This window comes from Cajanus cajan, chromosome 11 (assembly GCF_000230855.2).
Source record: "Cajanus cajan strain Asha chromosome 11, NIPB_CcT2T_4, whole genome shotgun sequence".
Lineage (NCBI taxonomy): Eukaryota > Viridiplantae > Streptophyta > Magnoliopsida > Fabales > Fabaceae > Cajanus > Cajanus cajan.
In genome coordinates, this window is record NC_138527.1 from 35,897,264 (window position 1) to 35,969,352 (window position 72,089).

Genomic DNA, 72,089 nt, shown 5'->3' on the forward strand with positions numbered 1-72,089 from the left:
ATATGTGCCAAAAGGTGAGACCTAGAGTGATGCTGATGCATGGTTGCTTTGTTGCCATGCATTAGTAATTTAGTTGGTGCAATGCATCTATAGAATCTACAACTATGGTGCTGCATGTCCCTTAAGTACGGGTCTGCAAAAATATTTCCAAACTAATCAACTTTATAAAAACTATTCCATTTATTGATGGAAACAATTTAGTTTGATTCAATTTTATAAACAAATTAATTTATATATGAGTATAATATAGATAATTGAACACTGAATCAAATTAAATCAATCAATTTAAAAAAATATATATCATTTTTTTATAACAAAAAATGAATTGATAATACTTTATAAAAACCAGTTATTAATTAACCGATTATTTTTATTATAAAATGAATTAATTTGATTTATTTAAAATTTTCAAAAATCCAATTCATAAGCAATTCTACCGATAACTATGACAATTGATTAACCACTATTTCCTTTAGATATGCCATAAAAAATGGGGCTAAGGCTAACAAGGATGGCCTTGCATTTCTTATAAATTATCCTCTATATTTATATTTCAGCAGTGCTACTCATTGCCACACAGAAATATTTCATATTATCTTTTTTAAAATCAACTCTTTTTTTCTTTTAAAGTTTTATCGGGTGTTGATGCTGTCAGTTTTTGTCCACCATCTTAACAATTGTTTAGAAAAAGGTGGAAAAAGACATTTATCTGGTCAAGTTCTCCAACTTGTATAATTTTTTGAGAAATTCATCATCGTATGCAAGATTTTGAGATCGTATATACATTCACCTACAAAATTATTTTGATTACTTACTACGTGGGTGAATTCAATAAAAATATAAAATAATTAAAAAAAAAAAAGAAAAAAGTTTTTGAAAATTTATTGAGTAGTTCCATGTAAAAAAAAAAAAAAAGAAAGAAAAAGAGTGAAAGAGAGAGATTTTGTTTCACTACAATCTAAAGTCTCACATTAATATATATATATATATATATATATATATATATATATATATATATATATTTTACTTGTTTTACTTAGTGTTGAAAGTTGTAACCTGAAGAAAAGTTGAAACGAATTTATCAAGAGTCGTCATCTTGAAGGTATTTATATCTATCTTTTGTGTGTCTCTTATTTTGTCAGTGCTCAAACTCATGATTTTGTCCATGTATCATTGAGTTTTCACAAGTTCACCTGATTTCATGCAAATACGATTGTGCATGTGCGTGAGTTAACATGTTTTTAACCCTTGAGATTATAAGTTTACAAGTCAATTAATTGAAAGTTTGATAATAACAATAATAATATATTTTTTGTGTCTATCTAAATATTTTATTTCTTTACTTCCCGGTTACCTCCCTACCTAATTTACAATATTCCCCACTACTTACGCTACTTGTACAAGTTAACAACCTTTAATTATTATAATTAGTTATTTAATTAAAAGATTTAAATTATGCAATGACTACTTTGTTTGAAAAGGGTTTAGAGCTTAATGTCATGATTATTTTCATTTTGTTGTCTTAATTATTAGTATCTTCCAGTAAATCTCTTACGGAGTTATTTAATTAATCCTACTTTTCCATTTAATTAAGTATTTTTATTTTAATTATTATGTATATATAGGGAAAATATATAAGAAATGGTCTAGTAGTTGAGAATTTTTGGTTAATTAACACAATATCTTAAATTTAAATATTATAATCGTCATTATATTAAAAAAAAAATACAGAGAGACACATTGCGCATTATACCTCAACTTTTGAATGATTTAAAAAAAAAACAAATGATATATTGTTAGATTATTTTTAATTTAGTTATTCATTTCTTTTTGAAATCTCTTAATTAAGAAGTTTTTTTTTTTGTTTGTCTTGTACTCTTAGTTGATTATTTGTCGTCTCTTGATTCAATCAATTATGTTAGTTTATATTTTTATTTCAACAGTCAATTTTATTTATCGTACGTATCGCACTCAAATATTTTCTGTAACAAGACATTGGGTTCCGCAATTAACCTATCTCTAGTGTAGTAAATTTCAAAGTTTTTTTTTTTTTAGTTATCATTATTAGTATCAATAGTAGTAGTTGTTAAGATTTTTAATGCAATCTTCTGAAAGGTCGTAATCAAGGCACTAGAAATATTGAATTTTGAATTGAACAAGATGCAACTATAAATCCGAATGTGATTAAGTTTCAAAGGGATATTTAATGCCTCAAATAATAATAAAATATTTAAAGGAAAAAACAGGTGCAATTCAACTTTTAATTGCAAAAGATCTTGATCCCTCAATTAGAGCAGGATCTAGTACACAGTTTGGCATTTTGCTCGTATTTCTTCATTGGGTAAGTCATTTATAAGTACGATTTTATGAATTTTCCACGAGACTTCTTTGATTTAAACAAGTATGAGTGATCTTTACATAATCACTTCATTTTTTAACAAAGTTTTTCTACAATGGGTTGAGATTCACAAATAAAACTCGAATAAGCGGATATTGATTTTATAAATGCAAGCATATGTATTTTATTTTATTTTTATCAATCAAAATTATAATCACAATAACATGTTTCAAACATAATACACTTAATTTTTTTTTTTTGCAAAATATTATAAATTTTCTAAATCAATTAATTATTACTCAATAATAGCATAATCATAATTCTAAAGTATATATCAATTGGTTGAACTAGTGAATTAATTAATCAGTTCATAAAAATATCAGAATCATACTTATTATAGTTGAATTAGATATTGATTATTTATCTTAGGATTTTTTTCCACAAATATAATTTATATAATGTCTCACAATTAATAATTAATGAGTAATTTGTATTCATAAAATGTAATGATTACTGAAAATAGATTATTTTAACACAAACCATACAATTAATAATTAATGACTAATTTGTATTCAGGCTTGATCTCTATCCCATGAGTTAAACACAAGTCTTATACTGTAGTTTATATTTCAACGTCACATTGATTGTTGAGTATTAATGAACAAATATTTTGGGCTTCAACCCAACAATGCTTATGATGTTTGGGCCAGTTGTTAGGTCCAAAATGCCCACATCGTTTCGGAGTCCGGGTAGCAACGACGTCGTATCGTCGAACCCGGCAGTTGCGCGGCGCGTGGCGCGTGCTACCAAACACATCAAAATCTGCCGCTTCAACCAGCAATTTTGTGCTGGGCTGAAAATTCCTGCAGAACGCAGAAAAGAGGATAAACAATTAGGGTTTTTCAAATTCAACACATCTTCGTTTTCCACTTTAGGACTATATTCCTGCTCATATTGTTGCCTTACCCTCCAATTGCAATTCGAACAGGTAAATGCTACATTCCGTTGTTTTTTTCGTTCTTCTTTTTCCTTTTTATTTATTTTTTTTCGAATTGATTTAGTCTTTTCACCTGAATGCCTGCAAAGAGCACTTAGATAAGCAAACTTTTCGGCTTTGTGAATTTCACAAGCAAATGGTTCTGTGGCGCCTTTTTCATTTTTTAGTTGCGGTTAATTAACCATGATTGTCTGCACTTTAGTAATGGCTAGGGTTTAGTTCTTAGGGTTTAAAACGTTTTTCCCTCCTTATTTTTCAAATTTCCACTTCTGTTTATTTTTGTATTTTTTTGTCTGCATTTCTTTCGAGTGGGAGGAAGCGGCTGACATATAAGTTTTTTTTTTTTTTTTTTATGTTTCCTCGTTTTCTGAAAATCCTGTGATGGCTTGGTGTAGGAGGTTGTTGAATTCTCATGCACAATTGAAATTGGCAAATGAGTGATGCAAAAGAAAACGAGGAAGCTGGCCAAGGCGTACCCTTGGTCATGGAGGAAAACCAGCAGTTGGTTGATGCAAAGGCTCAAGTTCAACCTGAAGCTGCCTCTGCTCCTGATACAGTAGAGGACACTTCGGATCATGTTGAAAGTGGGTCAAATCATGTTGAAAATTTGAAGGAAGAGCCACCTGCTGAGGATAAAAATGTGGAACTCGAGGCTGTTTCTGAGGGAATTCCACAAGAGGATGTTCAAAATGCTCTACACTCTCTTCCAGTAGAGGCTGATGCTCAGATTTTGAATAGGAACGAGTGTGAAGAAGCTTCTGGTGCGAAGTTGGATGCTGAAGAACTTCCCCAGAGTAATAAGGATGTTGAGAATAATGATAATACTTGTCAAAATAGTATTGGTGATGTTGAAATGGCTGAGGAAGTGAAGCCTGAAGCCTGTGGAGTGATTGATGGTAAAACTTGTGATAATGGCAACCCCATGCCTGCAAGTCATAATGAGCCTGCTACACCACAACCTGCTCTTGCTGACACAAACACCGAAATTATGAATGTATTAGAAGTTGAAAATAAGGCTGATGAAAAGCAAGCTACCGAACCCGCAGATAATGGGAATTCAAACTCAAAGCACATGTTTTTCTTGGATGCTGACCATTCCTATGATGGTAATGAGTCAGGAACAGAGGAGGATCAGTCAGCATTTATGAAGGAGCTTGAAAACTTTTTTAGGGAGAGGAGCATGGAATTCAAACCTCCCAAGTTTTATGGAGAAGGACTAAATTGCCTTAAGTGAGTTATGCATGTTCATTCTAAAAAATTTCTTATCTTTAAATATGACATAAATACACAATTCTAAAATATTATCACTTTGGCCTAATTCTTAATTACTAATTAATATAAGGTTGTGGAGAGCTGTAACGAGATTGGGTGGCTATGATAAGGTATTCATTTTTCTCTTTGCATTCTCTGCTGAATCACTGTTATAAAATTACGTAGCAGATTTTGGATGAATGATTATATATAGTAGAAGTTCGTTGTAATTTCGCGTAGTGATTGCTGGTTAATCTTGTTGACACTCATCATATGAGCTGTCTAGCATGAAACATGTTCTTTTTTTCACTTCTGTGAAATGTCGGTGCCTGCCGTGGGAAGACAAATTTTAATTGTGCAAGTAAAATAAGGTGAAAATACATGCATAGACGCACATATACAGGGCAAGAGACTAGTGAGCTGTGTAAAATTTAAATTTTTATTAGTAATTTGGCATGTTGATTTCTGTTGAAAAACTAGCTGAATTGTTGTTCATTCCATATATCTCAACGGGTATTTACATAGTACACATCCCTATTCTAGGAAAGCCAACTACATAATCAATCTGGCAACTAATACCTTGAGTCCAATTCATTAACTCCTAACTGAATCTGGAAAATATAAACCCTGTAAATACAAGAAATTGATATCTACTGGCTATACAGGTTAACTATTCCTTATATCAGTATGTGTTGTACTCTATTATCATTGTGTAGGTGTTTATGATTGCTAGTAGAGTATGAAAAACAACATAAATCAAAATATACTTGGAACATCCTAGATTTTGATATTTAAGATTCTCAGTATCCTACATTGTATGGATGATAGCATTCCTAACATTGGAATCCAAGATAGTGGTTTCTTACTTAGTGGTGTGAAGATACCAGCCTGCCAAATACTCCCTAATCCTGAAATCTATTTTTGTCCGTGTAGTTAATAAATGGTTTCATTGGTTTGTCATGATACACCTATTCACTTGTATAATTGCTTAGTTTTCATCAATTTAATAGATTTCATGTGATTTTAGTATTTTACACATGGTGAGCAAAATTTCTAGGGGTTGTTTTGGACCCAAATTAACTTTGATTACACTCTTCAGTTTGTTTATATCAGATCACCTGTTTTGATTGTTTCCTAGACATACACCTGATTGGCTTATATTTATGAATAGGTGACTTCATGTAAGTTATGGCGGCAAGTGGGCGAGTCTTTCAAACCTCCGAAGTAAGGGCCAACCTGCACTTTCATGTCTTGATCTTGTATATGGCTCTGAAATCAAAATATCTTATATAGCAGTTTTATATTTGTGCCTTTTGTCTCTTTAAATGTTATTGACCGAGGTTTTGATATGGATTCTGTCTATTTTGCCAAGTATTGCCACTGTCCAGTGATAGTCTGTATTGGAAAGGGTCCTGAGTGAAATTGAAGTGTTTGTTAAAGTTCTAAGAGTCAATGGAACAAAGAGTGGCGAATGCTTCTATTGAACTATGAATGGTTGATTTAAGGAAGCATATTTGCTTAGCTTTGAAGCAGTTGTTTTCATTATTTAAGGCATGGATTGCATGTGGTGTTCCAATAATTCTTCACTGTTTTCAGCCTTTCCCCAGACCCTATACAACTGCACTTTTTAACCCTTTCTTTTCCTTTTTGTTGGGTGGGTGGGGGGTTGGGGAGGTTGTTGGAATGCTGTGAGCTGTTTGAACGGAATTGATTATACATAATATATTAATACTGTTCTCTGTTTTCAACCTATGCAGGACATGCACCACTGTCTCATGGACTTTTCGGGGATTTTACGAAAAGGTGATTGTACATTAATAAGTTATACTGTAGTTTATTTATTTTTTATTGATTGCTTTCATTAATTACAAATATAATTTATATCTGTGCTTGGTTGATGTTCCTTTAAAGCTTATTATTAGGTCTGTTGTTTAAGCTTGAATATTGGCTTTTGATGTAGATAATAAACATTTTCCTGAATTGCATGGACAATGTATTACATTGTTCTCATTCTTTTTCTGGCTGTTAAGAGAATTCATGCTATGACCCTATAGAAGGAGATTTCATACCATTTACGTAGTCCTTGTGTCTAAATTTTTTCTCAATTTGTTTAATACTTAACTGTGACATGGGATACATTTTCTATTTGGTTGCTTTCTCACGGTTGACAATAAATATGTAGCTATGCTTGATTTAGAGGTTAATATGATGTATAGGTTTATTTCATTAGTATTTTTCCTATTTTCAAAATGTCAGAAAATTGTATCGGATATTGTGCCTTTAGAACTTTGTGGTCTGTTAACCATGCTTATTTTACCATTACTTTATTATTGCTGTTTGTGATATCCTACACCAGGCACTTCTTGATTATGAAAGACATAAAATAAAGGGTGGTGAACTGAATGTGCCTATTGCTTCTCATCCAGAGCCTATAAATATTGAAAATCAGGTGATGTACAATTTTCATTTTTGTGTTATGTAGCTTGAGCAAATATATACAGGCCCATTCTAGTCAAATTTCAATATAAGAGATGGGAAATTATTGGAGAATCACATTCGGCATCACCATAATTTCATTAATTTCCTGCCTTTGGATCTAGCTTATTTTGTATTCCGAACAACTTGTAACCAAGGACATTCTTAGAGAGCTTTTTGAATAAAGAAAAGTAATTTTTTTCCCAAAATTAATAAAAATCAAACATGCACATACATACTATGACTCTATCAGAGTGCAATACTGCAATCCAGTAAATTCATCCTTTAGTTTTGGTGTGCTCTGCAAGGGGAATTGAACTATGATGGTTCTGTCAGTTTTCCTGTGGCCATTAATCAATTTGTTTTACAATCATTTTTAAATGATTGGCAAATGCAGGCTTCAGCATCAGGTAGAGCCCGGAGAGATGCTGCAGCACGGGCTATGCAGGGTTGGCACTCTCAACGTCTTCTAGGAAATGGTGAAGTTAGTGACCCTATAATTAAGGTCTGGTACAATTTTGAATTGTTGATTTTGTTCTCTTGAATTCTTTTTCATTGTCTGTTACTCTTTTTCAACCTACATATAATTGTTTAATACTTTTGTTTTTCTTAGGATAGGAATACTGTGGCTGTGCAAAAGCGTGAAAAGCAGCTTAAAAGCATCAGTATGTCCTTCATCCTATTGCTTTCATTTTTAACAGTAGCAGGTGTTAAATGATTCTAAGTATTGATTATTCCCCCTATTGACTCAGATTATGTCAAACGTAAGAAACAATCATCACCTTACATGGATAATTCCGTCAAAGCTGCACGCACTAAACCATCTAAACCACAGTTAAGATCCGATTGCATCATTTTCAATATCCCTTTTCGACTGTTTTGCTTACTCAATGCTAGCTTATATATTTGTCTAGTTAATAAGTGAATGTGTTGCCAACCTGTTGCTTTAAGCCTTTACTTAAAAATAGAAAGTGTTTATTTTGGCACTTAGGTTTTCTTATCTGCTGACCTGTCTGCCTTTGTTCGTTTGTGTGGCTGCTAGATTGGATACAACTGTGATTGATATTGGACCTCCTGCTGATTGGGTAAAAGTCAATGTACAAAAAACTGTAAGATCTCTATCTTGTGTTCAAGTAGCATATAAGTCATGTGTCATTACTCATCTCAACGAAAACTCTTCTCTGCAGAAAGATTGTTTTGAGGTATATGCTTTAGTTCCTGGCCTTCTGCGGGAAGAGGTATGCATTATGGTTGTTATTGTTTCTTTTATCTGTATTAATCTGTGTTGTGATGAAAATTAAGCATATGATTTTTGCTATTTCGACCCCACCTTTGAGAGGAACTGAGGAAGTTGCAATATGCGAAATTCAGTGTATATAAGAAGTTTACCTGTTTATATTCTGGAATATTCCTCTATAAGGAGAAGTTTACCAGTTTATATTCTGGAATATTCCCCTTAAACCTTGAGCCGAGAAAAAAAAGAGGAAAGTTGTTTATCTGATTTTTTATGAATTGCTAGATGTTGTATGTAGATCAATGGTAAATTCGTATAATAAAATTATACAACAATGATAATGTTCATACTTCCATATAATAAATTTATACAAAGGCTATCTGTAGTTTATGAGCTACGTACATAGAACCCTTGAAAAGTTGTAGGTGTAAGTTGAGATCTGAACTAGCCATTTCATTAAGTGTTTAATTGATTGAGACTACATTTTCCTTTTCTAGCCTTCATTACTTGTAAGGTCTGTTGAAATTTTGCTTTCTTTATTGAAGCTAGTTTAGCTTTGATGCAGTAAGCTATAAGTTTAAATGCATAATTTGCAATACTGAAATGGAATTGTGGATAATCATGTTTATAATATGCCACACTTTTTGAAAACCAGGTCCGTGTACAGTCAGATCCAGCAGGACGCTTAGTCATAAGTGGTGAGCCTGAGCATCCCAACAATCCTTGGGGTGTGACACCTTTCAAAAAGGTATATATATTTTTTTTTTCAACAATGAAAAGGATGTGTCTATCAAAATATTACTTTGCTTCACTAGAACTGCAATTTTATTTTTCGGATATTCCTAGTTGTATGTAATCGATACAGTAAAAGGCTCACTAAATACTAATACATTCAATACTTGAACCTTTTCCCCCACATTTTTTTTTGTTTCTGCATGATTCTTCTGGCGCATTACTGGTCCCTTTATCACTCTGACAAGAAGAATTTTATGAATTCAGGTTGTCAGCTTGCCCGCAAGAATTGATCCTCATCAGACTTCTGCAGTGGTGACACTGCATGGGCAGTTGTTTGTTCGTGTCCCATTTGAACAATCAGAATAGTGGTCGCATATGTTTCATGCCTATCTCTTTGACCACGATATGTAGTATTAGTATAGTTGACCCGGAAACCATTTAGAAGATATATTTCTTCCTGTAAAACTCATCCCAATTTCTAGTTTAGTGTAACATTTATTTCATGTTTGAGTTCACTTAAAAATCCTCGTAAATGATTTTCTCAAACAATACTACTTAACCTTGTTAATATGAGCTAGGTAGGATTCTGTAATTGCCGAGGATCAATGTTGTAATATAGGAATTTGGATAGTGAGATTTCATTAAACTTTTGATCTTTTATATGTTGCTTAATCTGCTCTATTTGCTCCAACGAAAATTATCTGGTAGGATTTTTTTTAAGTGTAATTTTTCTAATATCAACAAAATCCCTATCCCATTACATAAGGTGGGTTATATAGGTCGCTATACGTCGTTAGAAATGGTTTAGACCAAATTTTAGGACTGTTTGGCTTGTGGGAATTTCTTCCTGCACTCGACCATTTTTGCCGTGCACTTGTCAATCTTGTAAACTTCTCAAATTGCCTTTACTTTGAGAGTCCTTCTCGGATATCCAATTCGAAGGTTACATTCCAACGCAATCTGGATTTGTCTTTTCAGATTGTACAATCCGGAGTACTTCATTCCAGAAAAATGTATATCCGGAACACCCAATTTAGAATAATGTTTCAAATTGTTTGTTCTGAATAAACAATGATCGGGATTGGTTGTTCCCAAAATGGAATAATCTGAATTGGGTGTACATTTAACAGTTGAGAATACACATGTCGGAGAGATAAAATCATATCTGGAATGTGTTCTAGAGAGAGAAAAAAAAACATTTGGAATGTGTTTTGGAGTGATAAAATCAAGTGTTGTGGGGACTAAGTGAAGGATGAAGAGTGGGGGAAGAATAGGCGAACGGTGAAAGGAGATGGAATGGTAGTGTAGGCGTTTTAAAAATATAATGGGTGTATAGGGCAACTAAAAGGGTGCAGGGAGCAATTTTCGTAGCTTGTTAACCCACAAGCCCAACGTATGTAAGATGTAGTTTAAATGGGCCGAGTCCAAATAAGTCGGTGTTTAAACCGTTGCTCATGATATATACACCTTTATATATACTAGAGAGGCTGAGGTACTTCGTGTCACTAATAGTTATACATAGACAAATATTAGAAGTTGCGGATAGTTATTCAAAAATAATATAAGAATTTTTTTTTTTTTACATTATAAGAGTATAATGGTCTACTAAAAAGTGAAGACCAAATAGATGGTTACCAATCTCCTTTATAATATATATATATATATATATATATATATATATATATATATATATATATATAAGTATACCTCTTTTTTTTAAACAAATCCTAAAATATTCTTAACTTTGTTTTTTATTCTTTAATTTTTTAATTTTATACTTTCAACGGTTTAATTTAGCACCTTTTTTTTTATCATGTACCTCCTTTCCTTTTCTTTTTAATTTTCAAATGCACTCCTAGTCATTTTCCTACTCCTAGCCTATTTCAGTAGATAACTTTAATTCTTTCAATTTTTACATTACTTTCCTCCTTCCACCTCTTAAAGTTTTCTCGCGCACTTAACCCGTAAAACTAGTATATGAAGATATTGTAAACACTTGGGATTTTCTTGACAATTTTGAAGGTGTCAAGCTAGACACATGCTTTTTTCTCGAACATTCCTTTTCCCTTCACACTTCTAGAAATCTTAACATTAATTTCAATATTTCGAAAAGTATTGTTTAAAATTATATTTTTAACATACTTTCATGAAGTACTTTTTAGAATATTAAATTTACTATTCTGAAAAGAACTTTCCAAAATTATATAAAATAAAATACTTCAAAAAGATACTTTTCAGAATAGTAAAATTAATGTTCCGAAAAATATTTTTTGGAAGTGTGTTATTTTGTATAATTTTGAAAAGCTTTTTTCAAAATATTAAGTTTAGTATTCTGGAAAGTATTTTTTAGAAGTATGCTAAAAACACAATTTCATAACACTAATTTTCTTCTAGAAAGTATTCCTCATCTCCTAATTTAAAAATAAAATAGTTACAGATGATGGAGAAATGAATAGTAAGATAAAGAGAAGAAAGAAACTAAAAATCTTCATGAGATAGTGATAAATGTTGAACTTTGATTGCTTAAACCCATATACCCACCCACTACAAGGATTACAAAGAGAGAACTTGAGAGAATCTTAAAGTTCCCAATTGTCCATAACTGTCTAGATATATATAGGTGAAAATAATTATAAATTCTGCATGCTCCTTTGGCATTTATAATGCCAATATAACCCTTATAAGAACACTTTGTAGATAAAAAAAACATTATCCTGACTTTCTAAAATTATATAATGTTGAGCTCGATATTGTTGACCCTAAAAACATTTCTTACAAATCTTTACTCAAGATATTCTAATATCCATGATTATAACAAAGTGAGTCTCCAGCAAGCCTCAAAATTAGGAAGACTTAACACAACATAAAATATAAATATACACTGCCAAAATTGCAATAGTAGTACATTAAGAACTTATTGAATTTATATGAAATGAAACATACTCCAATAAGAATATTAAAACACTAGTTTATTCCTGAATCACACAATTAAAGTATTTTTCCTGACATATTAATTAACACTAAAAAAACTTTAACATACAAACAAATTATTTTGTTGATAAATTAAATCACAAAAAATTATAATTTTCTATATTTTTCAATTAGAAAAATAAATTGATTATTTTATATTTTTCAATTATATGTAATACAGCTTCGTGCAACCCACAAGTTCCTAATTAGTTATCATTCATTCACTCACAATAAAGAATTTTTTTTTTAAACACATGTTTGTTAAATGCTAATACAATGAAATAGTTCAGGTTCAAAAGTATGAAAAGAAAAATGGATTTGTTAATAGATGTATTAACTATTAAGTGTATTAGTAATATGAGCATTTATTATCTTTTATTAAATAATTTAATTGCATAAAAGTTTTAAATAATTTATATTTTAGATGCAACAAATACTTTATTTTTGTTCAGTACTTTTTTATCCTTAATTAAAACATCTTCTATACCAAATTTCAAAGAAATAAACTAGAAAATCATATGTTTTTCAATGTTATAATTATTTTTCCCATCAAGAGTAAGCTGTTTAATGCCAATATGGATTGATTCAATAGAAAAGTAATTTTTCTCTGAAATGTTTGTAATTTAATTCTTGTTAAGCCTGTGGAATAACTTTTAAAAGTCTTTGCGATGGCTTAGATCATTAACCCAACGACAAGCCTTCTTTTATATACTTTTCTTGTAAAAAGAGTAAAAAAAAATAATTTTATCAATATCAAAGGAAACCCTTAAATAAATAGATGATAATGGTCAACAATCGTACAAATGCAGCATTATCATTGAACACATGACTCAAATCAGAGCCTTTAAAATATAATAGTATAGACTTTATACGGACCTATTACTTTCTATTTTCCTCTTGAAAAAACGTTATTTCATTATTGTCTAATAAAGTTCCGTGCTCGTGGGAAGAAAAAAAGAAAAGCATGTTTGTTGTCAAATTTCATTTTTTGTTTTGTTTTAGGACTCAGTATTCTTTTAATTATTACATATTGACTTTTGACACCTCTTAACAAATTTAAACTTGACTTTTTTTTATGGTCAATGATGGTTTTCAATTCTTTGATACATTTTCTTGCAAACTTAACGTTTTAAACTAGACGCGAAACCACGATGTGTTGATGTGTTGTGCATTTAAGAATTATAAAAATTTCATCATACAGAAAGAGAAGGATCCAAGTTACTCCCAAAGTAATTTATAATCTATAATATAAAAGGGATTAGAATTTTTTTGTTGTTGTTGTACATATATAATTTTATTTATGTAACTAATCTTTTGTAAATTATAATTTTTATTTTTTTTATTGTTTTTTAAACTTCATGCCATAACTGCTCGATCATACATTCAATTAACCATCTATTATTGTATAATTTTTATTATTTTTTAAAAGATTCAAAAAGGTACAAAACACTTTTTTACGCTAATTTTAAATAAAGTTATTTCTATCAATATTTTTTTAAAAGTAAAATTAACTTTGATCGTGTAGATCAATTGATTGCAAGATTATTTTAATTTAACTTTTGATCTTGCATTTGAGTCCTAAATATACAATTACATTAAATATCAAGAAAAAAATTATTTTGTCTAATATAGTGTGTGTTCTCAAATGGTTTTTAAACTTTGCAAACTTAATATTTTTAATTAAAAAAATTATTTGACGATTAAATAATTAAATTTTAATTTATATCATGAGTTATTATTTCCACTCTATGTTACTAAATATAAGTTCAAAATGATTCAAACTATTAATATTATTTATTTAAATCTTGTATATTAACATAATAGGTAAACCTTAACACAAAAATTAAACGATATAATATAATTTAAAAAAAGAAGAAGAAAAAAATGGGTTAACATACTGAACTACCTCAACATGTCATCAACCTGTTTTGTGGTGGGACAAGCAAAGTGGATCACAAACGGGTTGAAGGGTTCAAAATCTCAATTCATCACACCAAAAATGGATCAAAATGGATTGGCATAACGGGTTCAACCCTTTTTATTATCTATATGAAGGTGGTCATTTGAAGTCTTTGTTCGCACAATAAAATAATCTTCTATTTCAATTTTTAAAGCTTCAATTACTTTCTTTTTGTGATATTTTTCTTACATAGAGGTTATTATTGTACTATGCTATAAAATTATCTCCTGTTTCAATTTTCAAAACTTGTATTACTTTCTTTCCAATTGTTGAATGTCTGTATTTCTGTTCCCAGATACCTAAATGTACTTTTAACCGAAAGCAAATAATTTATTGCTTCTCCCAAAAACGTTACTTTGGAAAAAGTGCAAAGCCAATTCAATGATATACTAAACATGCTATAAATGCTGAAGCTCCTCATTTTAAAATTAAAAATTGTCAAAACACAGCCATGATGTAGTTTATTACTATAGTTATAGTCTTTCACATTGAACAATTAGCGTAACGAAAAAAGCATTGTACCAAAAGCGTTTTAAAGAATTGGATTAAACACACTCTACTTGGATAATCTTTGGTGGTTGTCTGACTTACAAATAATAAGTAGTTCAGAAGTCGGCACTCTTTTGAATATTTGCATGTTAGTTGGAATTAAATGTGTGAGGGTAATGGATAACCTGATACGCACAAAACAACGTTTAAAAGAAAAATATTATTAAATAAGATATGAGATCCATCACCACTACAACAAAATTTGTTATTAACAACAATTATTTAATGACAATAATTTAATTATATTAATGACTAATATATAAAAGTCATTAAAAATGTATTTATATTACACTAAAATTTACTATTAGCAATAATTATTTATTAAAAAAACTTAAGTCCCACATCGATTTGAGATAAGATAATTAAATAATATATAAGTGAGTAATAACTATTATCTTACAGGTTCATTTTATAGGGTTGACTCCTAGCTTACTATTTTAAATTGGTATCAAATCACCCATTATTTCCAAATTCAATAGTGTTATAAAACAATTAGAGAGTAACTTAGACAAGACAATTAAAAAATATATAAATAAAAGATAACCCTCATCTTACAAATCTCACATCGAGTAGAGATAAAAAAAAAGTATATAAATTATGAATTTAGAAAAGAAAATTATAAGAATAAATTATTTAAAGTAAATGAGACAATTAAAAAAAATAACTTTTAATAATAACCTTTAAAATGACTACTAGAATTGTCACTAAAAAAATAAGTTTTTCCGACAATTTAGTAGATTTTTACTAGCATTTTATATAAATGTCGGTAATAATATTAGCGATATTGGATACATCAGCCTTTATTTAAATGCTGATAAAAAAAATAATAGCTATTTATATGGCCGCTAAATAATAAATTAATTGGCACAAAAAATTAATTTTGGTGTAGTGCACGTTTTATTTCTTCGTCTACCTCCCTCAGTAACTTCATTTATTTCGTGTGCATGATCTATATCTGGTATTACTTCTACAAATTTAATTTTTGTTTCCCTACGTAAGTTCATAGGGCATGTGAAAATTCTGAATTGGAGAGACTTGATGATCATTCCACATTCCTATCTTAAAGTTCAAAATGAGCAAATAATTATAATGACATTAATGATTATTAATGAATAATTATAATAATAGTTTACGTGGTGGGTGTTAAAGATAACACAAATTTTCAATGAAAACTGTGGATGAGCTACTCTTTTGGAAGATTAGTGGATCTTTTGACAAAATCCTGTAGTAATTAAAGGCATCATAAATCCGAGGGAGCATTTGGCCTCAAAGTTCGTTATTATGATTAAAGGTAAGCAGCAATCAAACAAATATTTAATGGAACACACAGGGAATTCATCACATTCCGAATAAGAAAAGCCAGCCACTCTACCATAAAAGGCCAATTCAAAAGTCAAACGCTGTTAGACTAACAAAGCTTGAACAAATCATATTATAATATAATATAATATAGGCTAAGCAACTCATTTCCGGAATCTCACCAATTTCTTACTGATTATCATATTCCTGTGGCTCTTTAGTCACCTACTTTGAAAAAGAATAGATGCCATTTTTCTCTTTTGCTTATTTCCCTTGGCCCTACCACAACAATCAATGATTCAACACCAAATATGTTTTATTGTTTATAATCCCTTCTTAAATTACTTTTTTCACCATAGATATATTTAATTTATTAAATCTAAGACTAGTCACATTCATAATCCTGTAATTGTTGTTGATTAGAAGAATTATTACACATAACAAATATTCAACAAGAAATTTTTCACTAAATAAAATATTCTCATAATATGTGAATACAAAATGTCACTATTATGTAAATAACATGTCAGGTCCATCTTATATTTAAACATGCATAAGTTTTCAAGTTTAGTCCCGGTTACATATATTACGCCTCAAACTCCTTTGTCTTTGCAGCACCAGACCGTCCAAACTTTCAAAAGAGTCCAAATCCACAAATTTCCAACCTTCTTCCTTCATTCTCCTTCACACCACACCCATCATTACCTTACCATCCAAAAAGTCACCCTCCAACCTTATATATTTGTACACAACTAAGGTTTCTTCCCACAATCTTTCTCTACAGCATAAGCCAAAACATGGGTCATATGAGTTACAATAGGGTTAGCAGTGGAAGAGGATCATCTTGCCATGGAAAATGCAGAGGGTTTAGGTTAAACCTCAGAAGGCTTTACTTTCTGCGCTTAAGGAAAAGGTTCACCTTCTTGCTCAGGCTCCTTGATAGGTGGAAACTGTCATATTCTCAGGCTCTTCAGCTGCTGAAGAAAGTGTTCAAAAGAAAAAGTGGCTTCAAAAGAAACTACAGCAACAGCAGCAGAAGTGTTTTGGTGAGAGATGAAAGAATCAAGGGTCAAGGTGATTATAGGGTCCCATCTTATGGAAGGAGTAATTCTTTCTATGCAGAAGCCATTGCAGATTGCTTGGAGTTCATCAAACGAACATCTATTTCTTCCATGGACCAAATTGAAGACCCAGTTGGCCATATTCAAGATAGAAACTCGTGACTCCTTTTGTTTTCCTTTTGGTAGAGAAAATCAATACGCCATATTAGCTTCTTCTTTTTTTTTGGTGTCCTCTTAAAATTATTATGAATTTATCTATCTTTTTTTCTTTCTTTTATTTTCTAGGAAGCAATGAGAAGATATAGGTACTCCTCTTTCTGTGTATATAATTTCGTCGGAAGTTTTGCATCTGTGTAATGGGTTATTTGTAAACAAGTGTGAAAATTCAAAATTGTCATAACTTGTAAAATATTCTTCCTTCAAATTAGAATTTTCTTTGAACATTATAAAGATTTATATTTTCCTTTCTTTTTTTAAGTTCAAAAGAATTGTATTTCGAGACTCAGTAGGATGAAATCAGACATCAAAACTCAAAGAGCGTATACGTAAGTATATACCACATATTATGGTCTTTATCAACAGCGAGAACCGTAGTCTCATTCTTGTGGGATATAATAAGTCCATTGTTTACCGACTAAATAAACTTTTGTTTATAGTTTATTTTCCTTGTAGATGGCAGGTAGCAGCTGCTGAATGGGTCATTCTTCTTATTAGTTGGTACATATGAAGATTCTCAAGCTGATATTATAATTACCGTATTACACCTAACGCTAAAATCGTGTTTTTGACTAATCTAAACCTAAAGTAAGTCTAAAGAGAAGATTATTGTTGACATTAGAAAGATGGTGGCAATCATATCCCGGAAATTGTACTCTTTTCCATGTTGATAATTTAATAGACATGAGTTGCATTCTTAGCCATATTAAAATGAGAAAATTTTGTTTGTATATTACTATTGATGCTGATTAGATATCCACTAATGCTTAGCTTTTGAGCTAATAAACTAGGGTTTTGTTGGTGGGCCATGGTGTGGCTGCTATGACAAGGCCATGTTGTGTCTAAATTGGCTTACAGGTTGGCTCTACTTACCGACCCTGTCCTAAATAATACGGGCTTTCAAATCCTAATACCGACCATTCTTCCACAATATCGTTTCATTTGGATCTATGACGACACAAGGTTTTTGTTTTCTTGTTGGTGTAGCAGTGCAATGTATTATGGATTCTTATAATAATGTTAAAAAATTAACTTCAAGTAATTATGGTCATTATCAAGTTCTTTCAATGATGATTGAATTAAAAGTTAAATAAAACATTTGTTATCTTCACAGTTTTCCACGGTGATTGTATACTATATATCTTGTCTACCCATATACAAAATGTTTTTAAAGAGAAAACCAATCATTTAATTAACTAATTATCTATGTTTAATTTTTTTTAATTATTGCCTGCTGTACACTCATAAAAGTTACTAGAATGATGATTTGAATTCCCTTTGAAGTTAATTTTTTCATTATCCACGTTAATATCTCAAAATATGTTTTTAATGCATTAAATTCTTTTAATATATATCTCAAAATAGGGAGGTTATAAAAAATCTAAAAAATTAAAAAGTATTTTTTCCCGAGTTTAAATCGTAACTTTTTTTTATTTCTTGTTTTGAGAAATAAATTTGTCTTAGCCTCTTACATTAACTTTGTTAGATTAAATGTTGATGTGTTGTTTATGATCGACATTTCATCGCTTATGATGTCTTTTCGTTCTAAGTGACTTAACAATGTCACGTTATATGTTTGAGAGATATAAAATAAAATCTTACATATTTAGATAAACTAAAACTCTAGTATTAAAAAAAAATCTAAAGCTTATATAAGGGATTAAAATCAAATGTTGCATATTTAAAGAGATAAAAACATATTTTTTATTATCAAATATTAATTTAGATATGAGCTAAGTTAGGTTGCATATAGAATTTACCTTTGAAATTACCATCCATTTGATGGTTTTCTTTTAACTTGTGTCGGGTATTACCACTTCTATAATACCCAATAATAGAAGCGGTAATAGTAAAAAAAAATGGCCCAAGTCCTTATCCATTTTACCACACAGCAATCTACATTTTATTGCTTGAATGATGTCATGATTGTATATAAGTGGTCCTGAATAGACAATTTTCTCCTAAATATATTACTGACCAAATAATAAAATTTTAGAAAATATATCTGTTGTCACATACTAGAGGATGCCAATTCACAAAAGACACTGACGGACAAAATATCATCCCGCAAGAAAACATGATAGAGAACTTACAATTAGGAACATTCAGACACATTGGACATTCACTGTGCATGACACCAATGGTTTTCTTTCATTCAAATTTGTATTGATTGGCTACTAGGATTGATGCATTACTTTCATACCTAGTAGATGCATCCTTTTTCCCAATTAATTCTTAGTCGAAAGACTCGAAACTCCAAACCCTTACGATTTTTTTTTTCTCATTGAAAAATAAGAAAAAACTTAAATTTCAAAACAAGTCTTTCACATATCTCTTGTTGATATTTGGATCCTAAGTAAGGGTGTTTAAGAATTTGGATAATCCGTAAATCCAAATTAATTCAACTCAACCCAATCATTTTATTTAAACTTTTTAATTTTTTTTTAAAAAATTTAACTCAATTCATTCAAGTTAATTCATGTATAAATAAGGTAAAAATATCGAGTTTTAATTTTTAAATCTACTTAATCAACCCAATATAACTTGTACATATAAAATTTCATTAATTTTATTATATAATATATATATAATGATATATATTTTAAATTAAAAAATACAAAAGTACTTAACACCTTAACCTAACCTCACACTACGCATCATTATCTTACACAAAATCAAAAATACAAAAAAAAAATCTCAAATTTATTTTCCTATCAAGTTTTAAATTAGGCTTTATATAACAATTTCTTTTCTGACCCGTTGTTTTCTCACTACCACCAACCAAGGCATTCATCTAGTAAATGGTGTTAACTAAACTAATTATTCTATCATCTTTCACTCTTTACATTGCACTTTTTTCTTTTTCTAAGTAAGATGGAAATAGAAATATATTATATCTATACAAATAGAGTTTGTCAATTAGTTTTTAGCAAGAAAAAAATTATGTTTTTTTAGTAAATTTTAAACAATTTTTAATGGTTAAACTCAATTAATTTAATTCATTTATGATCGAGTTAATTTGATTTGAGTTTGACCAAAAAATCACATAAGTCCAATATAATCCAACACATAATTTTGATTGAGTTGGATAGACAAACCTAACTCGAACCACCTCATGAACATTCACAATTCTAAAGAGAAGTTTCAACTGTGTCATCTCTTATTCTATGAAAAAATGAGTAAGGTAATTGCTATACTTTAATCTTCTAAATATGTAAAACTTTAATTTTAGTCTCTTTAAATACATAAAAATAATTTTGGTTTTAGTCTATTTTAAACATAAGATGCAGCATCATTGAGTCACAACAACAAAAAAAATGACATGTAATAACTGATGTGGTGTTTAGGGGTATGAAAAAAACTAAATAAACTAATATAAATTTGAAATTAAACTGCACTATTTTTAAAAATAAGTAATTTAAAAAAAAAAATCAAACGACATTGTTCATATAAAATGAATTTTAAAAATCAAATTGCATCAATAATTAGATTTAGTGCATCGGTGCATATTTTTTTAAAAAATTAAATTAAATTAAATCAAAATAATTTATTTATGTTTTTTATATTCCACAATTTAATAACTTACAGTATCGCATAAAATATTTAAATATAGCTTACGATCATTGTGTTTTTTATTTTGCTTTATTTTTTTTACCTTTTGATTGTCATTAGACTATTAAAATAAATGATAATTATTAAATCATGTTTCATAGTTACTTTTTCATACGACAATTATAATTTTTCAATACTTTTAAGTTGACCTCTATGATTTTGTTTGTGTATTTTTTTTTTCAATAAAATAAACAATTTACTATCTTTTATGATGTATTTGTCTACTTAATTAGTTGTTAAGTTAAATATCTAACTAGTAAAATATTTTTAATTTGTTTCTAAAGAGTACATTAATTATAACTTTGTTCACAATTTTGGAGAAAAAACTATTTTCTTTCTTAAGAAAATTAGTTCAGTCCTTAAAATCAGTTCAAAATTTATTTGATTTTAAATACAGTTTATAAAAGTAGTTTGATTTTAAACTAACTTATTAGTATGATTTAGATAATTTATAAAACAGTTCAGTTTAATAAAATAGCATGGTATGATTCAAAATGGTTTTTTTAAGAAAAACAAAACCATACACACTCCTTGGGGAGTGTGAGTTCGTTAACTACATCAACATTTAATATGAGGTAACTGGTCCAAAAGACTATAAATAATTTTTTTTAGTTAGGAAAACACACACACACACATATATATATATATATATATATATATATATATATATATATTACATAAAACATTTCTCTTAAAATACTAAAAACATATTTCACCCTCTTTTATCTATAAAGTGTCACTTATTCGATAACTTTAGTTCCTTTCTAAGAAAATAATCCTTTATAAAAACAAAACTTTATTATATATCACAAAAGAATTTTTTAACATCTCTCATTAAGCAAGACCACTCCGACAGACGATTGTAGTCACGTTACTCTTTTGTTTTAGTTAAAAGAAATTGGATATTCTTTTAAGAAAAATTGTTTTGATTTTATTAGAAGATCTCTTCAAGTTTTTTCTTCTTTTTCTTGATTTCCCAAATATATATTTTTCTTAAAAAATAACACAATCAAAAATTAAATATGAATACCTCTTTTAGTAGGATTCAAGCCCCAACTCTTCTAATTTGTAAATAACAAATGATTTTTAAACAATTTAAATTAGAGTAAATTTCACTCACATTCCTCATATTTTTTTAAAATTAAATTTGATATTCTTTCAATTTTTTGGACTTTTAGTAAAACTCCTTAAGAATAAAAGAAATATGTTATACTATTCTTTATAACCAACAAACAACATCCAATTTATTAACATATTCGTGTAATGTGATTTGAACATAATTTTTAATAAGATAAAAAATTAAAAAAAATATGTCCCTCACCTTATCAATTAAAAGGGATGTTATTGAAATAATTTTTTTATTAAAAGTCATGTGTAGCCAACTCAGGTCACATGCACTAATATATTAACAAATTTTACATTGTTTGAGTAAGTGAGACATTGTAATTTCTTTTCAACTTTTAAGAAATTTCAAACTTGTAAATGAGAAAAAGTGAGAGATTTTAGAATAAATACAAACCAAGGTTAGTTAATATTAAATTCACTCATATCCTGTTTTGTTTTTACATCTTATATTCATTGTTATTTTCTATTTTTTTAATTAATCATGTTATTAGTACAAAATATTTATCAACATTATTGATTGTAGCAACCTCGGTCGCGACGGGACGGCGAAAAATAAATTGAAAAAGAGGAGTCGCCACCAATATTATTTTTTTTACGGAAAAACATTGGAAAAACCATAAAATAGAAAATAGTCTACAAAAACCAAATTTTGAGTTCGGGAGTCAATTACGTGTGAGGAAGGTATTAGCACCTCACAACGTTCGTCCTAAGACGATTACCTTTAATTAATTAAACTAATTATTTATAATTTAAAAAAATATTTATCTCACTAAAATAATCAAATATATTTTATTTTTTTGGGCTCGACAAGATTTAATTCTTGCTCCTACGTATCTTCATGTGCAATGAAGAATCAGAGTTACGTAGTTCTTTGGTAGAAAATCTTTAATAGTTTTTATTTATTTATTTATTTAAATTTCTCATTTTAGTTTAATTTGGAGCCTTTGAGCTGTCTCAACTCATACGACCTAAAATTGACAAAGGTGTACACCAAAGCCAATTTATTTAATTATTTAACTTTGATTAATCATGGTTATTATAATTTTTGTGGTAAAACAAAAAAAAATTATTTGTTTTGTAATAAATTGTTACAATGTTTTTTTTAAATATTTAGCGAAAATTCTATAATGATATTTTTAATGGTAAGAATTATACGTTTGAATTAATTTAGAAAAGAGTTATAAGATAACAAGTTGTCACAACTTGTATCTTTGCCTTCTAAGATTAGGAGAATGTCACATTCAAATAATCTTTTTGCCAAATATTACTTGAATTATTTTATTGATAAAATATAAAACTTGATTTTTTAAATTGAACTTATAATTTGTAATGTGCTTTATTTTACAAGATCTCGAGATTATAAACTATAACTATATGTTTTTAGGCAATTTAGGAAACAAAAAGACGTCACGTCTATTTGATCATTTTTCACTAGAAAATTCTTATTGTAGTATTGTTTAGATTTTAAATCATAAATACTTAATTTTAATATTTGAAGTATTTTTTCTAATTTTTAGAACAATCAAGTTGTCACAACTTGTGCTCTAAAATTTTGAGAGGTAAAAAATGTTACATTTAACCAAACTGTTTCTCTTATTTTACTATTAAAAGGAATCATTATTGTTACTAATTGTTTTAACCAAGACGCAAAAGTTTGGATTTCATTCTATTATTATTAGATGAGAACTTTGATTCCAAATGATTTCATTGATATTTTTTTATCCTTATTTCAATGCGGAATTACGTGGTTATTATTTGATTCATATTCGGTAAGTCTACGATTCCTTCCTATGCTAATCTAACTTTCATTAGTTTTGCACACAAAAATATAATAAAGAAGGCATGAACATATATTCTATTCAAGCTAAAAAACAAAACCGCATGCACCAGGATTACGTGGCCTATGGAAGTGTGATATACCCAAGAAAGAAAGAAAAGGTCATGGTCTTGGTGACACGTGATACTGAGCTCGACTTTATGCATGGATGGGGCGAATAATATAACAACACATTAAGTGGAAAAACTCACAATACAAATGAAACGCAAGTGTGAGCAATAAAAGATAGAAGTTGCGGGGCTGAGGCAAAGATGGAAGAAATATGCCTTACCAACTCTTTTGCTTACGCAACGGTTTCGTGTTTGTGGTGTTGATTAAAAGACAAAATCTGGTTTGGGTGATTTGGTGGCAGGCACAAGTGCTACTAATGCTGGAATGAAGATACAATGCTAGGTAGGAGTGGCTGCTAACTCGAGCTCTGGGACCGCGTGAGCCATGATGGATTCAAGGAAGATCAAAGTTTAATGTATGTATCTAGATCTTCCGGTGAGTCCTCCGTGCTTCCCCTCGCTCCCTTTTCTCCGTCCTCCCCTCTTCCTGCCCTCTGTTTTTGTTCTCCTTTTATGGTTCTTCCCCCTCCGCTTTTGGCAACTGCCCTTTTGTTTTTTTCATTTTTTTCCTCTCTTTTATCAATTGTTTATAAGCACCGAAATTTTTTTCAAAGCTTCCGTGAAGTCTCCAACTGCTCCCTTTGATCTGTCTCTTTTTTTTTTGCTACCAGCTTGCTAAGTTTGAAATTCTAAGAATTGTTTTACCGCATGGGGTCCCAAAACCAAGACTTTCTTACTAGTACCAAGACTTTGGCTTCATCTATTTGGCATTTTCTGAGTTTTTTTATTTAAAAAAAAAAAATTGGTGTTTACATTGATGATTAATATTTTATGAAAAATTAAATTGACCATCTTTAATAGAATTTTTTTTAACCATGTATTTTCATCTGTAAGACTTAAATTCAGTGTTTTTCTTAAGAGAATGGAGTATAATTTTATTCAAATCAATAACTTGTTAGTCTCATTTTTATTGTTATTATACCCTAAATAATTTGATAGAATTTAGTAGTTGAATGGTTTAAAGTAAAAGAAAAAGGATGAAATTATTTATTTTGAAAATAGAAACATCAAAGGTTCATTTAAAATAAAAAAAACTTAAAATACTTCTTATTAAATTTTTATTATAAAGAGCTTATATTACACGTACTTAAAATTCAATAAGCTATTTACGTCTAAATATACACATTAATAAATGCTTTCATAATTATAAAATATTTGAATACATTGATACACAAGAACTTATTAAAAAAAATCATATCAGAACTTATTTAAAATCAGTTTCATAAAAAGAATCATCTATCAATACTTTTAAAATTAAATTATTTAATAATAAAAATATGATTAAAATATAAATTAAGATGTTAAAATTAAAAAATATATATAACATAAAATCATCTAAAAATAAAAAATTGCTAGTTGTAATTTTAAAAATTTAAAACTTAAAACAGAAAAATCACACCACTTAACCTTAGTTATTAGGCTTGGTGTTGGCGAGTCACTTTGCAGGTCCAATGTATGAAGGAAATACTTTGCATGGACTAAAGGAAAAAGGGTATGCTTGATTACTTAATAAAACAAAACATTATCACTGTGTTTGATTGTCACCAGTGAGGAGAGAAATATAATAATAATAATAATAATAATAATAATAATAATAATAATAATAATAATAATAAGATTGAGAAAAATAGAAAAGAAGAAGAAGAAGAAATGAATGAGTAGAAATAAAGTGAAAATAAGATTGTTTGATTTGAAAAAAATAAGAGAAATAATATTATAAATTTGTTTGATTTTAATGAATAAAAAAAATTACAATTAAAGAAAAATTACAGGTTGTAAATGAAACGATCAAGAATGAACAAGCTAAGTAGAAAGACAAAAGAAGGAAACAAAAGAACAAATAGGAGAATCCAAATAACCAACGACACATAGCCATGCTTAGATTCTATCAGCCATCCCCACATTGTTTGTAGCTCCTCAAGAAACACAAAACAACAACATCCTACTTCCATGTTTTAATTCGTTCGGTCAATATTACTGAATTTTGAAACAAGTACGTGCTTCAAAACCAACAACAACCCACATTGTATTTGTTTGTACCTCTTTTGGTACTCATCAAAAAACACAAAAATAACATCATTATCTTCCACGTTTATTCCTTCCGTCAATTTGACACGCAGAGGTGCTTTCCTTAGATGTTCTTCTATTCCGCTTTATACAAAGAACTTGTTACAGGACCCGCCAATGCATTGGTATCATTTATTCAATAAGTTTGAATACATAAAATATATAATATGATATGATAAAAGTTAAATATTCGATGTTTGATATGTATTATTTAGGAAATGTTATATAAAACTCGTGGTATATATTTTAATTAATGAAAAAATATTAAATATAATATATTATGATATTATTAAAAAAATAAATTAGCGCAATGGTTTACCAAAAAGTAAAAATTGAAAAAGTTACTATTTCTTCTTTACTTGTACATATAATTTATGCATAAAAATAAAATACTTATTTAATAACATCTTAATTAAATTGTATGCTCACAGTCACTTTGTTGGTGTAAAAAAAAACATCATAAGATGTTACAAATTTTAATAAAGTTGGATGGAAGCACCCTTGGTGAATGTGAAGTAGGAAAAAAAGAAGTTAGTTGCAATGAGCAGAATAATTTGAAAAAGAAAATATTAAAAGGAGAGAGAGAAAGGAAGGAGGGAAATGAAATTTAGAATAGTTTGCCCTAATCAGAATTGGAAGAACCTCTTTACGAAGGCGCGAAACTTGCTCACTGTTGGACGCGCTTACGCTTCCTCCGCCGCCGCCATGCCTGACCTTCAGATCCACAAGACCAAACTCTGCATCATCGGAAGCGGCCCCGCCGCCCACACCGCCGCCGTCTACGCCGCCCGCGCCGAGCTCAAGCCGCTCCTCTTCGAGGGCTGGATGGCCAACGACATCGCCCCCGGCGGCCAGCTCACCACCACCACCGACGTCGAGAACTTTCCCGGCTTCCCCGACGGCATCCTCGGCGGCGAGCTCATGGACCGCTGCCGCAAGCAGTCGCAGCGCTTCGGCACCGAGATCCACACCGAGACCGTCTCCAAGGTCGATTTCTCCGCCCGTCCCTTTAGGGTTTTCACCGATTCCCGCACCGTCGAGGCCGACGCCGTCATCGTCGCCACCGGCGCTGTCGCCAAGCGATTGCCGTTCACCGGCTCCGGCGACGGCCCCGACGGCTACTGGAACCGTGGCATCTCCGCGTGCGCCGTCTGCGACGGTGCCGCGCCGATTTTCCGGAACAAGCCGCTGGCGGTGATCGGCGGCGGGGACTCGGCCATGGAGGAGGCGACGTTCCTCACCAAGTACGGTTCCGAAGTTTACATAATCCACCGGAGGGACTCGTTCAGGGCCTCGAAGATAATGCAGAGCAAGGCCTTGAGCAATAGTAAGATCAAGGTGATTTGGAATTCGGTGGTGGTGGAGGCGTATGGTGATGGGGATAACAAGAGGGTTCTTGGGGGACTGAAGGTGAAGAATGTGGTGACACAAGAGGTTTCTGATTTGAAGGTTTTTGGGTTGTTTTTCGCAATTGGGCACGAGCCTGCGACCAAGTTTTTGGATGGTCAGCTTGAACTGGATTCTGATGGGTACATTGTCACGAAGCCAGGGACCACGAAGACCAGTGTTGAGGGAGTGTTTGCTGCTGGGGATGTTCAGGACAAGAAGTATAGGCAAGCTATTACCGCTGCTGGCACTGGTATGTTGTAGATTTATTATGGTGGATATGGGTGTTTATTATTGAAAATTGGTGAGTGTGTGTATATATATGATCCATGGTTTTGAAACATAGCCATGCTTTCTACTTTTTATTAGTGTATTTCATGGTTATTTGGGGGGGCCCATATTTGTTTAGAACTTGGGTAGAACGTAACTGATATTGAGCTGTTGAATAATGTAATTGGGATAGGTGCTTAGATTAATTTTGGTCATGGATTTTATATTAAAATGTGTGTCACGGTGAGAGGAATTGATTTTGGTAGTTTGCCAAGTAGCCGTAGGTAAAAAGTTGTTGAGTGTCCGTCATTTGACTGACTGGTAAACCAATTAACCAAGTTTGCAAACTTTTTTTTTTTTTTTAATATATGAGATAGGGTCGGTTCAAGAGAGACTAAAGGTGTACAACAGTCAAGTGAATCCACCTTCGTGGTTTGTAGGTATATATGATGGGCATTGTACTAATTATTGTTTCATATCAGATGGAGTAGTTGTTGGTATATAGGATGACGGGTATTGAATATTTGAAATGTAAATGTAATGGTTTGGATGCCCCATTTTAGTCACCTTTGTATTCCACTTCTATCTGGAGAATGGAGATGGCCTGATTGAATGATAATTATTGTTAACAGTTATTTCGTTTTTTTGGTCTTTTTCTTTGCTCAATATGAAATGATTATATAAGAGGAAATATTAGAGCGACATATGAAAAGACAGAAAATCAGTTAAGGTGGTTTGGACTTTGGACATATGCAAAGAAAGCCACTAGAAGCATTGATGAGGTACATAGCATGGATTTTATCCCTGTGAAACGGTGGTAGGACACCAAGAAGTACATTAGAAGAAATTATTAAAAAGGATATTATGGTAATTAGAATCCTTGAGAATTTTGGCTTTTCATCAAACGTAATGGTGTTAGTTGATCCATGTAGCTGGACTCACCTGGTTGATAGTGGGATAAAAATTTTGTTTTTGTTTTTGTTTTTTTTTCTTCTCTCTCTTTGCCGGGGGTTGGGAAACTGGTAAATTATAAAAATAAAAAATAAAGCATTGCATTACAAATATTGAAACATCTTTGGTTGAATGTCATTCTAGACTGCATGCATATTGTCAGATATGGTTTTAATGAATAAACCATAGCCTCATTTATCAACTTCTGTAATAATTTTTCTATCTACCATAGTTTCTTTTAGATCTCAGAGCATATTAATTTGTTCCCCTGTTTGACGTTTCTGATTTTGGGAGTTAGTCCTTCAGTTAGATGGAATACAGAGATAAAATAAATAAGAGAAAGAGTTGATGTCCTAACATCTGAAGCTCAAATTGGATTATTGTCTTGCATGTTTAGATGCAAACGTGATTGGTTATTTCTAGCTACTTAATCAATAGCTAAAACCTAGGTCAAAGGTGGGTAAGTAGTCCAATACATTCACTTCCATGGAAAATGAGTGGATGACTCATTAATAGACCCTTAATAAATTAAGGGTACAAAAGGAAATTATCTATTAATTAATTAATATATTTAAAAATAAACCTGTTTTTCTTATAATTAGGATCAAAATAATACTCTCATTTGATTCTCATATATAGCACCAGAGCTAGTATCTGATAAGGTCCAAAACTAAGAGCAATTATGGGTCAAGGGAGTTAATCTCCTTCCTAGAAGTGAAAGGAATACTGAACTTCATTTTTGGGTCAGAGGAGTTAAACTCCTTCCCAGCAGAGAATTAACTCTGAAAACAGTAGGACAATTGTAGGATAGTAAACAAATGAAGAAGAAAACAGGAGGATGCTCTGCAGAGTCAGAGACTTTCTTCCACCCTAAAGTCCTGCAACAAGACACCCAGTAGGGTAGTAATACTCCACTTGATTCCAGAAAACTGAAGGACCGTCAAAAACCCTCTTCCTCTCTTATTTCCTGCCCAATGACACCCAGTAAGCAAGTAACTCTCCATGCTACTCCAGAAGATGATCTGGTTCCTTCTGCTCAACCACCAACCCTTAATTCTCCTGGCATGGGCCTAAAGACTCCATGTGCTCAGTCCAAGGTGAAATTCAGGAAATTTCTTGTGAATGGTATCACATGCTTCCCAATAGTATTCATGTCCTGAGAGATTTTCACAGCATATCAGAGCCTCTCTAGTTCCATCCAACATCTTTGTTATGGCTAGAACTACTGCAGGTTGAACATGCAGCTCACCCTCCTCTGATAACATTAGGATTGACATCATCATATTTCAGTTGAGATACAACATGGACAATAGGGTAAATGTAGTAATAGTTTGGTTGAACCAACATGTAGGATAATTATGTTATCTAGATATGATTCCGTGTAACAGAATCCTTAGTTCTAGTTTTCATTTTTATTAGGATAACTGTTAGTTATAATACTATGTAGCCTTATAAAATTACACACTTGGATTGGAAAATCAAGGAAGAAACTATTTGAGAAAAATCTGTTAGTCTGGAAGGGGATCTGTCAAGGACTAGATGCTTCTCGCTTTCACTAAGGTTGCAAGGAGTCTTTTGTGTCTAGGTCTATGACTTAGTCCTACACAAAGGTTAATAACAAATTCTTTCTGAAGTTTACTCAAATTCTTTCACGACCAGAATTTGCACATATAGGAAATCCATGCAGTCTTATCATTTAGAGCATATTTCAACAACTGTCCACAACCACGATCAAGGAATCCTGCCCTTTAGATTGTTGTACCCTCCTGGTACCCTCCTAATAAAATTAATTGGGATCTCTTCCCGAATGTGGTTTGGCAAAGGGGTAGGCTGCAGTAGCCTTGCTGGCTGCAATGGTTGATGTGTTTTGTTGGCATGTTACATTTTGCTGCCAAAGAAAAATGAATGTCCACCACATTGAGAGGGGTGGAAGTCAGCCAATAGAAGAGAAAATTCAGCATACTTTGGTTCTGGGGAAAAACTAGTCTCCCCTTATACCTCAAGCATTCCTTGGATATAAAGAATCCCGGGTTGTCATGAATTGATGATGGGTTCGCTTACTTGGAATGTTTTCATGTTGTGGTCTTTGTTCCGAACTTCCTCAAACCAAACCTGTAAATGTGGACTGGCAGGGGTTGCCGATTCTTTGTACTTCATCAACTTAGATTTAGAGAGGGTGTCTCTCCCTCCTAGCTTTTGTTATGTATTTCAAAATCAAAACCTAACTGCTTGGTGTGCAGTGATCCACTTCTGCTGAACTTCCTCTGTCAATCTCTTAAATGCATTTTTTTTTTTTTTTTCAATTAGCTCTCTGATTTGGGAGTTCCTGACATGACTTGTAATTCAGAATAGCAGAAAGTGGGGAAATGGATGAAAGGAACCGTGAACTTCTTTTATGGAACAGAGAAATTAAACAGCTTACTAGCAGTGAGTTAACTCTGAGATACAATTAGAAAATAGTAGTATAGTATACAAGGTGAAAGACACTTTTCTTCCACCCAGTAATCTTCCAGCACAGACCCCTTCCCCCCCCCCCCCCCCACCTCTCCTGCCAAAACCCTTTTCCTCTCCTAATTCTTGCGTATCCCTTCTTCATTCACCCCCAATAGCCTCCCATTTGAGGCCACTTTGGTAACTCTGAATTCAACATGATTGATGGGTCCTGTCTTAAAATAAGAGATCACCTCATTTTTTTTATAATAGATGCCAATTTACATTAATCTAAAGCCTTGTCAATTCATGGTTACCTTGTTTCATTTATTATATCTGGGCCTAGAGCTTCCTTTCTGACATGTTAACAATTTCAGTTTATATGCCCAACTTCTGCATTAGTTGTAGTATACTAGTATCTACTTCTCAATATGCGGCATTCTACTTTCCCCATACTTTATTAGTCCCTAGAATTTGGTTCTCTTGTTTAATTTGTTTTTCTTTGTCTTGCTGTCATTAAATATTTTATAGTGAACTGTAAAAAGATTATAAACGCGGCATTGTCCCTGATCTGCTAATGACCTTTTGTTATTTATGATGGGAACTTCTTCCTTTAGAAATATTTATATAGACGATAATACACGTTTCAATGCAGCAAATCCTTGTTTAATGGTGTATATAGACATTTTCAAGCTGATTAGTTTTGTTATCATATGTGTTAATTATATATATATATATATATATATATATATATATATATATACTGTACCCTAATATATTTAAAGGGTTTTGTAACTTTTTTTTTTTGTTTTTTTAAATATTTGATCATGTAATTTAGAATTGTTTGATGTTTAACATGTTTATATTTTTCATTTCAATATATATTTTCTTATAATTCTTAATATATGCACAAAATGTTTGGATTTAGTAAGAATATTTTTGATATATTATGAGTCATGATAAATTGAAGTTTTTTACATTTGTGTACAAATTATAAGGAGCAAATTGAATAAAAAATTTGCGAAATCTCTCTCAACTTCAATAAATAAAATCTTATTGTGTTCTTCTCAAAGTTTTTTTGATTTTTACAAAACAATTTAACATTTGGACCAATATTTGGTCAAAAGAAATAGTAAGTTACTTAAATTATTTGTTTATTAAGAACACATCACTTAGGGTAGAAAAAAAATGAAAATGAAAAGGAAAAAAAATCTCGTCATTTTTATTAGTTTAAAAAATTGGTTGTAACAAAATATCCCAATTTACAAGGGTATCGTAGTATATATATATATATATATATATATATATATATATATATATGTATATATATATATATATATATGGAGAATGCTAATATACTCCTACTTATTTTTTTTAGTGGGAGTATGTTAGCAACCTACACCAAAATTTTAAGACAAAAAAATTACTCATTTCTTTTGATTTGGTTAATTCGTACAAAGGATATTATAGTAATTTAATTTAATTTTAAATGAAAATAAAATATTTTCTCTCTCTTATTAATTAATTCTCCCAACTCATTTCTCTTTCCTATTAAATTCTTTCTCTAACTTATTTATCTCTCTTCTATTAAATTTCTTTTTTAACTCATTTCGCTCTCATCTTTATGATGTCTCCCCCCTCTCTCCCTGAACAAATAAAAGTTAATTAATAGAATTGGAGAATGAAGTTAATAAGAGAGAAAAAAAATTTATTTTTATTTAAAATTAAATTAAATTACTATAATATTCTTTATATAAATTAACCAAATCAAAAGAAATGAGTGGTTTCTTTGTTCTAAAATTTTGGTGTAAATTGTTAATATACTCCTATTAAAAAATAGGTAGGAGTGCGTATATATGTACATGTGTTAATTATATTTGAACCGGAAGTAATTTAGATCAATGTAGAAAATGTATGCGCTGTGCCGTCTTTGGCTTTGATAGTTATTATTGGCCATTGCACTTAAAATTTCTGCAACAATTGAATTTGCAATCAGAGTTAGTTTATGCTTCATGAATATTTTTTTCCGAAAGATAGTGAAAGTCGCGCCATTTGTGCAGGATGCATGGCAGCGTTGGATGCAGAACATTACCTGCAAGGTATTGGTTTACAACAGGATAAGAGTGATTGACTAGCTTTGGTGTGTCCAGAGTTCAAAAGATGTTTAATTAGAAGCAACGTTTGATTCATGCAGAAGAATGAAAATATCTGTCTGCATCCTGCTAGAATCTTCATTTGTGTGTTGCTATTCATAGTTAAATCGCAGATACATAAACTTGCATTATTTTATTAACACCATAGATACTCAAATGCACACATTCATGTATTATGATTATTTGGCGCTTGTTATATGGCATTATTGTGACAATGCAAATATATTTGCTTGCGTGTTGGAACTCGTGCATTTCATAGACTACTTACTATCTACAACTGGTCAAATTTGAGGATAAAACATCGCTTTGTTTTACAGAAAGAGTAACTGGATTACACAAACTATGTCTATCCAGGTTATGGATTGTAGAATTTTTAAGTCGATAAACTCAATTTGACGAGATATAAAGTTTTTCACTTCAATTTTCCTTCATATTTTATTTTTACTTGAAAACTCAGCCGTCATGGCCCCACACTAACCAGTACAAACTTGGACGGGCTTTATTATATAGGTTTTCTACCAAAGAAACTCGAAGCTAAATCCTAAAACATTTGTAATTGGTTTGTACAAATTTTAGTTATACCTCTAACCATTATCAGAAAAGGATTATGAAGTTTTAAGTCGAAATTGGAAGCTGAACTACAAAAAGAAAAGGGGTAACTTTGTAGGTTGTACATTATTATGAAAATGTGTATGTTTGGTTTATGGAAATGTTTATTGTTTTTCTAATTCCTATAAAAATGTCATTTACTCTTTTTTTCTATGTTTACATATTTGTATGAGAATTGATGAAACAGAATACTGATAAATTAAAATAAAATGGAAGCAAGGATATTTCCTTGAACTAAACAGTCCGAACTAGGTTCCTATGAGTAGTTTCTTTTCGAGATCAAATGGGTTTATTGCATGATTGTAAATACTCAATTTTATCTACATTAATAAAGAATACTTTTTTTAAAGTGTTTTCTTTGTTCAATAATAGTAACAATTAGAATTTAAGATATCGTGTATATTATTTAAATAATTCTCTTTTACCAAGTTTATCTTAATGGTTAAGAAAAAAATGCTTTATAAAATTCTAAAAAACAAAACTATAAATAAACATATTATACACAAATTTTCAATTGGTTTCAAAATTATAAATTAAAATAATCATATTTTAATTGCACCCATAAATATAGTTGAAGTTATAATTAAAACCATTAGTAAAGAACCAAAATAACTAATTACTGGACATATAAAAGTTTAAATGAAACGTTTTTTTTTTCTACATGTTCCTAAATTTCTATTTTTTGAGAGAGAAAAATAAGAAGCAAAAAATACTACTTGAAAGATACAATTGAAATTCTATTATTCAATAAATATTACTGATGAATAAAAACAGATATACTAACATAATTAAGAAATAAATTCAACATCTACCCATCTTGTGATTCTAAATCAATTGAGTTATTAATCAACTCATGAATTAAAAGAAATTGAGTATTAAAAAATATTAAAACAAAGAATTACAATATTTCTTAAAACAAAATAAATTACCCCAAAAAAAAATCCTTCTTCCGAACCATCCACTAGTCTACTACTGCTTAACCCTTAGCCATATTACCAAAGATTGACTCTTCACCAATCACCATGCTTGTAAAATAAAGTTCTTCTTTGTAGTTATTAGGGGTGGCAAAACGGGCCAGCCCGCCCCGTTTTGGCCCGCCCCGCCAATGGCCCGCCAAAAACGGGCCGGGCCGGGCTGGCCCGCCAATGAAAAACGGGCTGAAAATGCTGGCCCGCCCCACCTAAGGTTGGGTTGGCGGGCTAGCGGGCCGGCCCGTTTATCCAAAAAATATTTTGAAAAAAAAAAAAAAAAATATATATATATATATATATATATATATATATTTTATGTTTAAATAAAAAAAATGAAAAAAAAATTATAAAAATACAGAGTGCCAACTTTAATCAAATATTCCAATAAACGTACGAAACTGTGAAACTAATCCCTTGATCCAGAATAGTGATTAAACAAAGCGCCTAAGTGGTGACCAATATTTAAGTCCATTATCCATAATAAGTTGATCTTTCCAAATTATACAGACACGTGACATTACTAGTATAACATTAATTAATAGTTTATGTTGTGTCCATATCCAAATTTACACGGTAGTGGAAGCCAGAACAGGTGGTATACGCATCATTGAAAAAATTAGAAAAAAATTAAAGATGGTATGCACGAAAGGAATCACCTGTTTTACTTTTACACGCACGCGCAATACACAGAAATGACGGAATCACTTGTTCTGGTTCTGGACGAAGCAGAAAGCACGCGAAGCGAAATGGTATGCTCTTCGCCCTTCGGTGACTGCGGCTGGAATGAAATTCATTTACGTTCTCTGTTGGCTTTGGCTGAAATTGATTTAGGTTTTGCTCTTTGGTGGCTGGAAATGGGCTTTGTTGGGCCTGCTTTTTTTTTATATTAAGCCTATTACTTATGCGGGCTTGGCGGGTTGGGATGGGCCAGCCCGCTATTTGGCCCGCCGGGTTGGCGGGCTTGGCGGGGCGGGCTTGGCGGGTTGGCGGGCTGAAATGATGAGCCCGGCCCGCCAATTTTTGGCAGGCCCGCGCGGGCCACGGCCCATTTTGCCACCCCTAGTAGTTATCACATGTGATGATCAATAACTTTGTAATATTACTAATCACATATAAGAAACGATTTACTGTATTTATATATGTTGTTCATAACTTGCGTTTTAGGATGATATAAATATTTTAAAGATTATTAATAATTTACTTAATTATTTAAGAGATAATTATCTTAAGATAGGTGCCATAAGATGCTAAGACTTTTTTTATGTATAATGGATTTCTGAGTTTAAAAATTTGATTTCGAATAAGACTTTTCTTAGTTTAAATGGGTTTCCTATAATATTTTTACAAATAAAAATATTAGTTACGACTCTAGTTATTTTTCAAAATTTATTATTTCAAGTTTTTGTCCTCGTGTCACAACAATTTCCTAGTTTCTTAGATGGTTGATATCATATGTTGCCACGATCTGAAAATTCCCTACATATATGGTTAGAAAACAAAACCATCGAAGGTTGGCTTAAACAGCTTTCTTGATCAAACATCTTGTCCTGAACCTTAATCTTTTGGTCAATCACGCCGCTCCAAAAACATCCCCTTAATCATGATGTAAAACATTACCCGAAATGATTGGTTTTTACCAAGTAATGTGTATTTGCTCATGTTTGTTTTTTCGTCCTTGGAGCCTCAAATGCACGTAAATTTAAAATTTCATCGCAGCCTTTATAAACTTTTATATCAATGTGGTCGATCCATGACTTAAAAGCTGATGGCTATAGTAGTTTTTATGTTTTTTTAATGCAAGTGGTTTCAAAGTTAGTAATTATGTTGTAAATTTTACTTTTCTTAATAACGTGGTTTACTCGTGCAGTTGATTTTTCAATAGCACGTGTGTTTGTTAATTAATTGTTTTGGTGATAATACAATGTAATTAATATTATCTGCTTGCATTGGTAAACTAATTAGGTGAATACACTAAATTGCGTAAACAACTCTTCCTACCTTCCACAGGCCATGCCAAAACTCTATCACCTTACACAGAGTACTGTTTTGTTCAAAGAGTGAGATTAAGAAAGAAAAAAAAATATATATATAATAAAACAAAACAAGAGATATTTTTTTCACAAGAAAAGAGTAATGTTTGTTTAGATAAGGTTTTATTTTCATAGAAAATTAATTATGGCCTATGGGTATTTTTTAAAAGATATATATTTTTAGCTTTTGAATAACTATTTTAAAAAATATTTAATTATTATAATATATTAAAAATATCATTTTATAAAATGATATTTAGAAAGGGAGAACTAGAAATAAAAGGGGCATATATTCTTGTGGAATTCGTAATGTGTAGTTTTCTTGAAAGTTGAAACATAATGGAATTAATTTATATATGACTTAATGGAAAACATTTGGTGAGATTTTTCCAAGCTTCTCCCAAACAAGATAGTATCATACTGCGTTGAATCTGAAAGGTACCTAAGTTGACGTGACTCTGACTTTGCATGCAGTGAACAATATAAAGTATAAACTCTATTCAAATTATAAATCCTATATTTTCTTTTCTTTTTTATTATTTATATTTTTCCAACAGTTTTTCTTTAGCATTTAGGTCCTTTATTTTTTTTTCAATGAAATATTTGTGAAATTTATTGGTTGAGTTGGAATGATTTATTCAGAAATCATTAGACTATGTTACAGATTTTTAAACTTTTTTGCTTTCCCTCAATTCATTTATTTTTTTGAATTTAAATTTAACACACTTTTTATTTTATTTTTTATCACTCATTTTATTACTTAATATGGTTAATAATATCAATTATTTATCTTTCATATTTTTTTTATCTGTTTAATACATTAGCATATTTTTTATTTTTTATTTTTGAAATTTTAATTAAGTTTTTAAACTAAAAAAAAAATTGTAATTAGTCTTTGATTTTTTTATTTTTACAATTAAATCCCAAAAGTTAGCTTTTAGCAGCTTAAAATTTCTAGAAAAATAACAACTTGTGGCTATTTTACTAACTTCATATACCCAATTATAAAGATTGCAAAATATTAAAAATCTAATTACAATTTTCAATTTAAAATTTAATATGAATTTCTCTACCTAATTCAAAGAGATACTGATATATATTAATTAAACTTTCCTTATCTCTCTTGAATATGCACAAAACCTCTTGATCAGTGTGCAAGGAATTTTTGCTTGTTCTGTTTCCTCCCCTTCTTGGAATTTGGAATTTATATATGTATATTGGCAGACTAGAAAACAGTCAAAGGTTGACCCCAATTTTCTTCATTGGAGACTAGGGCTGCTGGAAAGAAACTACTCAGTCTACCACCAACTGGAATTTCAATATTTCATCTGTAATCATGGGTGCCTTTAAATCTATTGCTCAAAAAGTATTTTCCCTTTAACTAGAGCGTTTTATTATTTTACTAGTATATGTAAACACGCATCACATGTTATACATAACACTCATGACAAGTCATTTTTAATAAGATGATTCAAATTTGAGATATTCCACATGTACTGATATCTCTTAAAAAAGAGACAGAAATATTAACAAATAAATAAAGAAAGAAGAAAAAAATTGAAATAGGTACACCAGACAATAGACAATTAGTATTTTTTTGGTGATGGGGAACAAATAGACAATTAGTATGGTTTAGAAAGATCTTGTTTTTAACTATTATCTTCTTATATAATACAAAACGTTCCTTTTACTAGATTGCTTGATTTTTTTATTAAATTATATTGAGATTCTTCAGGTTAAAAATTTGTGGTTTGTTTTTCATTTCCATTTTGAGTTAGCTAACTTATGGAATCTTAAAAATTTATTTGAATATTACTTTAGAATGTTTTTGAAAGTTTTTCTATTAGAAATAACTATTTATTTTTAATACTGAAACTTCTAAAAACACCTCTAGCTAAAATCCAAATAGATCCGTAATCATAATATGTTATCATTTCCATTTTCATTTATTATAGTGTTCATTTTAGATTACTCAAAGGAAGAAAAATTAATTCACTACAAGAAAAATATTACATACAGTGACATACAAAAAATGTCATTATTAGTTAAATATATGTAGGTATATATATATTTATTTGACATATAAATACACACAATTTTAATATTGATTTTGAATGAGGTTTAATAACATTTTGTATGTCATTATAATTTATACCCACATTTTTAATAATATATCATATATTGTATATATTGTGTGGGTAAAATTAATTTTTAATGATAAATATTATATCATTATAGAGTTTGTGTAATTATATGAAATTTTTTTTTATAGTGATTCTATTATGTTATTCTTTGGTAAAATCAATTACTCCAGCATTTCGCCAACAGATCTTTGAAAGAAAAAAAAAAAGAGAAATAAAATAAAATTATATATATATATATATGTTAGGAAAATCCTTATCCTTTTAATATCAAAATATATAAAGTAATTGTACCACGGTGGGAATGCCAAGTATATTCATAACATCCACCAATAGAGAAATAAAGAACAATGTGCAAACCAAAACCAATGAAATTGATTAACAGAAGTGATATTGATTTCTGAATTCTGATAATGGCGACTGTATTAGATTCACCATTTATGCAGGTAATTAAACAAATTAAAAGATAGATTCAATTTTAGGCACAGGTTTTAAAACTTAAAACAGCCGAATTGAAAGGGAAAGGAAGAGAAAATGCACATGTTTTAATCCCTCCATAGTTTGGACTAAATGTAAAAGTAAATGATCAATAAAAAAATATGGCCCCAATTATACTGATCTATCCATTTTTGGAAAGAAGAGAGAAGGAAAAGTGTTATGGTGGAATAAAACTATCAAAATATCTATCTACCAAAAAACTATAAAAAAAAATATCTTTACTTCTAGATATTTTTTATTTACTTTTATAAATTTAGAGTCTTTAATTTATATATATATATATATATATATATATATATATATATATATATATATATATATATATATATATATCCTTTGAATCACTAAAATAGTTTTGTAGTTGAGAGTTAAGTAGATGTACGAAAACTCGATTATATTCTCATTATCTCTTTTGTATTGATTTAAAACAATTCCTTTCACTCTCAATAAAATCGGACAAAAAACTATTTTATCTTTTTTTTTTTTATTCGTTTTCTTTTCTACTAAACAACTTATAAAATTATCTCACTTTTCATTCATTTTCTTTATTTTTCTTTCCTCTTTCATTCTTTTCGTTTTCTTCCTAAACAAAACATACCAATAATGATGTAGTTCCATTTCTTTTGTGATTGTGTGTAACAATTTTTACAATAGAATAAATAACTTAAATTGTACTCAAGTTGATTTTACCCCTTGAATATTCATAGTGTATGGCTCGTTGTATATTCACAACAATACAGCTATGTTAATTTACCACCCACCCATTATTAAAAGTACGTAATAGATGTTGATAGAAAAAGAAAAGTGAACATTCAAAGGTTTATTTACTGTGCTATGCATATCATACAATAAATAAGAGGCACGAGTCATCAAGTCATCAAATTGATATAGGTTGCTTCCACTAAGAGTGTCAAACTTTCTCCTTTTAATTTATAGAGGCTCTTTTGGCCAAATTCTCCTCAATTTTAATGCTAAAGAATACATATTCATGCATCTTTTCATTTAGAGAATTTTATATGTGCTTACTTAGAAGTACGTATTTATAGTAAGTCCTAGGTGCATTATGACTTCTTTTCGATTCACGTACCTATTTCGATACACCCATAATTCCACAGGTTGCACGTCACACTTTGATTTTGGTAGCAACGTGAGAGTCAAAAGCTTTCTTCCATTTGTTTTTAGCGTTGTGATGCAAACATGCATTTTCCTCGATGCAGTTTTTTATACAAAGTTTTGGATCTATTATGAGATTTATGAGCTAAACCTCAATTACAAAAAAAGACAAGTGATTACGATGTCAGAAGATGATTTGATCAATATAGAATTGTATAAAAAAAATGTTTATGGAGAAATTAATTTCTTTATGAAAAGAAAGAGAATTCTATTCTATCCAACCCGTGAATGGAATGAATATATTTACTAATGTGTCTCATGTAATCAATCACATTAAACGCTAACTAGAAAAGTTTATAGTTTTTATGGAATTTTTTTTTTTGTTCAAAACGCAAATGACTACGATGAGATTGCTGCAAGAGGCTGTAAGGAAATAAAATAACCACAAAAAGTTAAAAATCAAACGAAGAAAATGACTACGATATATGATGCATTCTTTTGCGTGTACAATTGTTCATCAAAGTATTAATTTATAGGTGAATAATATGATGCAAGGCAAAAAAAAAAAAAAAAAAATCTCACACTAGAGCTTGGAAAAAAAATTCCCACGATTTCAGTTGGTTTTAAAAGATAAAAAACTAATTATTTGACACAACAACTTGAATTTATAAACAAATTTTTTGTCTAAAAAATAAACTCTTTTTAATTTACAGTTTTGATACTAACAATTTTTTTTCGACAGCATTTTTTCTTCTACAACTGATTTATTGCATAAAAGTTGATTTATTGTTTTATCTACGCAAAATCTAAATATTTTAAATTGTTTTATTGCAAATTTACCCATATAAAAATTCATTCTAATTATAATTGGTTATAACAATAATCTAATTTTCAAATTTTATACACAAAATATTAGATTATTGTTTATATAGAAAAATGATCATAAAAATTTATTATGTCTTCACATTTTTATACTATCGGTTAAGTGTAATTGGTAGGATATTTTTTTGAGTTTATAAGTTCTTTTAACTAACTTATAAGAATTTATTTAAATTTATATATATAATTTACTAAATTCACATAAAGATCCGAAATTAGAATCCCCACCCGAACACACTTCAACACGTTGGATATGCAAGAATTATTCTTACTACCATTTTTGGAAATCACCCATGAAATGAGATGTCTGGCTTCTTCTTGCGATTACAACTTAAAAAGGAGGAGAGAATACAACGAAACTAGATAAAAAAAGAAAAACAAAAAAAAAACTAAAATGCCACATCCCATACACATATGATAATAAAAAATAAAAAAAACTACTTCTTATTCATGTCCTATACACACGAGAAACATAAAATCATCGTATGAATTCTAATTGCAGGCTATCTCCCCACCAACTCCAATTACTTGACGTTCTTTAGCTAATAATAACGTATACATATGCATCGACGAATCCTTTCCTTTTACTATTTGGCCTTGTCCCAATCAAGATACAATTTTGGTGATATCCTTGGTAGATCTGTTGTATTTCATGTGGCTATTAACAAGCTGTCCAGATGCAATTGCCGACATGAGTGAGAGTTCCCCAGCAAGGACTGAACCAGCTACTATGGTTGCCAGTAACCTAGAATTTGCACCTGGGGACTCTTTGCTTGCACCCTTAACCCCAAGTAAATTCAGACAAGCTGATTGAGATGCCAATTGTGTGCCCCCTCCAACTGTACCCACCTACAATATTAAACATTATATAAGTCTAATGTACAAACTTTGCATTCTCAAGTCTCAACTACCAAAATCAGAATATTAATGCCAAAAGTCACATCACCATGCAATTCACACTCAAAGAATTTAATCAACTGTGATATCAACGACTTCTATCTCGACTAGGTAATAGGTGGGAGTTGGAAATCTTTTCATCATTAAATTAAACATGTTACGTTCGTAAGTTGCTCCCATGATAAGAGGATAAAGTAAATGCTAAAACTAAAACCAAGGAGCCTGAATACTACATATTTCTAATGCACCGGAATGTTAACAACTCACGGACCAATTAAACGTTTGAGTAATTTATGTCAGTTAGTTGGCTACATAATTTATGTCAGCACTAGAGGACTGTGGACGCACATGTGAAGGAAACAGAGGATTTAAAAAGACAAACAATTTGTTAATCAAACATGCACTGGGATGCCTATAACCTATTGCTTCTTTCTACACCTGGCGAATAAGCATGTTTTATACAATATGGTTTTGCCGACCAAAAAAGATAAATAGTGTCCCACAGGAATAAAAATTGCAGGGTAAAGAATCCATTCAGAAATAAAAATCTGGAATAAACACTACAGTGATGTGTTTGGAAAGTTGGAGAGAAAAAATTAAATGGGATGAGAAGCTGAAGAAAAACAAAATTGATATTTTGTTTATAAAAATATTTTTTCTCTGATTAAACAAGAAAGTGTATCATTATTTGATGTCGCTTCTTTATTTTTCTATCCAAATATAGTATAAATATTAAAAAATTTATAGATAATTTAACTCCCACGAGTCCCACCCCACCTAAAATATGGCAGAGATGTTAATTAATGCTTGATGACTTTTTTTGTCTCATGCAAAGTACGGATTGCTGTTTTTCATATTTATTTTATAATATAAAAATATCGATAAATAGTGATAAAGAAATAAAAATAAAATATTGGTAGTATTAGTACATGATTATTTATTAAGAATCTAGTATATTTCACGTGAAACAAACTAAGTACATGATTAAGAATTGAGTAAAAGTGTTATAAAAATAAGGGTAGAAAAGTGAATTTGCCAAAAAAGGTATTGATTATGGTTCCGACTTGGGAGCAAGCGAAGCGTTAAGGTTGGTAGAAGTGAAGAAAAATAGAAGTAAGGGTTACCTCAAGCGAAGGCATGGTGACAGAGACGTGCAGGTCCTTTCCATGGTTGACAGGTTCCATCATAGTTATACAGTGTGAACTCTCGACATTCTGAGCTGGATCCTGTCCAGTGGCTATGTAGATAGCAGTAACGATGTTACTAGCATGAGCGTTGAAGCCACCGAGAGCACCCGCGGCGGCGGAACCAGCAAGATTTTTCAACATGTTAAGCTCCACTAAAGCCTCCACGCTACTCTTGAGCACTTTGTTGAGCACCTCTTCCTTAATCACAGCCTCGCACACCACCGACTTCCCTCGGCCCTCGATCCAGTTGACCGCCGCGGCTTTCTTATCCGAACAGAAATTCCCTGATACAAATAAACCAAAAACCTCATGTCACTCTACTTGAATACTTTAATTAATAATATAATATAATATAATATTATTACCAGATATTCCAATAACATCCATGTCAGGAAAATCAGTGTGAAGAAAAGCGAGTACGTTTTGAACTCCTTTGGAAACCATGTTCATCCCCATGGCATCCCCCGTGCTGCAACTCAATCTAATGTACAAATTCTTTCCTACTATTGCACACTTGATGTCTTGCAGTTTCGCAAATCTGCTTGACCTGGATTATTTATATATTTATATTTATATTTATATTTATATTTATATCATAAATTATTAAAAAGATAATAAGTGACATGAAAATAAAAATTACTTGTTGAAAGCGACAGAGAGGAAATCGAAATTGTGAGGGTCTTCCAAGTAGAATTTAAGCTCAGAGGCGCGTTTGGCGGAGGAGAATCTAACCACAGGGGCTCTGGTCATGGCATCGCGGAGGACCACGGAGGAGGCGCCACCGGAAGCGTGAATGGCCTTGCAGCCACGGTTGGTGCTGGCGACGAGGCATCCCTCGGTGGTGGCCATGGGAACGGTGTACTCCTTACCGTCGAGGAGCAAAGGACCGGCCACGCCCACCGGGATCTGAACGAAGCCGATCGGCATCTCGCAGCACTGTCCCAGGATGGACTCGTAGTCGAACCCTTCCAGGGGGAGGCCGTCGAGCGACCGTCCGGCCACGTGCTCCACGGCGGCGCGGCGAATGGTGGCGGCGCGGCGGCAGTCGGCGAGGCGGGACTCGAGGGAGTAGGAGGGGATGGAGCCGGAGACGACGGCTCGGACGATGTCTTGGTCGTGGTGGGGGAGCGGCGGCGGCGGAGGGAGGAGGGGGGAGCAGGGAGGTGGGAGGATTTCGAGGTCGTCGTCGGGGGAGGGGCGGGAGTGGAGGATGAAGGTAATGCCGAAGAAGGCCATGAGGTAGACGACGGAGGCGACGAGGGAGAGGACGGCGAGGATCTCGGAGAGCGTGAGGACGTGGAGGGGGGTGGAGGTGCGGATCTTCTCCCGCCATCGGTGGAGGAGGAAGTAGGCGACGGAGAAGAAGAGGGTGAAGAAGAGGGCGTTGGTGATGTAGGAGTAGGACTGTGGGTGTGGGTGTGGGTCGTCTTTGTGTTTGTGTTTGAGGGGTTCGACGGCGGAGGGTCGGGGGAGGAGTCGCCGGCGAACTTCCATTGCGCGGGTTAAAATAGGGAGCAGAGAAGAGAAGAAGTTAATGGTTTAAATGAAATGCCGAGTTTTAGAAGCTTTTTTATAGAAAGGGACTGAGGTTGAGGTTGGCGCGCAGGTGACCAAGGAACCTCTACTACTACCTCCCTCTTCTTCTCTTTTTCTTTTTTTCTTTTTTATTTCACTAATTAATCATCATTTCTAAAATAACGCCCTTGCTCTCAAGTCTCAACACCATCCACTCATCCACATACACATACACTTGCTTAACGCCTTCACTTCCTTTCTTTTTTCTTTTCTTTTTTTCCTACTGAAACCGGTCATTATTATAAATAACCGGTTAGATTAAGTGGTTTCATATATGTTTTTTAATTAATAATTCAAGTTCCATTCCTAATACAAACTAGTACTTTCTTTTTAATAGGGTTGTTCCAACCAAAAAATACAAAATGGGCCATTCAAGTTGGTTGTTATTAAGCACCTAGTCCTCACACAAGTACTCGTGCTATTTTTTCTTTTCTTTTTTTTACTTTTCACACATTGCACTTTTTATTAAACAAAATAATAAAAAATTATTTGGTAGTGTAAGGTGTTCATAGTTTTGAAATTTAATTATATGTTATATGGTATTAATTAGAAACTAATTAAGTGGTACATGATCTTATAATAACTTATTTTATTTCTTAGAAAAAAAATATATTAGATAGTTTATGTATTGATACGGAAGATATTTATTATAGAATTTTAGGTATTATGTATCTAAATTCAAAACATTTAATGAGTGTGACTTAATCTCTTTAAGATTTGGGATCTTTCATATATATTAGTCTTACATTTTAAGCACAAATCTCTCATTTTCTAGCCATAATTTTGTTAATTATGATATATTATTATTATTATTATTAATAGATATAAAAATTTTAACATTTATGATTATTATCGTAAATCAATATGTTGTGTTCCTTCCCTTTCTACTTTAGGGGCGTGGTCAATAAATTAACTTGATGTGTCTGGTGAGTTTGTTGTTGGATCAGCAAAGAGTTCGTACAATATACAACTTCTAAACTAAAACACTAAGGTGTGAAGAGTCTACATACTCAATTGACGGAAGACCTATACAATACACATTTTTATATAGACTCGAGTACTAAGATTCAAAGAACATGTGTGCATAGCCTACTCGGTCAGCAGAAGATCAATACATACAATTTATGATAAGTGTTCTTAGTCTCGATGAATCTCTACATAAAATATATTTAAGTTTTTTATTTATAAAAATTAAACAATACTTAATTACATGTCATTTATAAATTAATTAGAAATTATGTGATCTAGGGTCATACATTATTTTTCCTAGTTTTTAGATAAATTATTAAATAGTTTGGAACTACCAATATTAATTATCCCAATCAATCTCTATATAACACGTGTTTAAATTTTTCAATTTATGAAGATTAATTAGTAGTACTTTTTTTACAGGAAAATTTAATAATTAATAATTACATATTATTTATAAATTAATTAAGATAGTTGTGAAGCTAGTTCACCAAATAATTAACCTGTTTCAAAACCTTATTTATGGTGCCTATTTTAAATATATAATAAAAAAATATTTTCATATCGTCCGAGAGAATGTACATTATTACGAGAATAAAAAGAAAATATAAGTGATGTTATGAATAACATATATATAGTTAATCATCTATAGTATACATTGCTAGTGTAAAATTTTTTTTACACTGACAATCAATCATATATTTTAATAATGTCATATAATTTGCTTATTTAATTAAATAAAAATAAAATAAAATAATTTAAAAAATATAATTGATTGTCGATGTAAAAAACTTTACACTAGTCGTGTATAAATGATTAACTCATATATGTGTGTGAGTATAACAACGTAGAAATTTTGGTGTAGGATTGTTAAAATTATGTAATTCATATGAAATATAATAAATTAAGAAACGTAAGATTCAGAAAACAGTTAGAGTCACTCTAATATAATTACAGTCAGAAACCTTAAAAATCAAGTTCAATATTGAAACTATTAAATCATTAACTTTTTCAATTAATAATTTGAACACAATAAATTAAGTATTAAAGTGTTCAAAATATTTAATTTACCTAAATATGATTATAAAATAATTAAGTTAAATTCTACATTAGTTTGGTATAGAAATATAAGAAAACGGTAAGAATGACTCCAATATAATTAGAAAGCATGATGTTAAAAATCAAATTCCTATTGAAATGATTAAGTCGATCGTTAACTTTTCTTTAAGTTATAATTTGAACACTATATTGGTAAATTTAAAAAATAAAAAATAAAAAATTTATTTAGGGTTTAATCTAGTTTAAATTTAATAATTTATAAATTTGGATAATAAAATAAAAATAGAAATTTAATGAGTAAATTATACGATTTATTACTTAATATATTTTTTATACAAAAAATATATACATATATATAATCACCTTTTACATTTCATTTCCTATTTCATTTATTTAATACATCACTAATATTATATTATTTATTTTATTTTATATTTTTTTATCCTTTTAATATTATATAATATAATTTTTCATCTAATAAATAAAAGTACACTGTATAAAATAGAATAATATAACATTATATAATATTAGAGATATGTTAAAAAAGGTATGCAGAAAATGAATTTAAAAGCATATGAAAAACAAAAGTGATTATATGTTTATATTTATTGTATTAAAATATATTAAAATATAAATTATATGATATTTTCTTTATTATTGATCCAAAATTACGAATTTTAATGGTCTCAACACTATATGAGAGAAATATATGTTAAATAAGTTATAGGTCTCAAAAAATTAATGATTTTTAAAAAATTAAATTAATAATAAATAAATATGTTAAAAAGAGAGTATCACTGCCATTGATAGTTAATTAAATTGAAGTAGGTTTTTTTTTCTTTCACGACATATTGCTTTTTGATGTGACCACATAAGGAGCACAAAGTTTACTTAATCACAAAAACACACACAACTTGCCTCTTCTGCATCTGAAATTACCGAGAGTTTTTTTTTTAATTAAATCTATTTTTAGTCTTTATAATTTTATTAATGTGTAATTTTAGTTTCTAATTTTTTATTACAAATTTAAATTTATTTGATTTTCAACAATAAACAATCTTTGTCTATCTTATAGTCTATCTTAAACATATCGTATAAAATTAAATAAAAAATATTAATGTAAAATGTGAGTATAGTATCCGACAATTATTTAATCACGTTGATTGAATATCTCTTTTTAATAAAGATGTGTGATGTTTCTTTTTTCTTTTAATAAGAATTTATACTCTCTTACAAAATTTTATGTATAATTTGTAGTACTGGTATTTTTTTACGACAGGAACTAATTATTAGACAGTGTCATCATATTTTACATCAACATTTTAAATTTTTTATGACATGTTAATAATAGATCAACATTATTTAATTTTAAAATTATAAAAGAAAACAAATTTGTAATTAAAAAAAATCTAAAAGATTAAAACTATTAAAAAACTTGAGAAATAAAAAATAGATTTAACTCTTCTTTATTTTTCTTCTCGAAGTTCCAAAAAAGGAATTCGAGGGTGCTGGATTTTGTTCATTTTCATTTCATCTACGATCTACTCCCTTCAAGTTTGGAGGCGGTGTTGGAGACTCAAACTTTTTTTTCCCTCTTGTTATTGGCGTGAAAAGGAAGTAAGGATACGTTGACTTTTAGATTTCAAGAGTTGAAATAGGATAAAAAGGGTTATTTAGTATATTTATTTGTATTATTTACAAATTAGTGTAATTACATTAAGGGTGAGCATGACATCGAGATTCAAACTGAATCCAAAAGAATTGATAAAAAAAAATTATTTGACAGGTCTTATGAATAAAATAGGTTAAAATTCTAATTTTATAAGAGTTATATTAAATGGTTTAATTTTTTATTTTTAAATTCGTTAAAAATTAGATATTTAAATTTTTATTACTTTTCTTTAATTAAATAATAATGATCAAAATTTAAAAGTTTTTATTTTAAATATAATATAACCATCAATTTGTAACTTTTTTTTTCTCATAATCTAAGATGTTTCTTTTGTCTTCTCCTTCCTAACACACTAGTTCATTTTTTGAGTTTTTTTTTTGTCTTTCTTTTCCATTTTCCTGCTTTCATTTTGAGTATAACTTGTGTGGTTGTAGTTTCTTATGAATTTTGTTATCTAACTTTAGATTTATTTTGCATGTAATAACTATGAATTTTGTTATCTTTTGTTTTTGTTTCTCTAGTGTGAATGTTTCATCTACGAATTTACCTACACCATCCATTGTCACCTTCATTATACTTTTGTACACTATTTTGAAAATGTTTTTTTTTTACCGTTTTAAGCTTCACATTTGTTAAGATAATTTAGTTTACTAAAAATCTCAAACCCGATTATACTCACCCACTCAAATCCAAATCTATTTCAACTTGAACCGCCTCAAATTAAAAGCTCAATCAATGGAATATGGGTCACATTTTTTCAAAGTTGATTTACAATAGATTGAACACTTTTTACCCAAACCCGCCTGTTGTCCACCCCTATCTTACACTGGTATTAAATTTATGATTTTTACCTTTTATATAATTATAATTTTGAATATATTTTTTATTTTATATAAATATATGGTGGTCTATACATATATGTTTAAAATATATATAAATTAAATTTTGATATATATATATATATACACACACACATATAGTCACTACAAAAAATATGCAATTTAGTGACCACCAAAATCGGTCACTAAATTGCAAAAATCGGTCGCTATTTACTTTAGCGACCGAATTTAATCAATCGCTAAAACCCTGGTCGCTAAGCTATTTATTTAGCGACTGAAAATTTTGGTCGCTAAATGGTTGAAATGATTTTGGTCGCTAAAGTGTATGGGACCAAATTAGTGACTGAATAAATCGGTCGCTAAATCAGTCGCTAAATATTTTTTTTTTTTATTAAATTTTATAGACGTCACAAATTTGGTCTTTATGAACCACTCATATTTGGCCTCTTAAGGATTTTATTTCACAATACTTAAGTTTTTAGCATGTTTTGTCCTTAATTACACAATTTTTGGAAACTTCCCAAAAGGTCACCCATCCCTATATTACTTCAAGTCAAGCACGCTTAACTGTGAAGTTCTTATGAGATAAGCTACCGAAAAGCAAATGCATGTTGTTAGTATAATTAATACAAATTAATTCATTTAAGTCATCTTCAACTATCCAATCTCATACAATTATATTATTTTTGGATCCTTATTATTTTGGTATAACCGGACCGTTATAAATATATAATAATTATATTACTAATAATAATTATTATATTATATTTAATTAATCTTTATTTATATATATACTTACTTTTATAATTAACAATCTACTTATTTCTATTTAAAATTAATTTTATGATACAATTTAAATTATTTATTATAAATTTAAAAGTTTAAGTAATAATTTATATATTTTAAAATGAGAAGGGTTATAATAACACTGGTATAACTTTTACTAAATATTACACCGCTCAATAAATTTATATTAAATGTGAATTTTGTAAATCCAACCGATAGATTGAAAGTTCATATCACTTTATATGTTTATATCATTTTTTGTTAAAATCAAACAACAACTTAAAAGTAATCAAAGTGCTCATATTTTATTTGAAATGTATATATTACGTCAATTTTTTTTTACAAAAATGAAGTATCAAGTCATCTTGAATTCATATAAGATTCTGTATATATGATCTAAGAGTAAAAAACTTTCAATCTAACAGTTGAATTTATAAAATTCACATGTAATATAAAGTTATTGAGCGATATAATATTTAGTAAAAGTTACACCGATGTTATTATAACCCTTCTCTTTTAAAATACTATTTTTATAAATTAAGTTTTAACATTTTAAATAAATTATTAATTAACTTAATATATTTATTCATCTTAAATCTAAGATATAAAATTCAAAAAATGTATTTATCCTTGTTTTATTTTTTAATTATCAACCATTAATAAAATACTAATTTAAAATTTAAATATAAAAATTCATTTAAAACTAAAGTTATCATAAGTTTGAAATATATATTATAAATATGGATCAAAATAAATAAGAAATTTTAAAATTCATATACTCTAATTAAAAAACTGCCTAAAAATCCAATCATAAAAAAAAACCTCTAAATATTTTTTCACATAAATAACTATTGGTATTAATTATGTACGAGTGCATATAAATATTTTTTTAATATAAATTAATGTCTTGCTCTTACAAAAAAAAAGAAAATGGTATTGGTACTCATCATCACTTTTAAGCAATTTATAAATCTTTTTAAGTTTTATTTAGTGACCGAATAGAATTTTGTCGCTAATTTTAAGTAATATTTAGTGACCAAATAGAATTTCGTTGCTAATTTTAACTAATATTTAGCAACCGAATAGAATTATACCGCTAATTGTAACTAATATTTAGCAATCGAATTTAATTTTGTCTCTAAAAAAATAAAAAATTTTGATTTAGAGACCGAATTCAATTTTGTCACTAATTTTAACTAATATTTAGCGACCAAATTTAATTTTGTCGCTAAAAAATCAAAATTACTATTTAGCGACTAAATTCAATTTCGTCGCTAATTTTAACTAATATTTAACGATTGAATTCAATTCTGTCGCTAAAAAAATTAAAATTTCTAATTTAGCGATCGAAATAGCGACCGAATTCAATTCCATCGCTAATTTTAACTAATACTTAGCGACCAAATTCAATTCCGTCGCTAAATTTAACTATTATTTAGCCACCAAATTCAATTTCATCGCTAATTTTAACTAATATTTAGCGACCGAATTCAATTTCGTTGCTCAAAAAATCAAAATTTATAATTTAGCGACCGAAATAGAGACCGAAATTATTTCCGTCGCTAAAAAAATTAAAATTTATAATTTAGCGACCGAAATAGCGACCGAATTTAATTCCATCGCTAAAAAAATCAAAATTTCTTATTTAGCGACCGAAATAGCGACCAATTTTCCAGCGACGACTTATTTTGGTCGCTATTTTGATTTTTCATGATCGATCGCTAAATCAGCCGCTAAATAACGACTGATAAATTTTGATCGCTAATTTCGGTCGCTATTTTGCAATTTTCTAGTAGTGAGTTTTTAAATCTTACTTTCTTTTCATGTAATTAAATATAAATTAATTAGGTTAAAAAGTATTTATCCTTGAAACTAATAAAATATTAGTTTAGTAAAAGGTGCCATAATTAATAAACATTTTTTAAATAATTGAGATATTAATATGTTATGATGTCAAAAATTCACTTTCGTATGTTATATTTAATTACCACTTATGACTTAACAATTAAATAATAGGTATTAATGTTGAAAATTTCAATTTTACTCTTAAAAATCAATAAATTAGTTTTTTTTTATTTGGGGGAAGTACGGTATCAAAGTTTGAAGTTGTATATACTATCTCAATTTTCCATTGTTAGATAATCCTAATGATTCGAAAATCAATAAATTAGTTAAGTGACATGATAATAGATATGAAAGAAAAATAAATATGTCTGGAAATTTTAAAGAATAAATTTAAACATGTGTACAAATTGAATTTATTTTTCATTGAATTAATTTAAATTCAATTACATTGTAGTGTTTGTAATGTTATTTTTTCTCACTAATTTGGACATTAACGTATTGTTTTTAAAATATGAATGTACTTTAATAAAAGACATCAATGTTCTACTCCCTTCAAGGCTTGAATGAGTAACGGGAGACTCCAACTTTTCCTCTTTTTCTCTTGGTATTAGCGTGGAACAGATAAGGAGAAGAACTTTACTTTTAACTTTAAGAGTTGAAATACGATTAAGACTTGAAAGAGTATTTGGGATATTTAATTGTATCGTTGACAAACTAGTGCAATAAATCCAGCCTGACCTATACGGGTTAAGTTTGTATTCTTTATTTTTAATATTATTATAATTTTTGAATAAAAATTGTTAATATATATATATATATATAGTATATCCAATAAAGATTAAAATTCAATTATAACACTAACTGACATAATTATTACAATTACATATACTACTACTTAAGGATTTTTAAACAATTAGAGCGTAATTGAGAGAGAGTTATTAGATGGTGTGGAAGGAGAAATATAGGATTGCACTGATACAAAATGAGTGAGTTCGAATACTCCAATTAACATAACTTACTAATTTATATAATTTGTCGATAAGAATAAAGTATCTAATTCAAAAAAAAAAGAATTTATTTATTCAAACAACAAACTTCAATTACACTACTCAAATAATAGTGTCCTTGAGAAGATAAATATAATTTACAAAAAAAAAAATAGTAGTCATTGGAATTTGAATTGAGACAATACTTGATTGCTCAAATGAAGATTTGAAAGAATCAAAGTTATACTTGCTAGGAAAAACATTTGTCCTTTTCTAAATTCCTTGATGGTGTGTTTGGATGAGGAATTTATATAGGGTAATTTATTTATTTGAAGAATTTCAAATTCTTTGAGGTGAAATGTTTTGTTTGGATGATGAATTTACAAAGAATTTGAAATCCAAGCATTTGTGAAATTCCTTAAAATAGTAGAATTACAAATTCTCCCAAAAATGAGAGAATTTAAAATTCCTCATATTTGTTTTTCTTATTTCACCTATATATTTTATCTTATCTCTTCATTCTTTTAATTATTGGATATTCAAAAATATTTTTAAAATTATTAAATATTATCTTATATTAATTTTTAAAATTAATAAATATTATCTAATATTAATTTTTAAAATTATTAAATATTTAAAAATGGATTAATATTTATTTTTATAAAATTTAATTTAAAAATCTCAACATATAAATATATTTTTAAAATCAATTTTTGGAATCAAATTATCATATTCAACCTAACAATTTAAAATTTAAGAAATTTGAATTGACTCATCCAAACAAAATATTTTAAGAATGATAGAAATTGAAATCAAAGTAATTCAAATACCAAGAATTTAAAATTCCTTAAATTTGTAAAATTCCTCATCCAAACACACTGTGAGAGTTTTTGTTTATATAGACACTTTGATATTTAAGTTAACAAGTGTTCAAAGTGTATGAATGTAATTTCAAGAATAAATGTATATTATAAAAGTAAAATACAAGTATATATATAAGAGAGAAAATGATTTTGTTAGTCAAAGAAATATTAAAATATATTCAAGATCTTTTATTATCATATAACGATTAATGATGAAGTTATTTTATGATATTTGTCTGAGAGAATATTTTATAAGACTTATTTTTTATCAGAGGAGCATGATCTAATTTTATTCATGAATATCTATTTATATAGAAAATTTGTTATACAAAATCAAATATTGATATTATCCTATTCTAAAATAAGGAAACAAATCCTAAAATAATCAAAACGGATTAAATTTAAATATTTGAAATATAAATAAAATATTCTTATCAAAAACTAATTTATTTTCCTAAAGATATTTAGGAATATTCCCAAGATTCTTCATTGACTGAATATCTTTATCACCTAATTTGAATTTCAAAAATTGTCTTTTCTCTTTTTGCTGAGTTTCTTCTTTTTGTGATTTTTGTTGCAATCCTTCTTGAGTGAGACCACTTTAACATTTGTCTTGAACTTCTCTTTTAAAAGTAATTTTTCATCATCTTCATTATTCTCTTGATCATCAAACTTCTTTTGAAGATATGCATCTTTGTGTTCTTCACTTGTATCTTCATTTATAATTGGCTCATCCTACTCCAAATTTAAAGCAAAACTCTTGCCTTTCATATGAATATTGAACACTTCTTTGTTGTGTATATCTTTAATCACACATTTTTTTATCTTCAAATAACACTTTATAGCCTTTTCCCAACAACTGAGCAACACTCAACAAATTTTGATTAATATCAGGAACGTATAAAACATCAAATATTAATTTCAAACCTGAATGACTTTTAATAACCAATGTTTCTTTGCCTTTTACTGTAAGGTGTGCTCCATTCTGTGTTTGGACTTTAGAGATATTAGTTTTGTTGAGTTCTTTGGAGAGTTCTCGATCATAAGTCATATGGTTTGTACAACCACTATCAATAATCCAAGCTTTTGAGGGTTTTTTGGTCATAAAGCATGACATTGAAAGTAGTTGTTCTTCTTCCTCTTCTTGTTGATCTTCAACAATGTTGGCTTTTTTCTTGTTACTCATGAGATTTGCATACATATTTTAGGTGTCCTAATTGTCCCCACTTGTCACATTTTGAATCAGGTCTCCACCAACATCTCTGTTTGGATTATTAGTCTTTTTGCAATAAGGACATGGAGGAAAAAATTTAGTGTTATTATTTTGACTGTTCTCTTGAAACAATTCCTTCTTCTTATTTTTTGGCACCATTATTGTTTTTCTATTTGGCTAAATATAAACCTTCCATAAATCCTTCTTCTCTCATAAGCCTCCTTTGTTCTAATGCTTGCAATGCATGTAACACCTCTGCCAAAGTGATCTTACTTGTGAGACCCCGTAGCATTCTTCTCTCTTTTCTCCCTCTCATCACTCACCTTATACTTTCCCTTCTCCTTTCTCTTTAGCTGAAGCCGTGAGCACCTAGGAGGTCTCTAGAGTGAAGCCGTGCGGAGCTAGCCGAGTGTGGATTTCTTTTCTCCTTCTTCTTCCTTTCTCTTCCCGGAGCTCGGAATCGTCTCACTAAGGTAAAGGAAGCTAGTTTTCGCTTGGATTGGTTGGAAATGAGTTTAGAAACTCATGAGATGTTTGATGTTGGCTGATTCATGGGCTGTCTTGAAGGAAAATATGTTTTCGGGGTTGGATAAAATTTGGGAATTTTCTGGTTGTGTTGGTTGCATGTGGGTAAAGTTTGGGTTTTTGGTTCTTGATGGAAGGTTGGACATTGTTGATTTTTCTTCTTGAGTTTTGGATGCATGCATGTTGTGATTCTTGAGGTTTTTGGGTTGCACGTGGTTGGTAGTATTGCATTTAAGTTGTAGCATGGGTTGGGTCTCCTTGGATTGCAAGATCATTGAGGTTTTGAGTGAAAACGAAGGTGAAATCCATGGAGATTTTTGGAAGTTCAGAAACCCACAGCCATAGCTGTGGAAGAAAAATGTACTTGCAGGAACCCACAGCTATAGCCGTGGATTCGCAGCCATAGCCGTGGGAAGGAAAAACGTGATGGCAGAGACTTGCAGCCATGGCTGTGGTTTTGCAGCCATAGCTGTGGAGAAAAATTAAAGTGGCAGAAACTTGCAGCTATGGCCGTGGATCTGCAGCCATGGCTATGGAAGGCAAACTGAACTGGCAGAGAGTTTCAGCTAAAGCGCTGGATTGAGCGCTGCAGCGGTGGGTCTTGATGACCGAATTTGGTCTTAAAGTCTTCATCAAAGTTTTAGACTTGGATCTTAGCTTTCCAATGGTGTTGGAATCACCCAAAAAGGAGTTCTAGAACTCCAGATATGGCTGTTATAGTGAAGAGGGGTCAAGCTGCCAGCATTGCTTATAGCTGTTGCGGTTTTTAGAATTTTTAACAAGGTAGATGAAGGAATTTGGACTTGGTGTCTTCTTGAGAGTTGTAGGAAATCTTCTTATATTTCATATGAGATAAGGATGAGTATGGTAGGAGTAGTATAACTCCTGATACGCTGTTTTCTGTGAAGGTTGCCATTTCACATTTAGTGATTTGGTTAAGTTAAAAGTTATTTTAGGTGTTTAGGTTGATTGGTGTTGTTTGGATGGGTAATTTGACAAGATAGATGAGTTGTAAATAAGGTGGATGAGCCGTATTATGTGTTGAATATGTTGTATGTTTTATAAGTTGTTAATGATGAATGTTGTTGAGCTGAGTTGATGAATATAATGTGATGACTTGTGGTTAACGCTGCTTGTTGATGTTGAGCTGTATCAGTTGTATACTGTTGTAAGTTGATATATTGAGTTGTATCAGTTGTATATTGTTGTAATTTGATATGTTGAGCTGTATCAGTTATATATTGTTGTAAGTTGATATGTTGAGCTGTAAAGTTATGTTGTGTTGTATGTTGATATGAGTTGTTGTAGGCCGAAAGACTGAGTTGTTGTAGGCCGAAAGACTGAGTTGTTGTAGGCCGTAAGGCTGAGTTGCTGTAGGCCGTAAGGCTGATTTGTTGTAGGCCGTAAGGCTGAGCTGTTGATCACTAAGGCTAGAGGAAATGTTTTTCGAAACTTCCTCATCCCATTATGTGGATTGAGTGGCTGTGGTGCTCTTGGAGCCCAATTTTTTGAAAACCCTCCCTGGAAAGCTGACCCTTGGAGTGGTAACTTGCTGTTCTCCTCTAAGTCTTAGTGGTCCCGTGTGTGGACAAGGTCAAGGCACACGTGTACAAAGCGACCACGGTATAGGGGCCAGGTCGAGCTATACCGATTACAAGCGACCAATACTAACTTATATGCGTAACGACGCATTGTGTGTTTTATTGTTGTTATGCTGTATAGCTGATGAGTTGTATGATAATGATGTGAGATGTGTGTTGTTATTGCTGAATGTTGTGGTATTTTAAGTTGATGTTGTTAAGCTGGTTGATGTGTTGATAACTGTAGTTGTTTTCTATTCACATATATATATATATGTATGTTGTTTTGCTTTCACTAGCTTACCCTTTGTTGTTTCCATGTGGTTTGGACTGCGATGATCATACTATGTATAGGAGAAGAGCAGGGATAAGTTGGTGGCTAGTGGTGAGTCTGCAGCTGGCAGGCGGAGCTGATCCTTGTTGATGTTTTGTTGTTTCGGCTACTTGGTGTAGTAGCTTTGGATGTATTTTTGTACATTTTGAATCTAGTCAGACTTGAACATGTATATATGTATATTCTAGACACTATATGTATACACTTGTTCCTTTCTGTCCGGTTTCAGGTGTACGGTGTAGTGTGTAGTGACCAGCCGGGTCGTTACATTACTCAGATCCTTTGTATTCTCCAAGGCCGCTATTGAAGCTTCATGTCTTTCAGGTATAGTTACTAGAATTTTTTCAACAATTCTAGAATCAAGAAATTGCATTCCTAGTAATCATACCTTATTAGCATAGCCAAGCAATTTGTCATAATATTGTTTGATTGTCTCAGTCTCCTTCATTCTTTGTATTTCAAATTCTCTCATTAAATTTAATACTTGCATGTTTCAAATCCTTTCATCTCCAGCATATTCTTCCTTTAGATAATCCCAAATTGTTTTTGCCGATTTGAGAGTCATAATCCTGGTGAAAATATTTTGTGAAACACAGGCAAAGAGACAACGTTTTGCCTTTGCCTTCTTGATTTTCTTTTCCTTGTGAATTTTTATTTGGACTACAGTAGGATTGTCTGGCAACGCGGAAACATCATAATCGTCTTCTACAACTTCCCAAAGATCTAAAGCTTCTAGGTATGCCTCCATTCTCACCGCCCAAGGATCATAACTTTCTCCATCAAAAATAGGTGGGAAAATTTGTGAGAAGTTTGTTTCTGCTTCCATCTCCACAGGTTGTAACCTTAGCTCTAGATACCAATGATGTAGTTATTTTATGATATTTGCCTGAAAGGATATTTTATAAGACTTATTTTTTTATCGGAGGAACATAATCTAATTTTATTCATGAATATCTATTTATAGAATAAAATTGTTATACAAAATAAAATATTGATATTATCCTATTCTAAAATAAAGAAACAAATCCTAATATATATATATATATATTATTGTCTTTTTTTTTAGTACATATATATCGTTGTCTTCTGGATGAACATCACCAATGAGTCAACATTTACTCACATGTGATCATAATGTTATTTGCACTTCCAAGTTTATGCATGCGTGTTGTGATCACCAAGATATCTAGAAAGGATACGATACTCCTAATTAATCCTATATATATCAAGTTAATTGGAGTTATTAGGAAGATGAGTACAAATCTAATCTAGATGATTATAAGTTTATTACATGAGCCTGAATCGTTATTTTATCAGATGAAAATTACTCAACTAATCCTTGAATGCATTTGAATCGTTTTTTACCTTTATTTTCTTCCAAATCTTTCTCCATCTACCAAAGGATAGATTTAGGTTTTGTTGGTATTATTTTTCAATCTGATGTAAAGTTTCATATCAATATTTTTTTTAGAACATAATATACGTAATTAAATATTAATATATATTATTGAAGTGAAAATTTAACTTTTATGAGAAAATAATACCAATATATAATATTTATAATATTGTATTCGTTTTATCCTGAAAAGACTAAACTATACTTTTAACTTATTTATAATTTTTAATCTATAATTTTTTGTTTTTCTTTATTATGTAAATTTAGTTCGTCTATTAATCAACGATGATGTGAAAATAAGTTGACTTTAACACTACACATTTTAATACTAACATGATGTGACATTAATGTCAGTAGATAAAAAAAGTTATTAAAAAATAAATGAAAGGTAAAAATGAATATATGTTAATATTTATTAAATAAAAAATATATTAAATAATAAATTATATAATTATTTATTAGAATTTTATTATACTAATTTATTATCTATTAGTTTAAAACTAGATTTAATACCGAATAAAAAACAATAACCCATACACTAATGTATCATATATAGAGAGATTCAACTAACAACACTTACTAACATTAAAATATTATATCAATTAAAAACCGAAATGTTGAGCTCCACTTTAGCAATTAACCAATGATATTACACATATTAAGCATATAAAATATATATTAACAGATCTATAGGCTTAGTTGGCAACAAGTCTACCAACCATTATATATATATATATATATATATATATATATATATATATATATATATATATATATATTAGTATTAAAAATATTATTAATATATTAATACATTATAGTAAGTTATTATTTAATGTTTTAAAATTATATAACTTTTTACCAATTTAGTTTATATAAATTTCATTCAAGAATCAAATAACATATATTTACGACTTATGTATAAGTTAAAAGTAAAATTTTGAAAAAATTAATAGACTATAATTTTATTTTATTTTGCAAATTAACTTATATGTAAATCAAATTTAATTTATAAAAAAAATATTTGAATTTTCTTATTTTTTCTCTAAATATATTTATATGTGGCAACAAACGTTGTGAGTATAGAAGTTTGGTTTGGTCAAGAAGTGAGGCATGAGCATATAACAACAAAAAAGTAGGGAGGGAAGTGGCCAAGTCAAATCAAATGGGCACAAAACAAGCATAGCCATGTGTTGTCCCCAAGAAGACGATGTTGTGTCCGGTGGATCTGGATGTGATGATACGAGATACCATACCACTTTGTATTTTTGTGACTTCACACGTTCAAACAAAACTTCATTAGTTGGGCTAAGCATCCTATACATTCTCATGGCTTATCATTTTCATATTCATTTTTTATTTAATTTCACTATTTCATTTTTGAAAAACATTAACCATTCAAAATTATTTGTATAACAATGTAAACAATTTATTATAAGTCTAAAATATAATTCATATGTTAAAACATTTATTTATTATAAATTTTAATTATAATATATTTTTATGTTAAAATAATTATGCATTGTCAATTTTAATTATATGAAATAAATATTTATTTTATGTATTATACAAATTAATTAAAATACTTCTGTAGGAATATATCATGATCGATCTTTTGGAGTATATGTTGAGATTTTAAGTTCCTTTGTTAGCTACTCGTAGCTATTATAGGTAGCTTAATTAAAAATTGTTGGAGAGAAAAAGAAGAATACGATACTGAAATATATCTGCAACTGCAAGTGCCAAATTAATTAATCATTAAATATCAACCCAAAATGGTGGTCTACTATGGTGTGTCATTGTTCAAACCATTAGACAAGGCAGGTCCTAATTTATAAAGGAGTAATAATTCAGTCTCTGAATTTTTTTCCGATCTTCATCCGAATAATTAAAATAATAATATTTTTAATAAATTTATTATAAAATAATTATTTAATTTAATATTTTATAATTTAAATTATTATTTTAATTATTCGAACGATGATTCAAGAAAAAATCAAAGATTATATCAATACTCTTTATAAAACTATTATTCCTATCGTCAGTGTGAGACCCGTGACTCTCATCTCTCCCTTTCAACTCTCACTCACTCCAACTCTCTCAATTCTCTTCTTCACTCTCTTTACTCTTGGTCTTTCCTTTGGAACCTTAGGTGGTGTTGCTGAGTAGGTGATTCAGAGTTCTTCGCTGTTCGTTCAAGCTCTTCTATTCTCTTCGTTCAAGCTTCTTAGTCTTCCCGGAGCTCGAATTTCTTCATCGAGGTAAGGGAAGTTAGGATTCATGTCAGTTGTGTGAAAATGAGTTTAGTAACTCATGGATGGTTGGATGATTTGATAAATATGACTGAGATTGAAGAAAACTCGTTTTCGGGACTTTCGGGGTTGGGTGAAAATTTGGAGATTTTCATTGTTTATGGTTGCAAGAGGGTAAAGTTGGGCTTTTTGGGTGATTTGATGAAAATGTGATGTTTTGGGTCGATTGCATGTGGATTTTCTGGATGTTCATGCAGGTTTTTGAAGAAATTTTCGTACTTGGTGGGTTGCTGCTGAGTATCACACCGGGCGCAGTTCTTGGCACCGAGCGTGTGACAACCAGAGGGCTCCCTTTTGGGCAAGCCCGCCGGGCGCAAAGATGTGTGCGTCGGGCGAGCTTGCAAATGTGAGCCTCTGGATGGCCCATGCCGGGCGTGGTAGGACCGCGCTGGGCGCGATATCAGTGTGTGACATGTTTGTGGGATTGTTGGTGTGGCACCGGGCGTGACCACGTCTTGCCGGGCGTGGAGACTCCTTGGGAGTCTCTACCAGAGGTGGCGCCGGGCGCAATTGATATTGCGTCGGGCGTGAAACTTTGGGGAAGTCTCTGCTTTCTTGCGCCGAGCGCAAGATGAGCACACCGGGCTTGTGAGACCTATTGAGGTCTCTGCCTCCTATCACGCCGGGCGCAATAGGAATTGTGCGGGCGCACTGGTCCCTAGTGCTCTCTGGCTGTGCCACGCCGGGCGTGACCACGAGTGCGCCGGGCGCGGATGTGATGTGTACTTATAGGCTATTATGTGTTGAATTTTTGCTGAAATTGCTGATGGATGTGGTTATATGCTGAGCTGAGCTGTAAATGGTGAATATTGTTGTGTTGTTAGATGATAATTGTTGAATTATGATGTTAAGACGTAGTTGATGTAAATTACTGTGTTGTAAGTTGTTTAGCTGTGTTGTGCTGTGCTGTGAGCTGTGTTAGCTGGGCTGTGAGTTGTTTAGTTGTGTTGTATAATGCTGAGTTGTATGTTGTTATTGCTGTTATGCAGTGTTGTGCTCCGTGCTGATAGAGCTGTTGTAGGCCGTAAGGCTGAGCTGTTGATCACTAAGACTAGAGGGGGTGTTTTCGAAATTTTCCTCATCCCATTGTGTGGATGCAGCGGCTTTAGTTGTGCTGTATAATGTTGAGTTGTATGTTGTTATTGCTGTTATGTAGTGTTGTGCTCCGTGCTGATAGGAGCTATTGTAGGCCGTAAGGCTGAGCTGTTGATCACTAAGACTATAGGGGGTGTTTTCGAAATTTTCCTCATCCCATTGTGTGGATGCAGCGGCTGTGGTGCTCTTAGAGCCCAATTTTGTTGAAAACCCTCCCTGGAAAGTTGACTCTTGGAGTGGTAACTTGTTGTTCTCCTCTAAGTTCTTAGTGATCCCGTGTGTAGTCAAGGTCGAGGCACACGTGTACAAAGCGACCACGGTATAGGGGCCATGTCGAGCTATACCGATTACAAGCAACCAATACTAACTGATATGCGTGACGACGCATTGCGTGTTTATTGCTGTTTACTATTGTTATTGATGATTGCGGTGATATATTATAAGCTGATGTTGTTAAGCTGGTTGATGTGATGATAGCTGTAGCTGTTTACCATTCATGTATTTATATATATGTATGTTGATTCTTTTCACTAGCTTACCCTTTGTTGTTTCCATGTGATTTGGACTGTGATGATCATACTATATATGGGAGCAGAGCAGTGATAGGTTGGTGTGCTGAGGAGGGTCTGCAGCTAGCAAATGGAGTTTGATTATTTTATTGTATTTAGTTACTTAGTATAGCAATCCTGGATGTATTTTGTATACTCTGACACCTTAGCCAGATTTGGACCTTGTATATATATATATTTTAGACGTTATATGTATATACTTGTTCTACTCTGTGTGGTGTGCTGTGTTGCGTGTAGTGACCAGTCGGGTCATTACAGTAAGTCCGCTATCATTATTGGGATTACCGTATCTGAAATATTATTCACTTTGACGCTCATTGGACCGTCACGATATAGTAACCATGAATTATGAAAACCAAATTCAATCTTAATATCACAAGGTCGAGATTGGACATGAACTTTAAATACATCATAACCAAATTAAGTTTTGTCATTTGTAAATATTTTAAGCTCTTTTGTTTTTTCAAAGTTTAGAGCTTGAGGGACTTGTGTACTATCAAAAAGATAAGATAACCGTCTAATCACCAATCTCATAAATAATCACCTTCTCGATAGGTAACCACCTATCCCACAAACATAAAAGATAAGTATAGACTAACTTCGATTTTTTTGAATAGAGAACTCTAATGAGTCATTGACTAACTTGATTGTCAAAGTCCTCTTTGTAGGTACCAAACCAATTTTTCCAAAGAGAACTCGGAGAAGAAGATCAAAATCAAAAGAGATCAAAACAAAAGGTAGATATCAAGAATAAAATGCAGGTTATACAAGTTATTTTCATAGGATTAAGAAAAAAAAAGTTATTTACTAGCAAACTAAAATTGAAATGCATAATTAAAAAAAGACCATTAAATTTATTGAAAGATAAAAGATTTTAATGGAGGTCTATTTTTTTATTGATAATTTTTCAAAAGTAAAATAAATAGTCCAATTATTCAAATCTTGATGAGATGAATTGCTATAATAGAGTTTAAATACTTACTATAATTCATTGACAACATATGTAATTCTAATTAAAATGCATGTTTGTACAAAATAGCTTTAACTAGAAAAATCTACCTTGAAGGAAGTACAACTGACAAATAAAATAATTTTATTTCTACTAAATATTAAATTATATAATAATATTATAATAGAAATACAGCTAACAAAAATATAAAATAATAAGAAAGTGTGTGTATATATTCATATCTTAATTTTTTTTATATTTTTGTTTCCATCTCTCTCATTCAATAAGATAGTTATTATGATATTATATTTTAATTTTTATATTTATTTGAAAATTTTGAAATAAAGGAAAATGACTCTCGCTTATAATTGTATTATCTTTTAAAATGGTATAAAATATAATAGAAATTAATTTTTTTTAAAATAAAAATAAATTTATTGTTGATAAAAAAAGATTAACTAAATTTTCATCCATTCAACGGTAAACGGACTAGTTAACTACGAATAAGTTTTGGCCAGGCTAATATTATGACAGTATTGGGCCCATTTAAAAAAAAACCCAAAACTTTCCTTCAAGTCTCATGATATATATATATATTTTTTAATAAGTACACGCCTTTTTAAATTTTTTTTATAAAATATTATAATTTTTTTTTAAAATTTAATTTTACACTTTTAATTTTCAATTTGTTATTTTTTTCTTCTTATTTATATACTTTTTTTTTATTTTAATTTTCACATGTTACCAAAATAGATGGGGTAAAGGAAAAATAAGGAAGTATATGTAAAAATTTAAAAAAGAAAAAAATGTATGAAAAAAGTACTAAATTAAATATTATGGATGTAAAATTAAAAAATTAAAAATTAAAAATTAAAAATATTTTAAAATTTTAATTAATTTTTTAAAAAAGAGGTGTACTTGTAGAAAAAAAGAGGTGTATATGTAATGAACCTTCGTTCAATTTCAGAATAGTCCACGAAGCCCAAAACGCACAGAAAGAATTGGTTCAACGTGCGTTTAGGGTTTCTTTCGGTCTGAGAATATTTCAAGTGAGAGGTTCCTTCCTTTTTGTTGTTTGTTTTTTCTGGATATTAAAGGTAAATTTTAATTTGATTTGCCTAATTATTCTGAAACTCGAGTCCTCCCTTTCTCAATCCATTCAATTCTCATCATTTTGCGTGCAATGATCTGAACCATTTTCATTTGGTGCTCCATAATTTGTTCCATCGATTAATCAATTTGGTTCATTAATTTTTGTTTGAGGAGAATGTTTCTGATCATTCACGCAAAAATGATGTAAATTTGTGGGTTCGTGTCACCTTGCAAAACATAGCTCACAAGGTATGTACGACTTTAGATGCTTATTATTTTCATCTTTTACGCAATCAGATATTCTTTTTTTGCTTTGAGTTGAGTCACAACTTTGCTGATATGTGATGTTTGTTTGTGCTGAAAAGAAATTGTACTCTGCAGTTTTAGGGAAGATGATTTGTGATGATCATCTTTCAACTAATGGAATGTTATAGTTATGCATTTGTTGCATTAAAAGACGAGGATTAGTCTATTTAAGTGTGCTAATTGCTATGTGCTGCAGAGGGACGCTTTGTAGTTTGTATAGTCCAAATTGAAATCAGATTAATTATAAAGATCATATTGCTTTAGGTAAGAGGGATTTTTTATTTTTCACTTTATGGGGTATCTCTGCAGTCTGCAGGTATCACCTTCTGTTAACATGTCTGCAACTTTGCTACACTTTTAGGGATTGACATGTCTGCAACTGCTAACATGTCTTCTTTTGCCATTTTTTTTTCTTTCTGCTTAGCCTCCTGTAGTTCATTGGAGTGAATGATTCTTTTCAACTTACTGAAATGAGTTGTTTTGTTATGAAGTTTCTTACGGTAGCTGTTAGTTTTTTAATATAAAAATGAGTGAATGATTCTTTTCAATTTACTGACACGAGTTGTCCTGTTATGTAGTCTCTTATGTTAGCTGTTATCTTTTAATATAAAACGTGAGTGATCTCTTGTTCCTCTCAGCTCTTGATAGGTTTACAGTCTTCTTAGCTCAGGGTTTAATCATCTCATTCACTATATTAGATTTTATCATTCTCTTGTTAAAGGACATCTCGTGTTTCTTCCAAAAACCTTGACAAGGTTGAAGACTATTTTTCTCAGTAGATCATTGGAAATGTCATATGCATTCTATACGAACAGTCGGTTTTGGCTTTTCACTATTCTCTTGTGATCCTTGAAAGCACGATGGAGGAGATTTGAATTGTACTATACATTGTTACTTGATTTGAATTGTATTATACATTGTTCTTTTTATCATACTTTTCACGATACAATTCGGGTAGATGGTAATGAGAATTGGATGCTGAATTTATATGGTTCTTGAATCGCACCATGAATCCCCCGAATCGCAGCTGAAATCGCAGAATCAGGTTGGGTCACAAGCAGCCTAGTTTCGAAAGCCCTAAAAAACTAGTTTTCTTTTCCAAAAAAATAGTGGATAAGAGAGGGAACTTTTCCCCCCCAATCAGACCAAGGGTGACCCATTCACATTCTTCATATGCGTCTCTTTTGCCGCTTCTCCACGTGCTTTGTGCCTTTCTCTTTACGCACTATTTTACTGTAGGTTCTGGTCATCATCTGCCACTACAGGCGTGTCTCTCTTTTCTCACGTATATGACTTGAATTTTATTGTGTTTCTCTTTCACACTATATGGTTTAACTTGTGATGTGTTTCTCGTGTTAAAATGTTCCTAGTTTACTTATTGATCATGAATTTGTACTTTTATGTCTTTGTTAGTTGAATTTGCAACTTTTTTTATTGTCGACCATGAGACCATGAATCTTACTATTCACAATACATTTCAATTTGTAATTCAGAAAATAGGTCTTCCATTTCACAATTGGAATCTCGATTCAACTACCACGGTATTATGCGTATAAAATGCTAATAAAAGTAAAATAAATAAATAATAATAATTAAATGGAAAAGTAAATAAAGCATGTCTGTAGTTCATCATAAATTGTGACCACATATAAACTTTTGCATGGTTCTAACGAGCCTTAGCTTTGCCAAATTAATAGCATTAAATGAAAAGAACCTTGTTATTTTAGAATTGTGGCTCTAAGAATGACTACCATTGTTCATTATGGATCTGCTTTTTGGGTTAAAAGTATTTCCGAATATATATTCGTTAGGAATCCATAGGTCAAAATTCATTGTCTTCAAGAACCGTAGTTTCTTTACTGTCTTAACGAAAGCTCGTATATCTTCAGTAAACATTGGTCCTTTGAACAGGTAGGCTTTTGTTACTAACACTAATGAATATGATTAGATACATGTGTTATCTCCATAGTAGTCGTGCACGCTAAGCTAATGCAACATATCAATAAAGAATCTAAGATTTAAATGACTTAAAGGATATGTAGCTGTGTTCGGGAGTTGCAACCTAATGAATCGTCTTTTCTCTGTTGTTGTTTTTGGGTCCTGTCATGGATATATTCCATCCATTGAGTCTAAGATTAATTTCGGTAGTAATATTGTTGTTAAATTGGAGGTACAAGAACCTAAGCAATGCCAGAGGGTAATTTGATTGTAGACTTCTTGAATCTTTTAAAATTGAAGTTTCATGTCTTTAAATAATATACATATAAATTATATAATTTGGCCAGAATAAAATATTCTTCTTATTTGGCCTATTATATACAAACTTCCGCCTTCACACGAAGGTCATGGTCATTTGAGCTGCAACCTCAACAGCATCTATTCTGTGCTTGTGTGTGTATAAAAATAATGTCTGCTTCTGATGTCATCATCGTTACAAGTTGTATGACATTGAATATGCTTGTGTTTGCCACTGGTTTTTGGTAGCATGCTAAAATTTTCTGGAAAACCACTGCTAGATAAGTGTAATGTTATTTGAACGATAGTGATTCATGTAAGTATTGAAACAAACCTCCCATCTATGTTGATGCTGTTGGTGAAGCTGATCAGATCCAATAATATGACAATTGTATTTTTCATTTTTTTAATCCACTATTTAAAATAAAAGGATAAAATTTAGATACGGTATAACTTCTATTCTCCTATCACTATCTAAAATTGGGAGCCCTTACTATAATGAAATGTCAATTACGATTAGGGGTAAGTAAACGGGTTGGCCCGTGAAGCCCGAAACTTGCATGGTCAATGGGCCTATTTTTTAAATTTTGCATAATTATAAGAGAAATTAAGTCTAATTTATGAAGTCTTTGGATTTCATGGACTTAATCTGTGAACCATGTGGGTTGACCTGTTTAACAGAATTATTTTTTTTCCTAACTTTATGAGAGATTTTAGTATTTTGTTAATAAATAAGTATAAGTAATAAGTATTGAATTTAGTATATTTTATATTTAAAATATATTACACTTTTGTTACTTTAATATGTTTTATATTTTTTTATGCATAAATATATTTTAGATTAAATGTACAAGTTTGAAATATTAATATTTTACTGGTTTAGTTTAAATGTGTAAACCTTTGTACATTAAGTCTTTTATATTTTTATATATTTTATTTTAGATTTTTTGATGTTCATATTTTTATATAACTTTTTTTTATGTATTTCTCCCTCATATATTCCTGGCATAAAAAAAGGGGAAGGAAAAAATATTTTTTAAAATTTTTTATTGGGCGCACGAGCTTGTCTGTTTAATTGCAAGCTTTGCAGGGTAAATATGGGCCATGAAAACACTATTTATTTCACGAACCAAGATTATCTGACCTGTTAAAAATGTGGACTTTGCGGGCCAAGCTAACTTGTATATCCACTCCTATACTTGACCTAGTTGCGATAGGTCAAACATTGTGATTCAGTAGAATCTAGCCACTTAAACTGCTTATTTCTATTATAGAAGATTTTCATAGTTGATATTTACAACGACATAATAATAATTTATTGTTGTTGTTTATATTGACCATGTTTATTGAGCTAAAGTTGATAATCTATTTACAATAACATTGATATTTTGTTGCAAGTTGTTGAGATATTAATGTGATGATGTTGTTCATAAGTTCAAAGTTGTCATATTAGGTTGCCTTTAATATTGATGAAATTTACTACTTTATAATGTTGCAAGTTATTGTCATGTTTACTATGTGAATTTTTTTTACAAGCTTACCCTTTTTTCTTTGTGATTGAAACTACAATAATCATATTTGGTATGAGAGTAGAGTAAGATTAACAAGTTGGCTTGTGTATTTTGGTGGAGGGTCATGTTAGTGATAGCCCAATTTTGGAGATGCTACCCTCATGTAGCTTGTTTGTACAAATATTTAATCAACGAATAAGTTTATTTTGCACACAATGATGTAATTTATGTAAATTGTATATTTGTATAAGGTATACATGTAGCTCTATTGCGATATTTATGTTTTCCACTTGAGATCCAGGAAATATTTTAAGTTTTTTACCAATAGATATATGTCATGTATGACTGACAATATGACTCATGATAACTATAAGTTAGTTGAATGTTGTTTTATTAATTATGTGGTGTAAGAGTTGAATTATACCAAGTTTAGTGACATGTCTAAAAAAGAAATAAAGTTCAGTTTTTTCATTCAATAAAATTTCAAATATTATTTCATTTGTTGTGTTATTTCATCGATTTTTTTTTTTTGAAAGAATCTCTTCTTGTTTTTATTGCGTTAAGAATGGTTGGGCTGAATGTCTCAAGCCCAAAACTCCTGATGAAAGGAAAATTGAGGTAAAAAAATTAATAAAGGGAAAAAGCAAAAAAAAATGATATGTTGTGACCAGAAATGATATGTCAGAACTTGCATTACTTGCTGTTTTACTCTTCAACTTTTTTATTTTCCGATATATAGTTGTTAACAGAATCAGTTATTGTTATATATTTTAAAACATTATTTTGTGATTATATTGTGAATAAAAATAAAATAAAAAGTATTTAAATTCCACAAACTTAGTTCTTTTACATACGGATTTTCTACGTTTTTAGTTTCATTAACTTTTTTTTTATAAGATTAATAATTGATTTGTAGTTATTTTTAATATATTGTCCTCAACATTTTTAATGAGTATAAAATAATTGGAAATTTGGTATGTATGATATTATAAAAATCATAAATTAATTATTTGGTTGACATAATATTAATTATAATAACAAAGTAAAAAATTATATTATTATGCATAATTTTTTTTAGAAATGGTTGATAATTAATTCTATAGTCACATAACTAAAATTTAACCTCAACTTATCTTTAATAATATAAGCTTATTAATATTCATCAATAATAATACTTTATTTTTATTTATAACATTATTTGATTGGTGCTAAATTTTATTAAGAAAACATTAAAAAAAATGTTACTAAAAAATGCTTTAGTAATCTCAAACTCTACACCTGATGTAATATAGAGAAAAAAGCTGATCAAGAAATTATTCATTTAAAAACATTGATGTCTTTTCTCTTAATTCTTAGTTAAAACTTACTTAATCATAATTAAATAATCTTTCTGTCACTTAATAAAATAAATATATCATTTAATTATAAATTTTATAATATATATATATATGATTTTTAGAGTTTTATGGTTTAGAGTTTAATTTAGTGACTTAATTTTTTTTATAATAAAATTATGTTTTGTTGAAAAAGATTTATAAATCCTATAATTTTTCCTATTTTGTAACTAACATATTTAAAATATTTTTTTATAATTGAATTATCTTTTAATATTTTTTTTTACAAATCTTATAATTATTTTAATGATTATTTTTGTAACTAACATATTTTAAATTAATTGCATTATCATCTTCACATTTTCTAATTATCTTTTCTCATAATTAACAGCAAATCTTTTTGTAATAATTATATATATATATATATATATATTTAATATATTTAAAATATCCTTAAATTAAATAATAATGATGTATTTTGAGAATTAGCTTAAGAAAAATAACGAGCAAAGAGTTTAAATTTTGATGAAGAATTAGTTATAAAATAAAATATTATTTTCTTATTATAATTTCAGTTAAAATTTAAATAAATTTTATTTTTTAAACTAAAAAAAAAACATTGCTAAAATTACTTGGCATCCTCGAATTTTATACTAATGAGAATATGAGATTGTAAAATAATTTTAGAAACATTGACGATTGCACCGCTTCCTTCACTCCACTCTCTCACTCACAATAACCGTCTCTTTGTTAGGTCCAGAGTAGGCTTAATAGTTACTCACAGCTAAAACAAGAGATGAGTAAAAAGAGACAAGGGAGAAAATAACCATAGTAAAAATATTATTTACTGAAAGGGAGGAAATTACAACACTTCTCGCTCTGTAACTTACTCCTTTGAATTAGGAGACTACTACTACCGAGAACAGATCTCAAGGTGTATAAGAGAGGAAGAGAGAAGAGAAGAAGATTTGGGATGAAAATTATGATTTTCAGCTTCCCTATTTATAGGAAAGTCCCAATGGCATTTTCGTAATTTCTCTTAAACTTTTAATATTATTTTATTATCATGTGGGACCCGCCGCTAATTAAAAATTCAAAAAATCACCGAAAGTATTTCGGTGCAGCTGTACCGGCGGCTAACATTTCTCCCACTTGAAGATTATGATTAAGTTAATCATATCTTCACACCATTGATACTTCATGTTGCTTATGTCTCCAATAGGCCAAATAAGGATCGACACCATGTAAACTTGTCAGTGTTGACAGGCTTTGTCATTACGTCTGCTATGTTGTCTTTTGTATGGATCTTCTGCATATCCACTTTTCCTTCTACTACTTCACGAACAAAGTGATATTGAACTCCTATTTGCTTTGTCCTGAAATGAAAGGCTGGATTTCTTGCAATGTGCAAGGCACTCTGACTGTCACAATACACAGTAATTTTTCCCTGCTTGTGCCCGAGTTCTTCCAATAACCTTTGAATCCAAATTGCTTCCTTGCATGCTTGCGTAGCTGCCATGTATTCAGCTTCTGTAGTAGATAGAGCTACAACAGTCTGTAACTTAGACAACCAGCTCACTGCTCCTCCAGCAAGTGTAAACACATAACCAGTAGTAGATTTTCTTTTATCTAGATCTCCTGCAAAATCTGAATCAACATAGCCCTTGACAGTAAATTTCGATCCTTCAAAACATAA

At 30.2% G+C, this 72,089-nt stretch overlaps 3 protein-coding genes and 1 long non-coding RNA gene across 4 annotated transcripts; 3 read left to right on the forward strand and 1 right to left on the reverse strand.

The window, feature by feature from the left end:
- Positions 1 to 3,167: 3,167 nt before the first annotated feature.
- Positions 3,168 to 9,690, forward strand: LOC109809242 (AT-rich interactive domain-containing protein 6). The gene is made up of 13 exons (XM_020372491.3): positions 3,168 to 3,326; positions 3,731 to 4,565; positions 4,678 to 4,717; positions 5,758 to 5,810; positions 6,344 to 6,389; positions 6,943 to 7,035; positions 7,459 to 7,566; positions 7,675 to 7,726; positions 7,814 to 7,895; positions 8,104 to 8,170; positions 8,249 to 8,299; positions 8,951 to 9,043; positions 9,295 to 9,690. The coding sequence occupies exons 2-13, from the start codon at positions 3,769 to 3,771 to the stop codon at positions 9,394 to 9,396; spliced, it is 1,584 nt and encodes a 527-aa protein (XP_020228080.1). The 5' UTR covers positions 3,168 to 3,326; positions 3,731 to 3,768; the 3' UTR covers positions 9,397 to 9,690.
- Positions 9,691 to 26,358: 16,668 nt separating this feature from the next.
- On the forward strand, positions 26,359 to 33,269 carry LOC109808541 (thioredoxin reductase NTRB). The gene is made up of 2 exons (XM_020371578.3): positions 26,359 to 27,475; positions 32,934 to 33,269. Exons 1-2 carry the CDS (start codon positions 26,437 to 26,439, stop codon positions 33,002 to 33,004), a joined length of 1,110 nt encoding a protein of 369 aa, XP_020227167.1. The 5' UTR covers positions 26,359 to 26,436; the 3' UTR covers positions 33,005 to 33,269.
- An 8,250-nt stretch (positions 33,270 to 41,519) lies between these two features.
- Positions 41,520 to 45,012, reverse strand: LOC109809026 (3-hydroxy-3-methylglutaryl coenzyme A reductase 1). The gene is made up of 4 exons (XM_020372245.3): positions 43,992 to 45,012; positions 43,717 to 43,898; positions 43,289 to 43,635; positions 41,520 to 42,116 (listed from the first exon to the last, which is right to left on the reverse strand). The coding sequence occupies exons 1-4, from the start codon at positions 44,843 to 44,845 to the stop codon at positions 41,874 to 41,876; spliced, it is 1,626 nt and encodes a 541-aa protein (XP_020227834.2). The 5' UTR covers positions 44,846 to 45,012; the 3' UTR covers positions 41,520 to 41,873.
- A 19,854-nt stretch (positions 45,013 to 64,866) lies between these two features.
- Positions 64,867 to 66,757, forward strand: LOC145953151 (uncharacterized). The gene is made up of 2 exons (XR_014430706.1): positions 64,867 to 65,256; positions 66,035 to 66,757. It is a non-coding gene; the product is annotated as an uncharacterized LOC145953151 (long non-coding RNA).
- The last annotated feature ends 5,332 nt before the right edge of the window (positions 66,758 to 72,089 follow it).

Coding starts and splice junctions, on each gene's coding strand:
- LOC109809242 (XM_020372491.3), top strand. CDS start 3,769: ATGAGTGATGCAAAAGAAAACGAGGAAGCTGGCCAAGGCGTACCCTTG. Junction 4,566..4,677: donor GAAGGACTAAATTGCCTTAA/GTGAGTTATGCA, acceptor AATTAATATAAG/GTTGTGGAGAGCTGTAACGA. Junction 7,567..7,674: donor TTAGTGACCCTATAATTAAG/GTCTGGTACAAT, acceptor TGTTTTTCTTAG/GATAGGAATACTGTGGCTGT.
- LOC109808541 (XM_020371578.3), top strand. CDS start 26,437: ATGAAATTTAGAATAGTTTGCCCTAATCAGAATTGGAAGAACCTCTTT. Junction 27,476..32,933: donor TATTACCGCTGCTGGCACTG/GTATGTTGTAGA, acceptor CCATTTGTGCAG/GATGCATGGCAGCGTTGGAT.
- LOC109809026 (XM_020372245.3), bottom strand. CDS start 44,845: ATGGAAGTTCGCCGGCGACTCCTCCCCCGACCCTCCGCCGTCGAACCC. Junction 43,899..43,991: donor CTCTCTGTCGCTTTCAACAA/GTAATTTTTATT, acceptor TAAATAATCCAG/GTCAAGCAGATTTGCGAAAC. Junction 43,636..43,716: donor GGATGTTATTGGAATATCTG/GTAATAATATTA, acceptor TATTTGTATCAG/GGAATTTCTGTTCGGATAAG.